The sequence below is a fragment of the Helianthus annuus genome, chromosome 10 (genome assembly GCF_002127325.2).
Source record: "Helianthus annuus cultivar XRQ/B chromosome 10, HanXRQr2.0-SUNRISE, whole genome shotgun sequence".
NCBI classification, from domain to species: Eukaryota; Viridiplantae; Streptophyta; class Magnoliopsida; order Asterales; family Asteraceae; genus Helianthus; species Helianthus annuus.
The window spans coordinates 38,729,770-38,801,858 of NC_035442.2; the positions used below are offsets into that span (position 1 = coordinate 38,729,770).

The 72,089-nt window shown below is 37.9% G+C and overlaps 3 protein-coding genes, 1 long non-coding RNA gene and 1 other non-coding gene across 5 annotated transcripts; 3 read left to right on the top strand and 2 right to left on the bottom strand.

Moving 5' to 3' along the window:
* Positions 1–13,818: 13,818 nt before the first annotated feature.
* LOC110884424 (heat shock cognate 70 kDa protein) lies at positions 13,819–16,240 on the bottom strand. The gene is made up of 2 exons (XM_022132136.2): positions 15,970–16,240; positions 13,819–15,617 (listed from the first exon to the last, which is right to left on the bottom strand). Exons 1-2 carry the CDS (start codon positions 16,238–16,240, stop codon positions 13,987–13,989), a joined length of 1,902 nt encoding a protein of 633 aa, XP_021987828.1. The 3' UTR covers positions 13,819–13,986.
* Positions 16,241–19,165: 2,925 nt separating this feature from the next.
* On the top strand, positions 19,166–21,039 carry LOC110884427. The gene is made up of 3 exons (XR_002561156.2): positions 19,166–19,814; positions 20,509–20,584; positions 20,884–21,039. It is a non-coding gene; the product is annotated as an uncharacterized LOC110884427 (long non-coding RNA).
* An 8,307-nt stretch (positions 21,040–29,346) lies between these two features.
* LOC110884425 (heat shock 70 kDa protein) lies at positions 29,347–31,494 on the bottom strand. The gene is made up of 2 exons (XM_022132137.2): positions 31,281–31,494; positions 29,347–31,034 (listed from the first exon to the last, which is right to left on the bottom strand). The coding sequence occupies exons 1-2, from the start codon at positions 31,492–31,494 to the stop codon at positions 29,404–29,406; spliced, it is 1,845 nt and encodes a 614-aa protein (XP_021987829.1). The 3' UTR covers positions 29,347–29,403.
* Positions 31,495–55,611: 24,117 nt separating this feature from the next.
* LOC118483503 lies at positions 55,612–55,717 on the top strand. Its single transcript, XR_004870793.1, has one exon. It is a non-coding gene; the product is annotated as a small nucleolar RNA R71 (small nucleolar RNA).
* Positions 55,718–65,938: 10,221 nt separating this feature from the next.
* Positions 65,939–68,140, top strand: LOC110884429 (probable WRKY transcription factor 33). Its single transcript, XM_022132139.2, has 4 exons — positions 65,939–66,363; positions 66,452–66,574; positions 66,816–67,360; positions 67,532–68,140. The coding sequence occupies exons 1-4, from the start codon at positions 66,112–66,114 to the stop codon at positions 68,037–68,039; spliced, it is 1,428 nt and encodes a 475-aa protein (XP_021987831.1). The 5' UTR covers positions 65,939–66,111; the 3' UTR covers positions 68,040–68,140.
* The last annotated feature ends 3,949 nt before the right edge of the window (positions 68,141–72,089 follow it).

The following is a 72,089-nucleotide window of genomic DNA, read 5'->3' on the forward strand; positions in this document are numbered from 1 at the left end:
GGACTTGATCTGGGAAGTTGAAACGACGCTCATAAGTTCTGTGTACGTCGAGTTATAGTTAAATCAGTCCACAACACACACTAATTCACGAAGTGCTGCCGCAATCAGGGTAATAACTCGATCGCTATTACGATTCAATGTCCGATCGATCAATATATCCAATGGATGTTTAAGTGCTGCCCACATTAGGGTTATACTTTGTCGTTCGTCGTTAATTCGATGGATGAGTTTAAGTATCGTACTTTGTCGTTCGTCGTTAATTCGATGGATGAGTTTAAGTATCGTACTTTGTCGTTCGTCGTTAATTCGATGGATGTTTAAGTATCGCACTTTGTCGTTCGTTGTGAGAATTTGATCTCGTGAGTTATCGTAAATGCTGTATTAAGTTACTAACCTAGTTTGTGTGCATGTTATTTAAATTAGGTTAAAAGATTAATCAGTAGTCTAAACTCTGCCCATATAAATCTAAAATATTAGCACAAGGTAGCTTCACTTTGGAGTTATTAAGGTACGGATCCTTACCCCACTCTTTATTGTTTCATATTCAAATTATTATAAACCACTAAATTACTATATCTGTTAAAAACTCCTCACGTCTTTGATTATCGATTCATTTGACAGTCCGTTAGATTCCTATCCTAATCATTTGATTTAGCTTTCATGTCATGCGATAGTATTATGTTGTTATACTCATTATCGCATGTTCCAATATATGTTCCGTTTTGTTATGAAAATAAGTTTTATAAGTTATGTGAATAAGACCATTTGTACTCTGATACCCTGAGTATCGCTTCTCGTGGAGTGTCCCACGAGCATGTTGTTGCGACATCGACATCATGTGCTCCATCCGTGACGGAGAGATCAGTTCACGGCGTCTCTTAAGTACAAGTGTGGTACATAAGGCTATTAGGAGGCGTATGGATCGATCCTAGAATTTAAGTATAAGGAGGTGGATAACGGGTATGCCAATTCGCCATCTCATGTGATAATTATGCAGGAGTAGCTACCTGTGTATTGTCACGTTTTAAGTTTGCTCATGGGTACATCCGTAAGATATGATTATGAAATTATGTTCTTGCATCGTATCATTTTCGCATAAAGTTCCATCCGGATAAGATTTCATATAAAGCATTATTTGTTATTTGAGCCTAAAATTCCGTACTGAGCATTCGGCTCATTCCGTAAAAATTTTTTATATACAGGTCCACAGGTTACTTTGGGAGGGGAAAAGAGAGAAGAATAAAGCCTAGGAATAAATCTGAAGATGTTAGTTAATTAAGATGAATGTCTCCGCTTGTATATTAATCTTAATTTTAATGGTCGTGTGGGTGTATCCTTATCAAATAAATAAATGGAATTATGACTTTTGGTTATGTTACCGTTATTGTGACACGTCAGCCTTTCCGGGTTGGGGTGTTACAATATCAAAGTTTGCTAATGGATTATCAGCTGAATGGGATGATTGCTTGAAAAATTTGAGAGAAGATTATAGTTTTTCAAAACTATCTCTGAATAAATTCATTAGAAAACTTAAAAATCACGATTATGAAAATTATCAAAAGAAGAGAGATGTGTTGGATAAGATAAAAATGAATTTGGAAGATTTGAATTTAGATGTGATAAATGAAATAAACAAAAGAATCAATGTTTGTTGGGCAGCAAAAAGAAATTTGATATATGATATGAAAAGAGGTTGTTATATTGATGATAATGGAAATCCTATTGATTTTGTTACAATCTTTGGTGCAGGTACATATAAGATAGAGAAAGAACAAGTTCTAAAGGTTGAAGAATCTGTGAAGAATGAAATTTCAAATTTTGAATCAGTGTGCTTCAAATGTGACAACTTTAAGATTGACAATGACAAACTCGTGAAAGATGCGGAAAGTTTGGCATTGGAAATCAAGAAGTTGAACAATGAAAAACAAGCTGATGATAAGAAGATTCTTATTTTGAAAGAGATTTGTGAGAAGTTAAAAACTGAAAATGACAAACTGTTGGATGATTTGAACAGTTTGAAATCTGAAAACAAAAGTGAGAAAGAAAAGGCAAGAGTTTTGGAAGAAAAGATTAAAAGTTTTGAAATTGAAAAATTAAGAATTGAAAAAGAATTTCAAAATCAAATGAAAATTCTTGAAGATGGGAGAAATGTTTTTAGTCAAAACAACATTGAAAAGCAAAAAATAATAAATTCTCATCTTCAGAAAATTATTAAACTTGAAAAAGAAGGTGAATGTGCTCAAAAGAAAATCAAAGAGTTAGAAAAAGACTTTGAAAGCAACAAGAAATCCTCAGAAAATGAAGATTTCTGGATAAAGCTTGAGAACAAAAACTTGAAAGCAAATGAAATGAAATTTCAAGAACAGATAAAAGATTTGGAAAATGAAAAATCTGTTCTTGAAAACATGAAAATTGAGAATGAAAAAGCAATCAAGTCTCATCTTGAAAGAATATCTCAGCTTGAAAATGAAGCCGAGAATTCAAGAAACAAGATTGATGAACTTGAAAAGAAATTGATAGGTTTTGTGACTGCATCAGACAGTTTGAATTTTCCCTGTCCAAAACCAATTAATTCAGTTCCAATAAGTGACAATGTCACAAACTTTGATAATGTCAAAGTAGAAGATTGTGATGAGAAATCTGATGATGAAAATGAAAAAATAGAAAAACAAAAATTGTTTTTATTAAAAGAAAAATTTCAGAAAACTGTTCTACAATCGACTGAAAAGGGAGAATGCTCTAAGCAAAAACCTCTGAAGAAGAAAGTGGAACAGAAACAAAAATTTAAAAATTTGAAAAATGTTCAAAAAGATAATAAAAGCTCATCAGATCGATCATCCAATCAAAATCAAAAATCACAAAAATTGAAAAATGAAAACTCAAAAACTGTTGGCAATAAGTGGTGCAGGTTGGACCACAGTGCTCAAAAGCCAAATCCAGCAAACATGAGGAAGGAATATCACCAAGCCAGACAATGCTATGATCTGAGCGTTTGGTGTGAAGGTGGTACATGGTACGATAACAGAGTGTGTTACCGATGCGGTTATCAAGGACACATTGTTGTTAACTGCCAGAGAAGGAATTTTGAGACAAGAAGATGCTTTAATTGTCAAATTAAAGGTCACATTGCCAGAGATTGCCCAAGGAGATCGAATGACAGATTGAGATCTAAGTCTCAGAAATTGGCAAAGATTCCAGTCAAAGTCAAGCCCCATGAACAGAAGGTTCTAAAACCTAAAGTTCAAGAACAGACAATTCAAGAAAAGAAAGTTAAACTTTCACAGGGGAAGAAAGACAGACTGAGGAAAAAGAGGAAGAAGGCGAGGGAGTATCTCGAGAAAATTTTGTCCTCGGGTTCACCGAACAAATCGAATAAGAGTTCTGATGAATCAATTTCCGCAAATGCAAAGTCAAGCAAGACGAATACATCGGATACAAATCTGAGGACGAAAGAGGAAAAGAAGAAGATGAAAAGTGTCGGCGATGAATCTGGCTCATCTAAGTCAGACAAACCACACTCAGGCAATGATTCTGGTTCGTTAAAGCCAGAGGAGCCATTGGTTGAGGTAAAAAAGGAGAATTCAGGTTTAACAATGGATGATGCAAACTTTCCATCATTGTTGAACAAGAATTCGAAATCACCCAAGGACCGTCAGGCTTGGGTGAATCTATTCAAATAGAAAAACCTGACTTGCCGGAGATCCCAAGTTGGTAATCGTGGATCAGGAATCGGCATCATTCTTTATCATGATTGTATAATGTGTTTGAGAAGTTTTTGCAGGAATTGCCGGAACTCCCAGGTTTGTAAGTGTGGAGTAGGAATCGGCACTTTGAGAATTCAACCAACAGATGGTAATTGGTTGAAAAACAGGTTTGAGCTGTATGGTTGTGATTGATACAAGTGGTTCAGATTTTGAATCAGATCAATCCTACAAGTGGTTAATCAAGGTCATTAAATTGAACTTGAGTTAACTACATGATTTGATCCCCAAACGTTACAAGTGGTAAAATCAACCAAACTTATTTTCTGGAAAAACCATTCTGATTAAAACAAACTTGAGTGTTTTGAAATCTTAATGGGAAAATAGTTTGTTGAGAGGGGGAGTTCTGATTGTTTACGCCAGGTGGATGGAGAATTGAAGTGATTCGATATCATGTTGTCAAACTTTGTACAGTTTGTTTCAAATTTTCTCCGAAAATCAAAATTGAAACATATTTTGATTTTAGGGGGAGTAAAATTTTAAAAAAATTAGAAAATTTGAAAATGTCAAAACATCGAAAAATTAAAAATGAGTTTTGATGCGAATAAGGGGAAATGATAGAACATCAGCTAGACTGGCACAGTACGCTAAAGATTTGTAATGTATAAATGCAATTAAACAGTCTCGCTAAAGATGTGCCGGTAGGGTTTCACAGAGGTAGTAGATCAGTTTGGGATATAAACATAAATTTCACTTGCGTCTATGTGGGGAACACCTCCAGGATATATAGGTAACCCCTGAAATCCTGTTTGAAGGGTCCCGTATTCTGAGATACTAGGTCTTTATGCTCAGTGATATCTGGGGTATTATCCCGGGACTTCTGCTGTATGGAATTACTGACCTAGTCCCCGAATAATACTTTCTGCAAAAAGCTTTGAAACATAAGCTCACCCTCAGCATGCTGATGAAACAATAAAACTGATAGTCACTGCTGTTGTAATTAAAAGATCCTCTAAAGGGGACACACCGAAAGTCGAAGCCGTCATCTCTCTGCGTATACGGAAGTATCGACCTGAGCTCTCACGGCCCTCGCACATAACCCCTTAACAGATATCAGGTGTGGTATACTCACCTGTAAGACTGAATACTGGGGTCTGGATACGGGAGTATATACAGAGGTGGGACACATGTAGAGGTTTAAGTTTCTAAAATACTAATTCAGTATCCCGAACAGGTTGAACATTTTGTGAGAATTTAAGTCGATCAATATATTGGCAATCAATGCGAACTGTTTAAAAGCTTAAAATGAAATAACAGCTTAATGGTGCTAGTGTTTAGTCAACAGCTGATATGATCCTGTTGCACGAACTCACAAAAATATGTTTGTATACATTTCATTTCTGCATTTAATTTTTGTTATTGCATTTATGTTTCATATTTGAAAAATCCAAAAAGATTTTCGACAACTGATGTTGGAAAGCTGATTTTCAAGATCTCAAAGGCTAAACAGGATGAACAGAGGTTTGGTTAAATTGGTTTGAAGTGTTTAATCAGATTTTGGAAAGTTTAAAAGTTAATAAATTGTTAAATGTGAAAAATTCTCGAATATTCTTGAATGATTAGTTGATTCATTAAGTTGAATCACAATTTTGTTTGTTCGTGATAGAGTGTTTGAGTTGTGCAGGTTTTTGATCCTGTTGCTACGGAAAGCCAGGAGATACATCAGAACCTGAGAAGAAGTTTAAACTGATAAAGCCAGGAGTTGATTTCAATGGTGATAACGAATTCTAGACGGCAATCCTAGCATGATGTTAGGGGGAGTCTGATGAAAGTTAGAGCCAGAGAAAGATCCAGGTACATAATTCCAGGAAGAGTTCCTGAAGAAGACCGATTAAGAGTGAAGAGCTGTCATGATTGAAGACTCTCACTGAAGATTCCGTCAACATTCAAGGGGGAGTCTATTGGTGCAGTTGTCTATCGACTACATCTTAGTTCAAGTCTTAGGTTAGGGCTGTTTGTATCATGCACGGAAATCGAGAAATCATGATTTAGTAATAGTTTCGCTTATAGGGACATAGTGGAGGTTTCGCTTATTAGTCATTGTAAAAGTTCCGCTTATGTGTCATGTACACATAAGCGAAACTATATGTCCTATATATAGGGGTCATTTGAAGCGAAACTAGGCAGCAGTTGTGTTGTATAACGGCGAAGCACTGCCGAATCATCTCCAGAGCTTGTAAATTGTTATCAAGTGCAATAAACAGAGACAAATTAGTGAAATCAAGCTAAACAAAGACTGAATCAATGAATTCCGCCTCTGATTCAGTCTGAGCACTCTTCTGATCGACTCGTCAGGTCGTCTAACGATCCTACATAAAGACTGAAGGTTGACAACCGAAGACTCGACACTAAAGACTCCGTCAACATCGGAGGGGGAGTTTTTTGGTGCATCCGTTTGTCGCCTACGTCTTGTATCGAATAGGATAGAACAGGGCACAGAATCCTAGAAAGTTGTATTAGCAGGTGATTCCGCTCGAACAGGTTAGTTCCTGATTCCGCCCGAAATGTCCTAATGATCTTATTCCACTCGTGTGTGACTTTGTAATTCCGCTCGTAGTGATATTGTATGTTCGAGCGGAATAGCATCACCTGTAAATAGATGATCTGGAGCGAAATCAGAAGATAGTTGAACGATTGTCTTCCGGTTAGCCACGAAGTGCTGCCGAAGTGTTGTCAGGACGTGTAATTGGATTATTGATCAATAAAACAACAGTTAAAAGTGAATACGGCTGAGATTGCACCAAAACATTAGTTTCCGCCTCTTGTTTTGGACAAGAATTCTTCTGATCGACTCATTCAGGGCCGAAAACGATCTTACAATATTAGTTGGTAATTGTTGATGGACCGATTTACCCTTATTAACTAATAAGGTTTCCCTTTGGGTGTATATAAGGAGATTACTATAGAGGGTTTTAAGTTAGACAATAATCATAAAATCACACAAATTTGACCTCCTCTCTCTCCATTACTACAAGTTCTTCAGCCCTAAAGAACTCGGTACTACCATCATTGACACACATCCTAAAGGGGAACCAGATCAAGCTGACAATCATGTCTGCATCAATCACTGGTTTATTTGTTGGCCTGTATGCTGTAACAGGTATAATTTACAAGTTTCCATTATTTTTAAACATAATTGATTAACAGATAAATAACTGAAGAATGTACCTAGAACTTCCAACCAAGATTTGAAAATTTTGAATGGACGTGCCCAAATCTGTTAGAACAATGTACGTTGGAAAACAAGAGAGGAAGGTGATCTGAACAATCTCTAGCAAGAGCTAGGAGTGATGCCGACGACCACAAATTAAGAAAACCGCTACACATCAAAATGCAGTGTAATTTGCTCAATTTGTCTTCCTTGTCGAACATATAAGTATACCTGGATCCACCCATATTATACTCTTGTAGATCGGCATTAATAGTAGAGTTATCATATGTATCTGCCCTTGAACTTACGAACTTTTTCACCATCTTCAACTTCGTCACCATCCCCTGCCACAATCAAATCCCTCTGAGTCTGGTCATTTAAGGAGGGTAAGTTATCCAAAATCGGTTTTCCCCGATTGTTATCCTCCTCAGTGACCCACATCGTATATCTTTTATCGTCCCATATTATTACCATCTCCTCCTCTATTCGCTTTCCTGATGAATTTAATACACAACATAGATATTCAAAATTTAGAGTTCTTTCAAAAATCACAGAATTCTTGTACAATGGCCCATCCTATACAAATATGTATCCTTACGTTCGAAATTATGACATTTTTTACTTTATTTTTTTACAACATAAATATTTTTATAATAAACTAATTCTTTTTAAATTTCATATTATTTAATATAAGAGTATATTTAAGAATCATAAAATTAAGGGAAAGTCTTAAAACTTGAAAATTACACATTTTATTAAAATAATTTGAAAATTACAAAAAATTAAAACACGTCCGGACTAGTTCTCATAATTTGCCACTAACGAGCTACGCGAGATCGAATTAATAAAAAGCTAGCATACGTGCCTTGACCAAGCAGATAGCCTAAAAAATCTCATTTATTTATTTATTCAGCCCAAACGCTGCATGTGAAGCTAAAAGTTTAGATTTGTTGAGCCTTAGTATAATACTAGATGTATTAATATCGAATAATATTTACCCCTCATTTACACTTAGAACTCAAGTTCAGCCTAGCCTATTATGACTAAGAGACTTTTATCCTACTAAATTGTATTTCTACTTAGTTTTTTCACCGAACTCCAATGTCCTCTCTGGCATCCTAGGTACTCAATTGATGTTCTTCAAATCTTCAACATTTGACACCCAAGCAAACTAATCACCCACGTTGTTGTCGTATACTTGTAGATACAGGTGCAACCAATTGTACAACATAATCATCGTTGTTTTTCGACATTTAATTTTGCTAGTGAAATTGTTTGCTTTATTTACTCTTTTGATATGGTTTATGATGTATGATGCCTGGTATTGGTTCGATTACCGGCATCGGCTATAGCCTACAATATTACAAAAATACTTTATTCCGAATACAACTCTGTTTTGAATGAATTTTATAGCAGTACGTACAGAAAACCATAACTTGCTTTGTTTACTCTTACGATTTGGTATAAGATGTATGATGGCCGGTAACGGTTTGATTACCGACACTAGCTATAACTTACAATACTAAAAAATACTTTATTGCAATTACAACTCTATTTATATCTTGAAATCCATAAAAAAACGTATATGGTAGTGGTACCAATGTTGTTTTGATAGTATCGGTTTGGTTATTCACTGTAAAGAACAAAACAACTATATTTGACTGGTTCAAGTTAAAATTATATAAAAGCACGTTGGAATAATATATTCAAAATTTATAAAATTTACATTATATTACTAAAATATGGATAGGGTAAACAGTTTTGATATTGGGTCAAAACAAATTGTATTTTATAGTAGTTTGTGTGGTTTTTTATACAACCCTCGAAAACACCCTAAAACGCTCCGCAAATGAGAAACCGAACATGTATAACCTTAACTTTTATTAAAACAAAATAAATAATGCTATTATGTCGCTTGCGGGCCACGAAAGGATTGAAGGGGTGTGTCGCGGGGCGCGACAGGCCCATTCCTTGCCGGACGCCCAAAGCTCCACGTGTCGAGCCATGTGTTGGACCTATGGGGCCACTCGACAACCCTAGCTGTAGCTAGAGTGCTCTCGCGGGGCATGAGAGAAACCAGGGGAAGGGGTCGCGGGGCGCGAGAGAGACCAGATTCAGCTATAAATTGAGCAGACATTCGACATTTCAAGCCGTTCAGTTTTCTTTTCTCTCTCACGAAAATTATAGTAAAATTACCCCCTAAAACACGAACTGCCTCGTTGTATGTATTTTAACCCCCGATCACTAATTCGTTACCTTATCCGATTGATCTAGGACCTAGCAACGCATGTCTAGACTCTGCCTGACTAAGTCCGTTGGGGTTCTGTCTCGTGATGTATGGCTAATGTGATTTGGGTTACTTTACTAACACGCGTGCATTGTATGTTTTTAATAGAAACTCAAGAAAATAATCAGGAGATATCACCAGGAAGCCCGTAGAAGAACATAAGTTTACAATGTGAGTCCATTCTCTTTTCTCACAGTTTGTGAGCCATAATTAAAATGCTTTACAAAACCTTAGACGTTTTAAGTTATACATACAGTGATTAAGTCTTTGTATTCGATAAAATACTGCCGGTATTATGGGGTTTTGTATACACTACTTGATACCCTTCACATGGACACGGGTAACCAATATGTGATATGACCATAGTCACAGATCCGTCGAGTGACAAGTACTTGGAGTTTTTGGTTAGATATAAACATTGTAATCGCTCTTAATACTGTGAAGTTATAATAATATGTTTTTATAAAATGGAATGTACTCGCAAGTATTTCTTGCTGATAAAATATTTTTAAAACGCGTTTCATGTAACTTGATTTGAAAGCTATTAAAAGCCAACCATGGAGCACTGAAGGATTAAAGAAAGTAGCTATAAAGTTACCTAAATAAAAAGTTTATGTTTTCAGTAAACTAGGGTTTATCCCTATAATTATGAATGAAATGTGGGTTTTTATCCCATTTGTTTATTATATATAAATTTGGTCTTTTGAAACTCTGAAATTGTTTCCTAACTATGATCCTGATGTTTTTATCCCATTTGTTTATTATCCCTATAAACACAAATACCACCGGCTCGTGTTCGCGACTCCCGCTCCCGGGGTGGGGTCGGGCTTGCGACATTTTAGTGTGTTAAACATGTTAATCCGTATTTGTTTATATACTTATTACGTGTCAGTGTTTTTCGTTTAACAGGTGTTAAAAAGGCTTAACGAGAGAAAACGAGTTAAAAAACGGGTTTGACGCGTCAACACAAGGCCGGTAGCATGAGAAAGTCAACATGGTGAGGCAGGCGACACGCGACAAGACATGGATAAGCTTCTGCGACCCGCCAGGTCATTCAAGTCAAGTCGGTCAACCTAATAACCCCCGCGACACGCGGGGGTGTGTGGGATATTGCCGCGACGCGCGGTGGACTTCAAGTGCGGGAAACTTTATAAATCGGCTTAAGACATGTTATTAGGTTACCATTCTAACTATAGCCGCCTCAGACGAACCAAAGGGTGAATTTAGCACTATTCTTGCATCCTTGAAGTTGTTTTCTCTTGTCTAATCTATCTCCAATCAAGATTGAAGCTGCAAGGACAATCATGCGCGGCTAAACACGTGGTGACTTCCACTCGGATGAACGTTTGCTTTGTTTTGACACATCTACTTTGTTTCTAATTCTTGTAAACTGGTAAAGCTTGACCACTTGTGTTGATTTTGTGAAACATTGATTATTTTATTTGTCATTTATTAGGCTTATTGGTGATATACTTGCATCAGTAGCGGGTTAATAGATTGGTGGGTAATTGATATAAGTAAACAGGTTATTAGGTTGTATGGTGAATCTTAAAAACTATCCCTAATAATTAATCAAAGTAGTTAATTCCAAGGCCATGTCTATGTGGTGTTTTGAATCAGTTAACGGGTTTTTGTGTTAAAGCGGGTATTCGGGATTCCGGGTGGCGGTTACTTCTTCTCATTCTGATAACACTTTTCGTGACAAATTGTGTTTTCTTTGAAATCAAACAAACAAACCCCCAGTTAGATAATTTAGTTTTTAATTAGATTCCTCTACACTGACCACAAATTCCCCGTGAATACAATTTCATAGTTCCGCTATCTACGTACTTTAGTTAGATTTTTTATTAACTCTTACGACAGTCGTCAAGTGTCATAAAAAAAGTAAACCACGAGAAAACTTTAATGACATGTATGTTTGTGCTTGATCGCTTGTACATTCTCATTCACAACTCGATTTTGAGTAAAATTTGTATCTAAACATAGATACTAAAATAAGCGCATGTCGCAAGAACATACAATTTTTATGAAACATCGTATCTTAAAGTGAAAAACAACATATGATCAAACTAATTATAATTAATAATAACTAGAATTACCACCTGCCGCAATGCGGTGGAGGATTCATTAGTTTTATATCATATTAAATGAAATGAACATGTTTTTTACATGACCGCGAGCCTATGTGTAAAACATAGAAAAGAATAACTAAATTGATTCTCGACTCGTGCGTTGCGACAGACTTATCAAAGGAAAAAATAGACGCGCTGCGATATTCCTGTCAAACGGGAAAAGTAGATGAAAAAACGTTGAATCCCACACACACGTTGCGGCGTGTTAACTCAAAAAATTTAGAACGAAACGCTAAACGGAAAATTTGCGAAAGATGTAAAGTACAAGGGATCAAAATTGAAAGTAAAAAAAAGTGTTGGGGTTAAATTGTAAAAGATGGAAAACTTTGGGTTAAAAGCAAAATAATCAAGGGGTTAAATTGCAAAAGGTGAAAACTTTTGAATTAGAAGTGAAAAATCAAGTTAATCAAAGGGGTTAAATTACTAAAGATTGTAACTTTAGACTTAAATTGTCAAGGATTGAAACTTTAAGGTTAGAAATGAAAATTTCATTTTTTTTTGAAAAACTCTCAATGCCAACAATACAACTAGCTTATGCATAAACATGTTGGTTATTTATTGTTTTGTAACGATAAAATAATGAAATTAAAAAATGACATTACTATTCCTTAGGCCACCCGTAGTGGAGCGCGACCTCCCGGCAAATCCAAGCATGGCGCCCCCACAGCGCCGCCAACACCACTACGGCAGGCGCTATAGGGTGGGTTTTTCCATCTCCCGTTATGCTCTTCGCGGCGTCATCCTCTACACAATGTTTCCCCCACTCACACACATATATATAATATACATACATATGTATGTATAATTGAAAGGGTTATATAACCCCCTTACCACTACACTCTCTTGTGATATAAAGCCACATAAAACCGCTCTTTTACTTATTTCGCCACTTGTTACATAACGCTTAAAAGAGACTTTATGAATACACATGGTCTTAGAATAATAATTCACTCACATTCAATGTTCTTAATTTTTATAATATATAATATATAATATATAATATATAATATATAATTTTATCTGTTGTTAACTTAGATTTTAAAGTTTTAAAGTGAACTGATGATTTTTTAGGGGTGTATTTAGTTCTTTAGAAAACTTTAGTTGATTTAGATCACTTTTCTAAAAATTTATAAAGTAAATAATATTATGAAATTTAAAAATAATTAGTATATTACAATAAATAATTCGACTGTGAAAGTAAATATAAAGCGTGATAACATGAAAATGCAAGGATGGACAAACAAAGTGGAAATGAGTACTTTAAAATATAGATCCTTTTAAGAGAAATTGATCTTAACTAATTAACCAAAGTTTAACCGGTTATTATATGTTACTTAACTAGTATTAACACCACCACCCCACCCCCACCCACCGTGCACGCGCCTTGTGGTGGGGTCGTAAAGTCATGACAAATATCACCAATACCACACCACTATCAGTGACCATCAACACTGAAGTTACGGCGTGTTAATGCAAAGAAATGAGACCGAGACATAAAACATGGAAAATAGTAACTAAGTCGATTAAAGACCCGCGCGTTGCGATGGGCATGTCAAACGGGAAAAAATAGATGACATAAAAACGTTGAATCACACACGCATGTTGCACCATGTTAACTTGCAAAATATAGAACGAAGCGTAAAAGAAAACGTAAAAAACATTGAACCACACACGAACGTTGCGTCATGTTAACTCGCAAAATTTAGAACAAAAGGTAAAACGAAATTTTTGTGCAATATGAAAAGTTAGGGGACCAAGGTTGAAAGTTAAAGAAAAATATAAGATTAAATTGGAAAACATGAAAACTTTTGGACTAAAAGTAAAATATCAATCAACTTTAGGACTAAAAGTATAACATTATATATATTTTTTTTTGAAAACCACCTTATGCATAAAGTACAACACCTCTATGCATTGAAATGTTGCTTATTTATAGTAGATAAATTTGTTCATAATATAATGCTTCAACTAAATTGTTTTATAATTGTGCTCCCCACTTAAGTTACCCTTCTATAAACCATCACTTTCTCCTTTGGAAGTCAATGTCCACTCCAAAAACCTCTCCTCTCTTACATTTGTTCCAAAAACCCTCTTATCACATTTCTTTCAAAAACCTTCAAAAGAAGGACAAACACCCGTTCTCTTTCTTCTACATATGCAACATCTCCTAGGGATAAACTTTAATGATAAGTCGAAGTTATGTCAAAATAAAGAGTGATCCAGGGCTAAGTTGCAACATGTCGGAAACACGGATTTTTCAAATTTTGTTTCACTACCATTTTGACATGAATTTATCTAAAAGGAACGTGGAACATATTTCATTAGAAAATGATCTAATATCCTATGTATATGTTGTAAGTTTTGGTCCTTTGTCCGGTTGGGTCGGGGGTTTTGTGTTGTTTGGCCTTTTGCCCGTTTGTGTCGGATGTTGTTTTAATGAAGTTCTATTTAAAAAAAAAATGATCTGTAGGGTATTTGGAATGATGATTCATGATATAATCGGACAGAAAGTAATAATAAATAAACCCAACTTAAATAACATCTTTAATACATCACATATAGATTATTTTTTTCACATGTATTACCAAAACAATTCACGCCAAGAACTTATCACAAGCTTAGAGATCCCATAATCATATCACCACCGTTCCAGAACTAAACTAGTGGCGTGCAAGCAAACTCAAGAGATACCTTTTTGCGCTGAAGCTCGCTAGTAGTTGCAGCATGATTGTCCTCGAGCCACTCGTTCGTTTCATCAATGGCTTTCTCAATTTTCTTCAAGCTCTCAGGGTGCACCCTCTTGCTGACTTTGTATTCCCTGACCTTTTTTTTCATGTTATATAAGCAATCCTCTAAATCATTGTGTGCATTCACTCTCCTCTTGTATTCTTGGTCCTCAAGTTTGTACCTCTCAGCTTCTTTTACCATCCTTTCTATCTCGTCCTTGGAAAGCCTTCCCTTATCGTTAGCAATTGTGAGTTTGTTTGACATACCAGTTGAAATTATCTTTGATGTCACTGTGAGGATACCATCAGGATCTATCTCAAAGCAGTCCTCAAACTTTATTTCTCCTTTAGGAGCAGGTGGTATTCCAGAAACTGTGAACTTCCCTAACAAATGGTTATTTGTAGATTTGGTCCTTTCACCTTGATACACCTTGACTACTGTCGAATATTGGTTATCTTCTGTTGTAATATACGTTTTGAATTTCTTCGTAGGTATTTGAGTGTTTCGCGGGATCACAACGTCAAATACTTCTCCTTTTAGCTCTACACCAAGTGACAAAGGAGTGACATCACGTAGCAACAAATCTTGAACACTTTTATCATTGCTACCACTTAACTTTGCAGCCATAACGGCTGCACCGAATGCTACAGCCTCGTCAGGGTTTACGCTCTTGCACAGCTCCTTCCACCCAAAGAGTTCCCGCAACATATGTTGGACCTTTGGTATCCTTGTTGAGCCGCCAACAAGAATAATCTCGTCTACCCATGATTTGTCCACCTTAGCATCTTTTAAACATTGGTCTAAAGTTTCAATGCACTGACTAAACAAGCTCATGTTCAGCTCTTCAAACTTAGCTCGAGTGAACTTCAACGAGAAGTCAATCCCATCATGCAAGCAATCCAATTCGATTGAAGTTTGAGTAGTGCTTGAGAGAATCCTTTTTGCTTTCTCACAAGCAAATCTCAACCTCCCTAACGCTCTTTGATTCCCTGTCAAGTCCTTATTCCATTTCCTTTTGAATTCAGCAACACAGTGATCCACCATGCGGTTGTCAAAATCCTCACCTCCCAAGTGAGTATCGCCAGAAACAGCTTTCACCTCAAAAATGCCCCCTTCCTCAATTGTGGATAGAGAGACATCAAAAGTACCCCCTCCCAAATCAAAGATGAGCACATTTATCTTACCAATAAACTCAGACTTATTGTCCAGACCATAAGCAATTGCAGCTGCCGTAGGCTCATTGATCATGCGAAGAACGTTTAAACCAGCAATCGTACCTGCATCCTTGGTTGCTTGACGTTGTGAATCGTTAAAATAAGCCGGAACGGTTATCACAGCGTTTTTCACAACCTTTCCAAGGTATGCCTCAGCAATTTCTTTCATCTTTCCAAGAATCATTGACGAAATTTCTTCGGCTAAAAATTCCTTCTCTTCACCTCTATAGGAGACAACAATCTTCGGAGTGTCGGCAGGCCCTTCTGTGACCCTAAAAGGCCACAATTTCATATTTCCCTGCACTTTGGGATCACTGAACTTCCGTCCAATCAACCTCTTAGCATCTGAAAAACCAAAGTAAATTTTACTCAAACAATAACAAAAGTTGGTATCCAAAGTTCCCAACAAAATCAAAGTAAATTTTACTCAAGTGTATTCATGGTAATCAGCGTGTATATGTTACTAATTAAACAGAAGCTTGTTGACAAGATCAGTAACATGTTTATAAAAAAATACTCACAACTCCTGTATTTAACTACTTGTTTCAAGATTAGTTTTTTTTCCAGATTCATATACATAAACTGTAAGCAATCCAAAACAAGTATTTTCATTAGGATTCAAAAATCCATTGATAGTTGACTTTTATAATGATTTGATCAAAACTAAATGAATAATAGAAAATATTACTAGACTAACCAAATATGGTGTTAGCAGGGTTCATGGCCACTTGGTTCTTGGCACCATCGCCAATGAGACGTTCTGTATCAAGAAAAGCAACAGTAGACGGTGTGGTTCTGTAGCCTTGTTCATTGGGTATGATTTCGATTCGATCATGGATCGAGACAGCAACACACGAGTAGGTTGTTCCTAGGTCGATGCCGATGGCCGGCACTTCGTGTACTTTTCCCTCCATTGATGTATCTAAGCCTTTTGCTCTTCCTTTTATTGAAATGGTGTGCTCCTTCATTCGATGATAAGTTAATGTATTTAAACATGAATATAAAAGTCTATCAAGAAAAGAAAAGGTAAATTACAAAAGTCGTCTCTTGTTTAGATGGGATATTTATTTATTGGGTTTTATATATTATCTCTATTTTTTTTATTAAGGGAGTTTTGGTTGTTTCCATTGAAACTCCTACGAAATGAATTCACAACTTCCACAGGTTGATAATTTGAATAAGTCAGAATATTCATCAGCTTTAATATTATGAGATATAATGATCTGATTGGGTCCAACTCACAAAGTTATTAAAGTTAAGGTGTTGCATCCTTTGATGTTAAGGGTTCGGATTCGTTTGCAAGAAACTGAATTCGTTTATAGCCCATTTAACCCATATTAAGTGTGTCTGGATATGGTTGATGGCTTTGAAATGGTAAATAACCTAACACGATTGCCACTCTTAAAATTATCGTATATGAGCAATGATCATGTTGTTTATGAACAAGATTTGATTTTTTGTACACATTTCGGATATGCGCACCATTTAATGGCTTTATAATAACCTTAAGAGTTAACTGTCATTTTTATTCATGTGATTTCTTCACTTTTGCCATTTTAGACCAATTTTTAAAAATACATCAGTTTCCTCCCTGACATACTGGAAACGTGTCACTTCAGTCCAAAAATTAAAATTCAATTAAGTCAGATATGTTAAATAAAGGGTATTATTGTCAATTCATATATATATTTTATTTTCACCTTATTTTATGAATTGACAATAATACCCTTCATTTAATCTGTCTGACGTAACCGGGTTTTAATTTTTGGACTGAAGTGGTACGTTTCCAATATGTCAGGGAGGAAACTGGTGTATTTTTAAAATTGGTCTGAAATGACAAGAGTGAATAAACCACAGGGACGAAAATGGCAGTTAACTCTAACCTTAATAATGATGCAAAACAGATTTATAAATAAGTTGTATGAACAAAAATGATATAAAACCATGTGTAGTGGGGCGTTACGATAATGCGCTTCCCTTGGGCATGAAGCAACATGTGGCATCCTAGGCATGGGGGTATTATTGGACATGAAGTTTAAAAGTGATGTGGTGGTATAATGTCCCTTGCAGTGATTACCTAATTATTTGTTTTTAATTTCTTTTCTTTTTTAGGAAAATAAATCAAATAATATTACATAAAAAAATACATTATTAGTAAAAAAACACACAAACAATACTATTGGTCTTAATTTTCATCTCCGCTTTCGTCATACTCGTTTTCATCTTGCCTTCGTCGTCATCTTCGCCTTCGACTTCATCTTCCTCTTCCTCTTCTTCTTCACCCTCTTTTAGAATATACTGAACCGGCCATGCATTTTTCAGGGCTCTCTCTTTCTCTTGCCTTCAAATGCCATGTGTCTTTGTGATATTTGCAAAAAAAATTTGGGTCTTGCCCCCTTTTGTTGCACATTTGTAGGGCAGCTTTGAACTGGTGGTTCTCGGTGGTTAGCACCTCAGAAGGAGTCTTGGTAAGTGGTGTCTACTGTTTCTCTCTGTTTTCTCGTTTGACTTCCTTTCGGTATCCGGTCTGATTGATGATCGCGCGCGCATCTTTTGAAGGTTGACTTTTCTCTCTATAACCAGACACTTTCAATGGTGGGACTCGCCCTTTTTGTTACGCCTATCGTTGGCGTGCTGGCTATAGATGTTGACGGCCTTCGTCACCGATCAGTTGCTTTCTGTTTGCACAATGATTTTGGCTGCCTCGACGAAAGTTTCCCAATCTTTTGGGCCTCCATCTCTTCCTTTCACCCTTCGTATCAAGTCGTCGCTTCTAACGACGCACATAAAATGCACGCGCATGATTTCGTCTCCAAAATTTCCAATTTCCAAGCATCCTTTGTTATACCTTGTGATGAAGTCTTCAATGCCTTCGTTTTCCTTGCACCAGATGTACAAGACATCTGCCGGATCTCTGGTATACCTTCGTTGTTGGCTGAAATGTGGTAAGAGTTTCTCTTGGAAATCCATCTAAGACTTGATCTTTCCAGACGGTAAACTATTAAACCATGCATGTGCTACACCCACGAAGATTTGAACAAATAGATGACACCACACTGGTAGTGACCGACCTCCTACGACCTCTGCGCTTGTGAATAATTAGAGATGGTCGTCTGGGTCTGTGAGACCGTTGTATTTCCCGACATTATGTGGCAGTTTCATTTTTTCTAATAAGGCCATGACGATTTCCTTGATAAACTTGGATTTCTCAGCTACACCCTCTGGGCGGTAACGTAGGGTGAAATCGTGCTCTGCTGCTGAATTGTACCTTGCGCGCGCGAGGCCTGTATGATTCGTGATTTGGTGGGAGTCTGCTAAAAACCGAGGACTCTTCTTGCCGGTATGTTGAGTCCTCGTCCTTAGTGTTTGATGGAGAGTGTGAAACATGGGTGCTAAAGTGCTTATCTTACGTGATTTAGTTCGTTTTACGTGATTATATGCTTGGAATACGTTTATTGCGAGTGTTTGTATTTCTGCAGGTAAAACGCGTAATTCAGTGAAGTTAATGTAACGACTCGTAATTTAATTTTTTTTAAAAAAAAAAATCATATCCGTACCATAATTCGAGGCGTTAATAATAATAAAAATATATATGTATTTACGTATTCGTTATTCGTACGATCGACCACTTAAATAGATAATTATGCACAAACCGATACTTTTCAGGTTTGCAATTACGTGTGCAAACGTCCATTAACGACCCTACTCGACATATTTTCAGTCCTAAAAATGTATTTTACGACATTTCTACGACGCCCGGGTTCTGAAACGGACTTCGGGAAAGTGATTGGGTCGCTTAAAACACAAGTAACAGGCTTGTGGGCCCTGGGCCCAAGCCCACTTTGGAAACCTAACTATATAAAGCATCACCTTCTTACTTGTCAACATTTTTGGAGAAACCGTAGTGAGAACCATAGCAGCCGCACACCACTCCCAACTCTCTCTCTCGGTCCCTCTCTCTCATCTGGATACTGCCGGCTCCGGCAACCGGAGCCACTTCCGGCGACGAACAAATCCTCAATCCCCACCTGTTACGCTACACCCACACCTCCACTCTCCTGCTCTGCTCTGGTGACACACCCCCCTGAACCATCCATTTCGTTGAACCGTTTCAACCACGCCCACGTTTTAGATCGACCGATAGAAGAGATAGAGAGAAATCAGAAGTTGAAAGGAGAAAGTTGGCGGCCGGCGACGACGCACGGTGGCTGCGGCGATACTTGATCCGACGACGACGGCGTTTGATTCCGACAGCACGGGTCTCGAGTTGAGCTCCGGTTTGGGTCTCGCAACATAGCCGGTTCAAGTGTCGGTTCAGACTCGGTGGAGTCTCGGCTAGATTCAGTCGGGTCTCGTTTCAGTGGTGTCGATGGTGATGTCGGTGGTGCAGATGGCTCGGGTTCGGGTCTCACGTCAACGGCTTAGGTTTGGCTCGGGTTCGGGTCTCACGTCAACGGCTTAGGTTTGGCTCGGGTTCGGGTATCGTGGAGCAGTTGGTTCGGGATTAACGTAACTCGTCGGAAGTCAGTTCATCATCATTCGGTATAAATTTTTTTGTCTTTCAGTTTCTTAGATGTTTATTCATAAAGCATATGATAGGTTTTGGTAATTTAAAAATATAGTTTCTGTATATGCTAAACTTTAACATTACCAAGTTATGTAAATAAATCTATGATAATAAATTAATAAGGGTTGATTAGTTTAGAATTTGTAAATGAACATTGTTGCTGGATATCGATTTCTAAACAAATGAATTAATTATGTACCTGCACATCACTAAGCTTGAGTTAAAAGATATTAACAGTGGGTTCTTCGTATGTTGAGGGAGGGAACTAACAAACTTTGTTCAAATGGTGTTTTAAAAATCAGACTTTACCACATTCATAGTGGTAGTCTAGTGTGTGTGTGTAAGACAAGCGAGGGGTGCCGGTTCGAAACCCGACAGACCCGGGCTATTGCCTTTATTACCCGATTCTTTTGATGTTTTATTTTAATTTCTTTTATCCTTAAAACCCAAAAATAACTAAAAATAACTAAAAGTTTCCTTTTTCTTTAATCCTAGTTCACTTTCTTTTATAACTTAACTTTTAAACTCAATAAAATATAAATAATTAACAATTCATTTGTTTTATGACATTAAATAGTAATAATTAGAAATTACAATAACTAAATAAATAAACCATAAATATTATGAATTTTATTTAACGATGTCGTTGTGTGGCATTTGAATATCTAGGATGACCGCCCCGTTCATTCGGTTTCTCAATCTTTACCCGTGCGTTAATTTACAAGGAATCGTAAACGCAACCACTGTGAGCATACTCGATCCCTTTTTACGCTTTATTACCTTTGGGATGCAATACATGTACTTTAAATCAAATGCACAAACATACTAGAATTTTTGTACAAAGAATCTTTATATATGCTCATACGTGTTATACTTGCAATCATACGTGTTGTACTTGCATTCCTACGTTGTTTAAATTCATAAGTCCATACTTAGTTATTGCCATGAAAAAAAAATATGTTTAAAACATTTTGATACTTATACTCAAACTTGTATGTTCGCCAATACTATTTGTATTGATCTATGCTTTAACATGTATTGCAGGATTTGGATGATGCAAGGAATCTAGTAGGGTTGCCTAGAAACGCGACTGAATTCTAATACTTGTTGTTCTGTATTTGATTTTCAAACATGTTCGAAATTTGTTTCCACTCTTTGTATGAGACTAGTAATCAATGAAATGAAACCTAATTAGTTGAATACTTGTTGTATTTTATTTATTTCAAACTTGTGGTATTTATAGTTCAAGAAATGTAAAAAGTAACTATTAAATACTTGTCACAAATAGCGTTATGAAGTCTCTTGCAATCTATTTCGTCTCATCCTGATGTTTCCGCCATCGGTTGGGGTGTGACAGTTAAGGTATTTAAAGATAAAGCGGAACATGTGAGATTGATAAATGCAGCCAACGAAAGGATTTGGATGTGTTTCGGGCCAAAATGTAGGTGTGAAAGTCAAGAAACGAAGAATAGTGAAGTTCGGGGTTATTCGGTCATTAATTTGAAGATGAATGTAGTGAAAATACAAAAGAAACTAAGAATAGTAAAGTCGAGGGGCTGAAGTGTCATTACCTGGAAGTTGAATTTAAGTTGTAGCTGGGTTTGGAGTTTTTGCCGTGCCTTACGGTATAGTGACCGTAAGTTACGGTTGGTTTTTTGAGGTGTGCAAATGATAACAGCAAGTGTGCACAACAACTTACGGTGCCAGACTTGCACATACGTCAGATAAGGGGGTTTTGAAGACTGAAGGCTGTAAGTTACGGTATTGGAACCGGGACTTGCGGCGTGTTTTATGTGGACGCACTTGTTGAGTTTTGGTGGGGGGGGGGGGGGGGTTAAAGGGTTTTAAACCCTAATTCGAGGGACACTTCCATTATTCCGAATTTTGGCAGCAACAATACATAATTTTTAGCTCTTGATTCATCACTAGAACATCATCAATCTTCCGCAATCACCGAATCGATCATGAACTCAACTCTCTATCAAGCTATTGAAGGTTGTTCGTGCGTCATGAGCGGCTAAATCTCCCATGATCATCTCCGGGACTAGGGTTGTGTTGAAACATTGGGTTTGCATATAGTTACGACTTTTTAGATTAAGAATTGATTAATCATTTGGTTAGTTGTTCGTATTGTTCTGGTTTCGATTAGACAATTGTATGATTATCGTAAACATTTGAGTTCATCAATTATTCAGTTTTATCATCAACAATTGGGATTAAACTCTAAGTTGTCATTGTTCTTAAACCATTAATCATTGAACCTGTTAATGTTTATGAAATCTAGAATTGGTAATTAGTTGGATTACTATTCATTTGCATCAATCCTTCGGTTTCGATTGTGGATCATTGCAATCAAATATATTATCCGTTAATTATTTATCAAAACGAGTTTATGAAATCATGTCTATGTGATTTCCAACCGGTAGTAGTTAAGTAACCCAATTTTCTGCATAACCTGAAAACCCGGAGATTGGTCCTTTTCTCATCATTGTTTACAACTACAATTTACATTCGTTTTCGTAATTGTCACACCCCAATTTTCGGTATAGCGGAAGCGTCGCAAGGTGTGGCCAGAGCGATAATCATTGCATTCAACCAAGTAAACAACATGTGTAGATCATATCAAAATGTACAACCATACGTTTATTTAAGAGAACATTACAACCAAAAGTTTATTCGAAACGTACAACACTTTGACAACATTATTCAAAACACAAGTTTCAAGTACACGATTACAAACATAAAGACCAAACACTGGATGACATCAAACCACTTGACTTCATAATTCAAACGACACGTTTTTCTTAAAGGTCGTCCACTAGTTTCCTTGTAATACATGTTAGTTTTGAAATCGTCAACAAAAGTTGGTAAGTTCATGTTATTAGTTTTCGTATCAAATGAATCTTTAAAACATTTGAAATAATATATTCATTTTGTATAGCATAATGAAACTTGGGCGATCATTAGTATTTTGCAAGGACACTAATATGTATGCCAGAATAGGAGGCAACCAAACCTTGACGATTTATTTGTGTCAACGACACTAGTTTTAGACACAAAAACACTCAGTAACGATCTTGTTTTCTTCAGAGTGGGGCTCGTCAAAACCCAATAGATCTATCAATTTGTTCCTCGGTACTTGTTTATTCATTAATGGCCCCTTTATTTAAAACACCTATTCGCATGTGATCTAAAAATTTTCATTTTCCAGCTATACAAATCATAACATGTATACATCCCCGAGTGTTTAAAACTATAAAAACATTTAAATAAAAAGGGGAAAACATGAACTCACATATTTGCGTTCCGTGCAAATCTCTATTCGATTCATGGTTCTTCCTTTGTTTCTCGACCTACAAGTGTTCTAATCTCATTAGACACTTAGGTTTATGTTTGTTTTTCGTATAAGTATCTCATCTTGCATTTTGTTTTTGGTTCTTGTATTCGTTTGCTTTCTTTATTTGTGTATGCATATATATCTTTCAAATATATATATATATATATATATATATATATATATATATATATATATATAGGATTAGGTTCAAGAGTGAACACTAGTGTAGCTTGCGAACTGAGTGAACTAATCCTGGCCATACACGTGTGTAGATCAATGGCTAGGATTTGATGTTGAAATACACTAGTGTAGTTTACGATTTGATGATGAGATCCTGACCATACACGTGTGTAGATCAATAGCCAGGATTTGTTCACTCAGTTCGCAAATGCACTAGTGTTCACTTTAGAACCCCACCCTATATATATATATATATATATATATATATATATATATATATAGGTAGGTTAACGTACAAATGCTCTTATCGTACATTACGTACGCTACAATCTCAGCCGTCCGATCATCTTCCCGCATTGAATTCACATGTTGTTTTTTTGTAACAATTTCGCATGTTGGTTTTTTAACATGCGATTTCATCAAAATTACCACATGCGAAATTGGTACAAAAAACAACATGCGAATTCATCAAAAATTATCACATGCGAAATTGTTATAAAAAAACAACATGCTATTTCATCAAAATTATCACATGCTTGGTACAAAAAAAACAACATGCGAATTCATCAAAAATTATCACATGCGAAATTGTTATAAAAAAAACAACATGCGATTTTAGAATGCGGGAAGATGATCTGACGGCTGAGATTGAAGCGTACGTAATGTACGATAAGCAATATTGTACAGTACTCTTTACCTATATATATATATATATATAGAGTTAGGATCCTGTAAAAAAGGCCCAAAGTGTGAGAAAGGTAAGAAAGAATCTCAACCATTAGATCTTTTGATCTAATGGTTGAGATCAATAGGGACCAAAATGTAAAATATTTTTCTTAATTTGGACTGAATTGAAAATTATAGAGGTAATAAAGTCTTTATATCCATTCAAAATAGGAAACTGTAAATCAAAATTCCTATAATTCCGATCTCTCTCTCCAATTGATCGTACAGTTTCTCTCTCTCTCTCTACAATTTCAAAACCCTAATGCCGCTAAACCTCCATATCTCGACTTCTTGTGCCCCGATCAATCACGCACATGATTCTTTGTTGCTTCATGATTTCCAACTAGCCTAAGAGATGTTCGGTTCCCATTTCGTTTTGATCTCAGATTAAAGCATCTCAACCAAACGAACCAGGGTTCGTGATCTTGGTCTCCAAACTTGATTCAGTGTTCGTCTATCTCTATAATCGATCGAACAGCGGCGACGACGAGCGGCAGCGGCGACGGCGAGCGACGAGCGGCGACGGCGAGCGGGCAGCGGCAGTGGTTGTGCGGATCGGCAACGGTGGTGAAGCAGTGGTGGTGCCGGAAGTGGAGAAGATGATACAGGGGTGTTATTTTTTTCTTTACTGAATGGTGTTATATCTTGTACTGAATGGTATTATTTTTGTACTGAATGGTGTTATTTTTGTACTGAATGGTGTTTTCTTTATTTACTGCTGAATGGTGTTATTTTTGTGCTGAATGGTGTTATTTTTGTACTGAATGGTGTTATTTTTGTACTGAATGGTTTTTTTTATCTACTGCTGAATGGTATTATTTTTGTGCTGAATGATGTTATTTTTGTGCTGAATGGTGTTATTTTTGTGTTGAATGGTGTTATTTTTGTACTGAATGGTGTTTTTTTTATTTACTGCTGAATGGTGTTATTTTTGTGCTGAATGGTGTTATTTTTGTACTGAATGGTGTTATATTCTTGTACTGAATGGTGTTTTTTTTATTTACTGGTGAATGGTGTTATTTTTGTGCTGAATGGTGTTATTTTTATGCTGAATGGTGTTATTTTTGTGCTGAATGGTGTTATATTTTCTGAATTGTGTTATATTTAAAACACCATGTATGAACATGCTCTGAATTGTGTTATATTTATGGACGGTTATAAGTCCTAAAATCCAGGTTTTTCTCTCTCTAAATCCTTAAATCAAGGATTACCATATTTGAATTTGTTAATGCATTTACAATTATACCTTTTTCAATTAATTTAGATCTAATGGTTGAGATTCTTTCTTACCTTTCTCACACTTTTGGTCTTTTTTACAATAACTTCACCCTATATATATATATAGGGGACCGCTAAAATGAAAACCACCTCCAGTTGTAAAAACTGAGAGAACCACTTTCTAGCCTTTAGATCAAGAAGATTGATGGATGAGATTGAAAGTAACTAAAATTAATATTAAATAAATTTTGTCTTATTATGTCTTTAATATTTTAATTCAAAAGTGTAGTATAGTAAAATTACTCTATTTTGTCTTTTTGTCTTTATTATTTTTTATTACTTTTTTGTTTTATTATATAACATTTTATTTTTTAAAAAGAATATTTTTTATGAAAAACATTTTTAAATTCAAATTTTTTGAACAAGACAAAAACTTTTACGCGCCGGTTTTTGCACACCGGGTTTTTTAACGCGCCGTTTTTCTCAATAGGCGTTTTTTTAACGCGTCGTTTTTTACACGTTTTTTAATGCGCCGATTTTTTCCCATTTTTTAACGCGCCGTTTTTTACACGTTTTTTACGCGCCGTTTTTTCAAGCATCGTTTTTTTTAACGCGCCGTTTTTTCCACGTTTTTTAACGCACCGATTTTTTCACGTTTTACATTTTACGTTAAACTTTTTTACGTTTTACTTTAAAAAGTTTACGTTTTACGTTAAACTTTTTTACGTTTTACTTTAAAAAAGTTTACGTTTTACGTTTTATGTTAAACTTTAAAAAAATTTACGTTTTAAGTTAAAAACTTTACGTTTTACGTTAAAAAAAGTTTACGTTTTACGTTAAAAAGTTTACGGTTTAAACTATTTTTACATAAAACGTTTTACGTTTTATGTTAAAAACTTTACGTTTTTACATTAAATAATTTACGTTTTACGTTAAAAAATATTTACGTTTTACCTTAAAAAGTTTACGTTCTACATTAAAAAAATTACATTTTACGTTAAAAAATTTATGTTAAACTTTTTACGTTTCCTCTGTTTTTTAGACGATCCCGACAACTAAGTGTCGATATATTTTCGAAAAATTCAATCAATTTTCAACAATATAACCACTATATATAAAATTTCTCGTTAAATATATCGAAACATAAGCTAGCATCTAGTCGAATCGAGTCGAGCTCGGTCGCGTAACTAACTAAAATCTAAAACTATATAACTAGAAATTTTCGCTCCGTTAAATGTTACCGAGTCTTTGAGTCAACAGTTTTGGATGCCATTGCCCGAGTTTGACTCGGTGTTTACCAAGTTGACCGAACCCGTTTTGTGGTGAGTTGCCCCGAACCGAAACTTGAACCGCGTGAGTTAAACCCGAACCAAATCTGAAGTCGAACAAAACCCGATGTCGAACAAACCTAATCTGAGTTGTATAACACCGCCACCACTGTTGTTAACCCAACCCGAACCACGTCGGACCTTAGACTGAATCGAGACCCACTGAATCGAACCATATCTGTGCCGCACACGAACTAGTCTGACGTGAACCCGCAAGGTCGACCCTGACGGCAGCTTACAGTGGTGTCGGAGCCGTCGGCATCACCCACCTCTACCACCACCACCACCGTCAGCTCTTTTCCGGCAAGGCCGACCCTGAATCTAATATCTTTATATCACGTTCCTATTAAGTTTTACAATTTGTTGGTCTCCTATTTAAGGGGCATTGACTGAGATCTGTATAGTGCTCCATCAGAGATGCAATTTCATTTCATCCTGCAAGCAACCATGATATTGATATCATGTAACCATCAAAATTCAAATCTCTTTAGGATCTTATCTAATAACTATTTCTAATCATGTACCTTGAGCAGTATGGACATAGCTTTGAACCTTTAATAATGGATAGAATGAGAATTAGTATGATTTTATCCACACAAACCGTCACCCACTACTGTAGTGGGAGCATGGTTGCGGCTCGTTGAGTTGTTCGATCACCAGAGAAGCAGTGGTCGTTGCGCAAACACCCACCCCCGACCTGTGCTGCCACCGTTGTCATATGGGGGTGGCGCCACCACGGTTGCCGCAGGAAACAGTGGTCGACGGCCGGCCCTCCACCTCCGCCATCTTCCTTTCTCTTTGCTTTATCTCTAGGATTATGTGTGTATGTAGATTCTTGTGTGTTGGAGATTGGAGGAAGATGAGAGATGAGAGAGGTTCACTTTTTGGGTTGGGGTAAAGTAATTCAGGTGGTCTACATCTTTAAACAAAGACAGAGAGAGAGAGAGAGAGAGTGATGGACAAGACATTTGGGGTAAATGACCAAATTACCGCCTTTTCTGATTGGCTGAGAGTGGTTCTCGTGGTTCTTACAACTGGGGATGGTTTCTATTTTAGCGGCTCCCTATATATATATATATATATATATAGGATCCTGTACATTAATCCAGAAGTGTGAGAAGTGTATTATAACACTATATATAACACCATATAAACACCAGGTAACACTATGTAACACCATATAACACTATGTAACACTATATAACACTATATAACAAATATAACACTATATTTTGTCTGATAGCATGTCTATGATAGATGTATAGTGTTATATATTGTTATATAGTGTTATATACTGTTATATAGTGTTACATAGTGTTATATGGTATTATATGGTGTTACATAATGTTATACGGTGTTTATATGGTGTTATATATAGTGTTATAATACACTTCTCATACTTCTGGATTAATGTACAGGATCCCTACCCTATATATATATATATATATATATATATATATATATATATATATATATATATATATATCGTTTAAGTTTGAATGGGCCTAGCCCATGAGTTAGATATGAAAGTCTAATCCAAATGTTTAGTACATATGGGCCTTGCCCAATTGACTTTGTATGTGTGGTCCTAGCCCATTTCATTTAACTAGTGTGGGTCTAGCCCAATTCGTATTGATTAGTGTGGGCCTAGCCCAATTTGTTTTGATTAGTGTGGGCCTACCCCAAGTAGATTTGTTTAAAGTGGACCAAACCAAATTAGTTTGTAAGAGTGGGCCTAGCCAAATTTAATTATGTAAGGGTGGGCCTAGCCCAAAAATAGTTTACAAAAGTGGGGTCAGGATTATTGTTTTAATTACTGTTATATAATTCGTATAATAATAGTTATCATCTTTTTTTTTCAATGAATAATATATGTAGGGTCAGGATTTAGAGAGAACAGTTAAAAATATGAGAACGGTGAGAACGAATTTGGAGTTGACATGTTGCATTGATGCTAAATTACACTAAGGGGTAATATAGTCAAAAAATCCACACATATGAACTAGGTGTTCAAATAAAACGCCATAAAAACACAAAATTTAGAAAAATGCCAGGAAAATACCCAGTTAAAACGCCATAAAACACTCGGTTCAGAAAAACGTCATGAAAAACTCAGTTTAAAACGCCATAAAACACTCAGTTCAGAAAAACGCCATGAAAATACCTAGTTAAAACGCCATAAAAACACATAGTTCAGAAAAACGCCATAAAAATAACTAGTCTAAAACGCCATAAAACACACAGTTCAGAAAAACGCCATCAAACCCATTTCATTTTTTTCGAAAAGTATATCAATAGTATACTCGGAAAGATTAAAAAATGCTGAGTTTTATGGTGTAATATTTTTAGAAAAATAATCACGTATAAAAAAGTTATTGGCGTTTAAATATGATGCGGGGAAAATGGCATGTGATTAGCATGTGCACCCTTGTTTGGATCTTCCAATTTTAGCCCTGATTATAAGGTTTCCATGATTTACAAAAATATCACCGCATCATCTTAGCCACAAATCACAAAGATCCTATGGCTGAAATCGTTCTTACTGTTCTCACACTTCAAATCATTCTGTCCTGATCCCGTTCCTATATATACATACACATTGTTTATATGTTTTTGTATAATTTCGTCTATTATGACAGGTATAAAACTAGTTATATATATTATGCACATCGAAATTTTGCACACATTTTTTAATTAAATAAATAAGAATTAGTCAAACCAAGATGTAAAAACAAACAAAAAATATCCCAAAGTTTAACCAACATAATTTGAGAACTACATGAGGGGTGCGCACACAAACTCAAGGTATACCTTCTTGCGCTGAAGCATGTCAATAGGTGCATCTTGGTTGTCCTCCAGCCACACAGTTGTGTCTACAATGGCATTCTCCATTTGCTTCAAGCTATCTGGGTGCAACTTCTTGTTGACATTGTATTCTTTGATCTTCTTCTTCATTTTGTATAAACAATCCTCTAATGCGTTGTATGCACCAACTTTCTTCTTGAATTCTTGGTCCTCATGTCTGTACTTCTCGGCATCTTTTATCATCTTCTCAATCTCTACCTTAGAGAGTCTTCCATTTTCATTGGTAATCATTAGTTCCTTCGTCATACCAGTAGATAATATATTAGCTGTGACCGTGAGGATACTGTTGGCATCTATTTGAAAGCATAACTTGCATTTTTGAACTCCTTTTGGATCAAGTGGGATCCCATAAACTTTTAACAGCCCTAATAAATGGTTGTCTGTTGATTTGGTTCTTTCACCTTGATACACTTTGAAATACATGGAAGATTGGTCATCTTTGCATGTCACATATGTTTTGGAAATTTTGTTTGGTACTACGGTGTTCCGAGGTATCACCACATCAAATAAATCTCCAACTACTTCTACACCAAGAGACAAAGGAGTGACGTCCGATAGTAACAAATCGCGGACACTCTGATCACCATTACCAGTTAGCTTTGCAGCCAAAACTGCTGCACCATATGCAACAGCCTCATCAGGGTTCACACTTTTGCATAGCTCCTTCCACCCAAAGAGTTCCTTCAGCATATGTTGAACCTTGGGTATCCTAGTCGAGCCACCAACAAGAATAATCTCGTTTACCCATGATTTGTCCACATTAGCATCTTTTAAACATTGGTCTAAAGTTTCAATGCACTGACTAAACAAACCCATGTTCAGCTCTTCAAACTTAGCTCTAGTGAATTTCATCGAAAAGTCAATCCCATCATGCAAGTATTCTAATTCGATTGATGTTTGAGTAGTGCTCGAGAGAATCCTTTTTGCTTTCTCACAAGCAAATCTCAACCTCCCCAATGCTCTTTGGTCCCCTGACAAGTCCTTCTTCCATTTCCTTTTAAATTCTGAAACACAATGATCCACCATGCGGTTATCAAAATCCTCACCTCCCAAATGAGTGTCGCCAGAAACAGCCTTCACCTCAAAAACACCCCCTTCCTCAATCGTTAACAGAGAGACATCAAAAGTACCTCCTCCCAAGTCAAAGATTAGCACATTTATCTTACCAACAAACGCTAACTTATTGTCCAGACCATAAGCAATTGCAGCTGCGGTAGGCTCATTGATCATGCGAAGAACGTTTAAACCAGCAATAGTGCCTGCATCCTTGGTTGCTTGACGTTGTGAATCGTTAAAGTAAGCCGGGACAGTTATCACAGCGTTTTTCACATCCTTTCCAAGGTAGGCATCAGCAATTTCTTTCATCTTTCCAAGAATCATTGACGAAATCTCTTCGGCTAAAAATTCCTTCTCTTCACCTCTGTAAGAAACAACAATCTTTGGAGTGTCTGCAGGCCCTTTTATCACCCTAAAAGGCCACAATTTCATATTCTCCTGCACTTTGGAATCACTGAATTTCCGTCCAATCAGCCTCTTCGCATCTGAAAATCCATGGTTGTTCCCAAAAAAATAAAGTTAAACTTTACCTAAAACATATGCTTATTGACAAGATCACTGCTTTTAATTCATGCATTCTAACATGTTTATTAAAAAATATTAGTCAGCACTCCCGTTTTAGTTACTTGTTTAGTTATTTTTTTCTTCTAGAACCTAAACTGTTGACAATTCTAAACAATATAATGTAAATTAAATTAAAAGTAGTAAAAAATATTATATGTAAGACTGACCAAATATGGTGTTAGCAGGGTTCATAGCCACTTGGTTCTTTGCACCATCGCCAATGAGACGTTCTGCATCAACGAAAGCAACCGCAGACGGTGTGGTTCGGTAGCCTTGCTCATTGGGTATGATTTCGATTCCACGCTGATTCCAAACAGCAACACAAGAATACGTTGTACCGAGGTCGATGCCGATAGCCGGTTCGTTTGCTTCTCCCTCCATTATGATTATATCAGATGCTCAAAGTACGTAAACTGAGTTTGCACAATTGCAAGCTTTTGCTCTTCCTGAAAGTAATCACGATTTTTTTATTTTATTTTTTTGTAAATTTTGTAAATGATTTGGTTTCCTGAATGTAGGGAATTCATTTAAGTGGGAAGAATATTTGATCTCCTAAATATATTGAACTTTGTTACCTATCTCTTTTTAATTGATTCATCATTTAACATATAATTTTATCGATAACTTGTAATATTTAAATTCCTAAAGTATCTAAACATTTTTTTGTTTAGTTGTGATATTCTGATAAAACTTTTATTTAAACTGAGTTGTTTTTAAATTAAATATCTTTTTATTTGAATAATTGGGTTTTTAACAAAATTGAATTTCGAAAAAAAAAACTGTCTATTTAATTGTTTTTAAGAAAATAAATATTAGAAGTTATTAAGAAAAAAAATTTTAATTTGAAGAAAAAAAAAGGAAATTCAATACTTATAGGAGATGAGTTCGCTGCCCACAACCAATATCCTAATTTGAGGATAGGTAAAAAAAACTTTAAAGTCCAATCAGAAAGCAAAAAGTATACACCTTAATATGCGATATTTAATTAATTAATTCCGTTTTATATATTATCATTTCTATTTCTTATTTGAAGTTTAAAAACCTCATAATCTCAGTTTACTTCTATTAACCTTTATACTTGCACCGTGAAGATTTAAACCCCATTACCATGAAAAAAATTATGAAATAAATTGGTAACTTCAACAAGTTGAATGTTGAATTTTTCACATTGTTTAATTACTAATTACTAATATAAATATAACAATCTGGTTCTCAACAAGAATCTTTAAATCATAAGACCATATGTTATGGTCAGATTATCCAAACACGTAGAACGCCACGCCCCAAAAAGATTATAAAGCGTGAGATGGTGGTTTAATTAGTGTCTCGATTTAGTCGCGTGAGAAATCTCATGGCAAAACAAAATAATGATTATTTTATTATTACGTTATTCAATAGTTTAGCACCTTAATTGACAATTCAACATTAGCTTGTACTCAACTTTAATATATAAAAAGTAAAGTATGATTTGCTTCCCTATGGTTTGGTGACGTTTGCACTTTGCCTCCCTATCTTCAATTTTCACACTTTGCCTCTTCGTGCTTGCAAATCATCACACTATGCCTCCCTGTCGTCAGTTGACCGGTAGTTGACCGTTTGTTTAAGAATTATCGTTGTAATTCCGCATCCCCACCTTCTCCACCACTCATCAAGACCTCTCTATACTTATCCACCTAATACTATGCCTCCCTAACTTTACTCTTTACTTCACCCACCACCACTATCATCATCACCACCTCAATTACTCATCACCAGATGATTGGTACAAAAGTCTTGTTGGCGGATTTTACGACTCTGGAAACAACATTGAAAACATCATTGATGCATGTGAAAGACTCAACTCAAGTTCTCGGATCCGGTTATTCATTTTTTTGAGGAATCAGAGTCCGTTTCAATCGGGTCATTTCAGGGTCTCTTTTCTAAATTAATTGGATCACAAGGATGGGATCCACGATCTAAAATGAATATAGTTGGCCTTTTTGAGATTGAAACGGTATGGTTCATGGTTTATTTTGACAGTTAAGACTACTAAATAGTTTTCTTCATCTTCTTTATAGTTTTCATCTTCATTATGATGTGATAAATTGTAGATGAGTTCCTTATGGTGCTCTATAATAATAAAGCCACTTTGTCGTTTTATTTATCAAAAAACACATGTAGAAGTTAAGAGATGGGACTATTGAAAACCAAAAACCCTTGATGGATAAGTTTTTGTCATCGTCGTGTTGCCAGGCCCACCAAATGAAAATGTCATTCTGTTGCCGGAAACATCATCGTGGTTCGAGGATCATGGAGTGACACCAAGTCTTTTCCAGTTCACCGGGATCCATGGTTGTAAAAAAAACCAAACTTGCCTTTGATTAGTCGCTGATTAATTGCCTTTGATTAATCGGCCAATTAATTGGTAGGCGGTCAACAGTGGTCAAATCTAGTCCTAGTTGGCCAAAAATCGGTGGCATTCTAACGACTCTAGCTAGATTCTTGACCAAAACCTATAAATTCCAGTAATTAATCCTATCTACTTAAAATATGAGTCAAAAAAGATGTTAAAACATGTCTACTTAAAAAAAATAAATATAAAAATGTGTGTATCTACGTATAAAATTGAAAGTTACATATAAAATCCCAATTAATCTCTATTAATCCCGATTAATAGCTAGTCGGTGACCCACAGTCCGACTAACGCCTAGCGATTCTTACAACACTGCCTGGAGCACAAGGTGTCGAATAGGGTGGAATAATGTGTGCCACATGAATGACCCAAGCCACGTTGCCATGATCACCATATTGGATACATTCTATACATCTTGGGTTACAATTTAGTTATTTCATGCATTTTCTTATGTTTATTATTAACTTGGTATTTTGTAAGCCTATTAAACGTCATGCTCGTTTCTGAAACACTATGCAGAAGAATTAGTCTCAATGTTTCTCTCTAAATTTCTATCATGTTTTCTCTCTATTTTCTTTAGCAAATCAATTATAGGTTGGAACCACAACAGAGATGTGGTAATTGAAGATTCATAAACAATGTTGAGAATCCAGGATTTTAGATATCTGAAGTTTTGATAGGGGATTTTGTTTGGGTTTTCATTGAGAGTGTCTTCATTCAACAATTGCATAAACGAGTTTGTTTAATGGATTCATGATTGTAAAATATTTTAAAGAATTGAAAGGGAAGATTATTCAATGTGTGAAGAAAAATGGAGGTGAGTAAGGAGAAGAAGGAGCCGAGAAGATGTTGGATCAGGTGGACCCCGCCAAAAGAACAGATGATTGAAAAGCCAAAATAATCTACAACAACTGATCACCAATAACAGTGGTTAGAAGATCTGCTCCCCTCAATGACCAAGGCATCAACATCTGCTACTCCAAAAGTCTGTTAAAGCTAAAGTCTACCAAAGAGAAACATCTGATGAAGATAAACTGAACTTTGTTAGCATGCGTTAAGATTATTCAACCCATTCAATTGTATATAACTGAACTTTGTTAGCACAATTTCTATATGCAAAATTGTTTGTCCATTTAGTCATAACTCACAAACCGAGTCTTTTTACTATTAACCCGCGTCTCCGTTTCTCGGTTAACGTGCTTATATGCAATCCTACCCATTACCCGGGTATTATACCGAAGTCATTACTTATGCAACCATTCCGGTATGCATTAAGACCTCATTTTGACCCGTTTGGTTTACTTAGCTAAATCCATCGCTTTTATATAACCAAACCTTTAATACTCTTAACATTTTGACCCGTTTGGTTTATTTAGCGAAATTCATCGCTTTTATATAACCAAACCTTTAATGCACTTATCATTTTGACCCGTTTGAATATTTTAGTGAAATCCATCGCTTTCAAACATTCAATCTTATCATTGGATCATTATCTAGACTTCCCGGTTCGTCCATACGAATACATCGTATATGTACAAACCGGATTCTACAACAAATCTATAATAATCTATCATACGCTAATATTAAACAAACAATAATTTCTATGAAGCATAAGCTACGTACCTTCAAAGCTTCCCTTTCAAGCGAGTGTCCGCTCTGTCTTGACCACTTGATGATTCGCCCAATTTGCCTATAGAGTTCAATTCGATTTGTTGTTTAGAACCCATAATAATAATAATACGACATATGTCACGTAATTTGTCAAAATCTCATTTACATGATTCTTTCATACATTTTAATCAATTCATGATTTTTCTTAGGCTTTTCATCAAACTTATTGCGGGCAAGATTTATATACTAACCATTTTAGGTCTAGACATTTTTAATTAACCTAGTATACAAACATCTTATTACCAAATTGGTTGAAGCTCATCAACTAGCATCAAAATTCAAAGCAATCAAACACCAAATACATTATTCACAATATTTTGGTTCATGTATTCAACATAATTACAAAACCCATATGTACACACCTGGTGTTTCATTCAAACACTAGTAATTAGGCATTTGATTCGAAATCTTTCACTTAGGGTTTGTTCCTAAGTTTGTTTACATCGTCTATCTTATAAATTTCACTAATTCATGTAAAATATCAGAATTTCAAGTTTTCAACCAATCTATGTATCATCACCAAATACCAAATTGTGACATACATTTTAATCCCTTGGATTGGATGATCACAATTATCAATTCATGCACGAGTTTGAACTCCTAATCAATCTTCAATTGATAATTTTGTAAAATTTAAGTTTGGGTGTTCTTGTTCACCCTCCTGTACGCGCGCGCGCACACACACACCTTTGTGTGTTGTGTTTTTAAATTTTTTGTTATAAAAGAAATCAAGTTTCATTTATGTACCCTTTTAGCCCCTCCACTCTTTTCAAATTGATAATTTTATAAATCATAATATATTAGTTATCTTAACTAGTTAATTAACCTTGGTTAAATTATGATATAATATTTTTAGGGTGTTACAATTTGTGGGGATCGAGTAAGGATGATGGGTTTGGTCTGTGTTTGATGAGGAAGATGATGGGTTTGGTTAGGGTTTGATGTGGGATTTGTGGGGATCAAGGGAGGATGATGAGGAAGATGAAGGCTCTGGTAGAAGGAGATTTGAAAAATAGGAGAGAGAGTTGGGGATGTGGGAATATGTAATTGTCAGAATTACAAATGAGAGAGAGAGTGTGTATGTGTGTGTGTGTTTGTGCCTTCTTGAAGTGGGTGACAGATTGAGAGTTGATAGGATGAGAGAGACAAAGGATGTAAAAAGACTACACTACCCCTCTATAAAATATGTTGGATTAGTGATGTGTCATGTGGAACGCAGTATGCATGGTTGTGCGCATCAGTTGCATGGTCGTGCACTACCTACAAAATTTACCAAACTTTACAGAATTTGCAGTTTGACCCCTAGAGTTTGATAATTCCATTATTTTATGCTTGAAACTCATAATTAAGCATGTTTTAAGTATTTAAAATGTATCTAAGCATGGTATGGGTGTGATGCATGTATGATTGATATTTCAAAGTATTACAAGTCTCGGTTCGCGTATAAACACGTATTCCATGATTGATTGCGTATGACACATGCATGTAACATGTATATGTATAAAAGTGAATTTCCATTACGATTAAAGTCCCGGATTACAAGATTGGAAATGAAATACGAATACGATACGATTACAAGTTTATAAAAATAGAAATGTGAATACAACTTTCTAAATAAGGAAAGTACAGAAATGCGAAGCGTTACAGTATCAGCTTCAAGCTCCAAACTAACCTAATTCCTAATAACAAGTAGGATGAGGATGAAAATTGAGGAACAATACGAAGATTCTACCTGAAATTTACACAAAAACATCTCAAACTTATAAATTTATCGCACCTATCAAAATCCAAACGGAATTTACTCTATCACACGCCTACAATCATAGTTAATCTCCGTTTTCTAAATTTTAATAAACATTATGTCAATTATCGAACTACACTTGAAAGAACAAACATGCAATGATCCAAAAATTAGTCTCCAACGCTGAAGTCATACAAATAAAGAGAGGAAGATGACAATACCGACTGTGGAGATATAGAAAGGAATAAAATTGAGCTACCGACATTGTTGTCGGTGATGAGAACAGGATTCGGTGGCAGATGGGGTTTTTGATAGAGTGAAGATAGGAAAGGTGAGAGATGTCGGTTGTGAACGACGGATGGGATGGGGGTTTTTAAAGGTGGAGATGGTGGTGGGTAGTTTAGAGTGGAGAAGAAGTGGGTGTAGTTGTGGTGGTGGAGAAAGAGAGAGAGTTGTAGAGAGATAGTATTTTTAGAAAGAGAAATGTGGTGAGTTTTATTTATGTTTATTTATTTTAGTATTTAGGATAATAGGACTAAAATATCCTTATGTGGGGTCCATTTGGTTAGACTTAACCATGAAAACTAACCAAGTTAGCACTAAAGGACATAATGTGTAAGGGTTTGCGAACATCGAGTACGTTTATTGAAGATAAAGAACATAGTTTGCAATATGTTATCAACATAAAGGACGATTTTTATAATTTACTCTTATTTTGTTTAATCAAATCCAATAGCTTTTCTACACTAGTAAGTTAAAGTTGATGGGGGTGCTTGCCACCCACTAAGTACCATATGAATCCGTTGCTGGTGGTTGACGATGGTGGTGGGTGGTTAACAGTGGTGGCGGGTGGTGGGGGTTGGTGGTGATAGGTGGTGGTTGGCAGTGGCAAGTGGTGGTTGTGGTTGGCGGTGTTTGTTATGGGTGGTGGTGGTGGTGGCGGCGGATGATGGTTGAGGTTTTAGGGTTAAAGAAATTTATTAGGGGAAAGGGTGGAGCTTTAGTCTATGTTTATTCTTTTATTAATTTATTTATTAATTATTAATGTATAAAGATGTCTAGAGGTTTTGTTATATTTGATTTTTTAATTTATTTGACTACTTTGGTTATGAATCTATTTACTTAATATAATTTATTAATTTATCAATATTGTATTTTTCTGCAGATCTTTTCTAATTAGTTTTGTAATTTATAAACATTTCTTTTGTTTTCTTATTTTTTAGTGCTTAAATCTTATTCCCATTTTACTTCTTCAATACCCATACCACCACACCGCAAAGGGTGAGGCTTTTGTTTTCTTGTTTTACTACTTTATTTATTTGTTATGAGTTTATTTACTCTATGATTTATTAATACTTTATTGCTATGCTATGCTATGCACAAACTTTTTTCTCAATGTGTTATGATGAGTTATGACAAAATAGAACATTTACTTCCATTGTTTACAATAGACTGTGAATATATGATAAATCGAAGAGACGAATTCAATTGAAAAAGTTAAAAAAGTTGGCTATCTCAACGGGATAAAAAATGGCAAATTGGAAATAAATTATCACATCTAACTTAATTTGGCTGATAATAATCTCAAGTTAGTTATTGGCCGATAATAATAATCTGAACTGGTCAAGTTTTTTTTTTTTGTAAAATAGTCCGCCGTTAAAATAGCTTAATGGAGTTAATCCGAATTACAAACTGATGTTTTAGGGCTTTTGAAATACTGCCCCAACCCACGAAAACGATGCTTCAATTCAGGTACTTAATCTTCCAACTTACAAAAATCAAGCCATTTCGAGCACAATTTCGAGGTAAGTTTTACATAAATCGACTCGTATCCTCGTTCTGATCAAAAGCCCTAAAACATCGGTTTGTAATTCGAAAAAAAACTTAACTCCGTTAAGCTATTTTAACAGCGGACTATTTTGCAAAAAAAGTTGACTAGTTCGGATTATTATCGGCCAATAACTGACTTGGGATTATTATCGATCAAATTGAGTTAGGTGGGATTATTTAGGCCCCTTTTATTTACACACACCCTATATCTTATTTTCACACCTCCTATTGTATACGGGTCGTATAACATTATACGGCCCGTATAGAATGTTTTTTAATAGGAAAATGCGCAGGGAATGTTTTTTGATTTAATAGTATACGGCCCGTATAAAGTTATACGACCCGTATACATTTGTATACGATCAGTAAAATGTATACGGCCCAATGGATTTATTTTGTGAGGTTTTACCAAAGTTTTTGGTGTTACCACATGTATACGGGCCGTATAACTGTATACGGGCCGTATATAAGGTTGTTTTTTCCATTACCCATTTTTTCCAATAAAAACACAATCACTCTAGGGTTTCAAAACTCTTCATCACCTTTAACAATTTCGATAAACGTTGATCGGAACACGCCGCTTAAATCGGAGCACAAGTAGAGTAACGTTACCGATCAGTCTGTTGATGGAAACCTTAGCGATCGCAGAGATCTTCGTATTGGTTATTTATAAATTCTGCTAGTTATCGGCGGGGATGGGTACAGAAACCGGCAAGGGTGATAATGGATTGGTTACAGAAACCACTAGCAGAAGAACCCGACACGTCTTCTATGATGATCCGAAACATTCCGAATAACTAGCAGAGGAACCCGACACAAACAAGTTCTCCACAGTTTGTTATTCAGATCTCTATTCGGTCATCTTTCCAAACTACAACACACGATAACTTTAAACTTTATATTATGTGATTTGACCAGGAAAGGATTGGATGTGATTTCTACTTTCAATAAGCTGTCACAGTTGTCAAATTCGTTGCGTGCATTCATATTGTTGAGACAACAATAGGTAATGAACGGATTATTAGACTTCTTGTTCCAAATGCAGCTGTAGGATCCGTACTTAAAGGTCTCTCTAAAATATGCAACCGAGACCGGCTTGTTAATTTTAATAAAGCAATGAAGATTGAATGTGCAAACCGCAACCGTCTTTGACTACGGAAACGGTGGCTATGGGAAATCGCCATTTCCGCTTACCTTAAATCATATCTTCCGATTTGGAATTGGAGAACCGTTGTGTATTTGCTTAATGATCGGGAATTGGAGAACCGTTGTGTATCTGAATCAGGTTCTCAAACAAACACCACTAAAGATGAGTTGGTATTGAACCAAGAATATGAAGATCACGGTGCAGACACATGGGAAGAAAGTCATTGGACTGTCGCAGATGAAGTCAAATGTGATCGAACTTGGACATCAGACGTAAATCTTGAAGCAAATATGTGGTTCCCAATTGGTTACAGAAACCACTAGCAGAAAAACCCGACACGTCTTCTATCTAGTCTAATACTTGAAAATGGATATGATCGTGTCAAGATCTTTATCTATCATGTCATCGACCAACTACTCGAAATCCCTTTCGTTTCTCATGTTAGGGAGAATGTTCTCGAAATTAAAGGAAAAGGAAAAATGGTTGCTGAAGTTTCATCTTCCATGATGATTTGAAACATTCCGAATAACTACGCAATGTAAACATGGTTGGTTTTGGGAAGTTTCAATCTGCACACATTCTCACTCAACGAATGTTAGAGTTTCGTTTGTTCATGCTCCAACTCCAGAGTAAAAAATGGTTGCAGTTTGCACATTCAATCTTCATTCCTTCATTAAAATTAACAATGCGGTCTCGATTGATAGCTTCCGTTGTCACACCCCAACCGATGGCGGAATCATCGGGGCATGGCACTGAGCGAAACAGATTGTCCAGAAGTTTCCATAACAATTATTATTACTATTCAATTTATGTAATACTTCCCATACCGTACCTTAAATAGCATACAAATTATTACAGATAACATCAAGTCAAATATTATGTTCCGACAACTCAGATTTTAAATATAAAAATTGTTCAAATGCTTCTAGAGACTTGATCTGCAAGATCTACAGACAACTATGCTCTAGACGCTTATTCTAAGCTCGCCTTCCTAGCAGATAAGCATCCTAATTGCCTGTCACATATGTTAAAATAAATTTAATACATAAAATGTAAAGGTGAGCATACAAGTTTGATAATAGCATATAGAGTTCGAAATAGTTTACGCATAACCAGCACGTACACAGAGGAAAACGAAGCATGTTAATCATCGACATGGATCTATCGATACCAATAACTGCGGGTTGACTGCCCGAGGCAGTTCGCAATACATGATTACCACCATAAACCATGCAAGTAATTGTCCTTAACAACCCCCGTGTGAACGGGTGCTGAGTCCAAACTATAGTACTATCGTCGTTAAGGCAGGTAGACAGCATTTCACGTGTAAACATAACAACAAGCATTCATTTAGTCACGTTTTACATGCGGTAACGGTTAGCGTGTGAAATGATTGAGTAGTGTGTTCGATTGTTATTTAGAATAAGTAACGTATGTAACACCCAAATGTGCTAAAGCAAAAAGGGTTTGAGTATACTCACAGTGATTGATGGATTGAAGGGAGCACTTGAGAGTGGGGTTAGCCTGAATAGTTCGATAGCATAACGATAAGCAAAGCGTAAAATGGAAACAAGTGTTGGAGGGTCGGACAGTCTAATCGATCGGATGGTAGGTCCGATCGGACGGCTTGACCGTTCGATTAACCAGTCCGTTCGGACAGTCTGTCCGGTCGGTCGGTAAACCGATCGGATGGACTGTTCGAGTGGATTGTTTCTTCCTTTGAGATGGATGTGTTTGTGTATGATGGTTTGACCTTTTGAGGTTTTCGTTGTAGCATTTGAAAACATTGAAGTATCCTTACCTTTCAAGTCGATCGATCGAACGGTTCGTTCGATCGGCCGGCTTAACCGATCGGTTAGGTACTTCAACAACAAGTTCTTGTCAGGGTGTCACCTGGTCGGACGGCTCGACCGATCGGGTGGCACTCCAATGCGTTGAACAAGTCGAAAATCGATTAAGTGTTGAAGCATAGTATCTCATGATCCGAAGAGTAATTCAAATCAGACCGTAGTCCGATCGAACAGCACTTCGTTCAATACTAGACTTCATGAAATTGGTAAGGTGTGGGGCCATGTGCTAGCCAATCGGTTGACCTGGTCGATCGGCTGGCTTATCCGATCGGCTGGGCTGTCCGTTCGGACAGTCAGCCCGATCGGTCAGCTTCCTGACCTGGTCGACCTGTTCGTCTAACACTTGGTTGTTTTGATTGTTTGACGTTAGATCGAGGTACTTTGACAACGAGTTGAACCATAGAACCCTCGTTCTTACTTGTTTCTCCTGCTCGGACAGGTTTCACCCAAAACCGGCCGGTGAACTGTTCGGAACGGAGTTTTATCGTTTAACCCGAAATCGGTGAACCTCGTGAATAGAATCCGGATCTTGAGTCGTGCAACCACCGAAATGATTAGCAAGTCGGCACAAGCTCCGTTTCTGTCAGTTTGAAGGCATTGAGTGTAAAAGAGTTGAAAGAAAGTTGGAAAACATTCTTTCAATCCTTTTCACCGTGTAAATGTTTAGATCTATGATAGATCTTTGTTTGTTTATGTGGAAATCGGCTAGATCCAAGTTATTCTTGGTGGATTGAAGCCAAAACATGAAGTTCTTCAAGAACACCATGATGACATCATCTTAGAACACTTGAATCATGATGATTTCACGGTTAGAAATCAAGATTTGAAAGATAGAAAGGTGTAGGAGTGTGTATAGATTAAGAAAGTACAAGATTTAGGATGAAACCTTACCGGAATTGGAAGAAATCTGAGAAAAAGAGGGGAGCACGAGCTGGTCGGTCAGAGCTTTCCAAAAGTGGTAAAGATGACAATGACAGGGGTATTTGTAGGATGCCAAAAGTGGAAAGGGCTGGCCGATCGGCCAGGCATCCCGATCGGACAGCCTGTCCGATCGGACAGCAGTCCGGTCGGCTGGGCTGTTTGATCGGCTGAGAGCCTGATCGTTCAGCTTCCTGATTTGAGCGTTCGATGCGACGATTTTTGATATTTCAATTTCGATTGCGATTGATGAGAATACGATAGAGCTTCCTATTCAAATTACTTTTAATCCCAACCACTATATTTAACATACAATCACCTATGTCTCGCGCTGTCTTTTCGCCACCAATTATCATAATTCGATTTCGATTGAGTTCGACTGAGTTTCGAGCTTCGATTGATATCACACATAACATAAAGTAAACATGCACAGGTAACACATAAGGCTCACACACACATAGATATTAACCCCAAAATTTGCGTAATTCGAGTTTCGAGTTCGATGATGATTAGATTAGCTCGATTATTGATTAATTGACTTTATCGCATTGTTACTTCCTACTATTCACAGTCGTTTAGCGTTTCGCATCGATTGAACATTCGATTACTTTGATTAATAACACTTACTCCACATAATACAACTAACGAAATCATAAACATAAAATAGACTAACTATGGTCAAAGGAGTCAATCTTCACTTTGACTTTGACTTTGACATTCGGTAACACGGGGTGTTACAGCCTCCCCTTGTTTAGGGAATTTCGTCCCGAAATTAGGCTGAAAGCTGTACATCACCGTGAATCACGTTTGAAGACTTTCTCTCTCTAGACTTTCACTTGAACAACTACGGGTACTTCGCCTTCATGATGCTTTCGAGTTCCCAAGTGAACTCTGCGCCTCGTTTGCCTTCCCATCGGACTTTCACAATAGGAATGCGCGAGCGTCTGAGTTGCTTGGTTTGGCGATCCATGATTTCGACAGGCTTCTCCACGAAGTGTAGCGTTTCATTTATTTGAAGGTCGTCGAGAGGTACAATCAAATCATGATCTGCTAGGCATTTTCGGAGGTTTGACACATGGAAAGTCGGGTGGACGTTACTGAGTTCCTCCGGTAGTTCGCGTCTGTAGGAGACTTTTCCGATCCTTTCCAGAATCTTAAAAGGTCCAACATATCGAGGCGCTAGTTTCCCTTTCTTGCCGAATCTGACCACACCCTTCCAAGGTGACACCTTTAGGAGTATGTAGTCGCCAACGTCAAATTCCAGCGGCTTGCGTCTTCTAACGGCGTAACTTTTCTGTCTATCCCGAGCTTTCGACAAGTTGCCTCGAATCTGGAGGACTTTGTCAGTCGTTTCTTGCAATAGCTTAGGACCGGTTAATTGCGAGTGACCGATCTCGTGCCATACAATAGGCGATCGACATCTTTTTCCATATAGGGCCTTGAATGGTGCCATCTGGATACTGGTATGATAACTGTTATTGTACGAGAATTCGACTAACGGCAGGTATTTGTTCCAAATACCACCGAAGTCTATGACACACGCACGGAGCATGTCTTCGAGAGTACGGATCGTTCTTTCCGTCTGTCCGTCGGTCTGCGGATGGAATGCGGTACTCAGGTTAAGCGATGTACCGAGTGCTGCTTGAAACGTTTCCCACAATCGCGACGTAAACCGAGCATCACGGTCAGAGATGATGTCACGAGGCGTACCATGATTACAAATGATCTCGTCGGTGTTGATTCGGGCTAATCGATCTACCTTATAGTCTTCTCGTATGGGCAAAAAGTGGGCTGATTTGGTCAATCGATCAACGACAACTGTTGTCGTGACCTGATGACATGGGTGGAAGCTTGGTTATGAAATCCATAACTATACTCTCCCACTTCCATATAGGGATTGGCGGTTGTTCGAGTAAGCCAGAGGGTCTTTGATGTTCAGCCTTAACCCTTGCACAAGTCAGGCATCTTCCGACATAGAGAGCGATATCCCTTTTCATACCCGGCCACCAGTACTTGTAGCGAAGATCTTGGTACATTTTATCGGCACCGGGATGAATAGAATACCGGGATTTGTGGGCTTCATCCATTAGAATCTTTCGTAGTTCAGTCCGCTTAGGGATCCAAATACGATCTAGAAAATAGAAGATCCCATTCGATTTGCTTACAAGTTGAGCTCTATCGTGATAGATTCTCCCCTTCTTCAAGCTGCGTTCATTAAAGCAAGCATGTTGGGCTTCGCGGATGAGGGTTTTGAGATCGTGCTGGGCTTGGGCATTATGAATACTGAGCAAATAACTCCGTCTGCTGAGCGCGTCGGCAACGACATTTGCTTTGCCTGGGTGATAACGAATCTCATAGTCGTAATCGTTGAGGAGTTCTACCCATCGGCGTTGATGCATATTAAGTTCTCTTTGATTAAATATGTGTTGTAAACTCCTGTGATCGGTGAAGATCGATTTGCTTTGCCTGGGTCATAACGAATCTCACAGTCGTAATCGTTGAGGAGTTCTACCCATCGGCGTTGATGCATATTAAGTTCTCTTTGATTAAATATGTGTTGTAAACTCCTGTGATCGGGGAAGATCGTACACTTGGTACCATATGACGTGATGTCGTGGTCACGCAAATTTAATCCCAAAAACAACTATGTAAATAGTGGTAAGCGGGTATCGAACACAGGGAGTTTGTGGAAAATGTGTTATTTGAAAGTTATCTAAGTTAACTAAAATTAAACTAATTGCAAGAAAAAATAAAATTCACGAGTTGTTTGGATTTGATTGGTTTTAAAAACTAAGATTACTTAACTAATTTGCAAAATGAAACTTGAAGTTGTAAACAATTGAGAAATAAACGACTATCTTGTGTATCCGGTTTGCTTCAACTTTTGTGTTAATCATTTAACTAGAAAGAACTACATAGACATAGTTCATGCATAAACAATTGCAGTGATGAAAGGGGACGAAGTACTCAGATTCCGAGAACGTGAGGTTGTCACCCGATGATCAATCAACCCTTACCCAAACCTAACTATACCCATGATATCCCGATTGCCAACGGCACCAAGAACGTATGGTTTCTAATTAGTTTAAAATAAGAATCAACCTGTTACTAACAATTGATTACACACCATAACAATCAATTTAAATGAAAAGAGATTGATATTCTAGAAATGCAAATAAGAACACAAAAGTCTAAACAAACCTTCACCACAAGATAGTCATTAAAGTACCTAGCCACTCATGGCTTTAACACACATCATGACAAAATAGAAATAAGACCAAAGTTCACAAGTTCCACCAACAAAGACAAGAATATAATGCAAAGATTGTTCCCCAATGATTCTAGTGAAAAGATTATGCCAAAGATATGTTTCCTAGCTCCCCAAGTGCCTTCAAATAGTCCCCCACTCGTTTTTCTCAAGTAGTAACCGACCACACATGATTAGTAATCATAATATGTCTTCAAAATGCTCATAAATGCATCGGTTACAACTTTGGTTCAATCGGCGCCGTAAGCTACGGCCCCCTGCCGTAGCTTACGGTGATCAGTGAATTTCCGGGGTTCAAGCAGCGCCGTATGCTACGGCTCACCGCCGTAGCTTACGGCGATCAATGTTCTTTACGGCCCTGTGCTCCTGTCTTACGGCACTAATTTTTGGCATGCTATAGGTGCCGTAAGCTACGGCCTGGTGGCGTAGCTTACGGCTCTGAGTGATCTTTTGCTCCTAGTTCCTTCATTTTCCTTTGTTTTCACACATCTTGATCACGCCAGCCTCTAACATCCTTCAAGCCCTCTAAAAGCTGCATCTTGTACACTTTAACACCTGCACCACCATTAACTTGTGATTACCTAATTCACGCAAATAACCGGATAAAATGTAGAATGTGCGTTAAGTTTAAGCCTTTTAAGGGTTGTCCTACGGACCACCCGTCACATCCCCACACTTACCCGTTGCTTGTCCCAAGCAACCACTTCAAAAACTGTTTTTAACTATAAGCAACCAATCATGCAAACCAAACCAATCGTGCCGTCCTTTTACTAACTTTTTATCGAACCACAAGACACACCCCTCACAAAACTCTCGGTGACAAGAAAAATTAGCAAATTACGCTAAACCACTCAATGCGTATATGTGTGTGTGCGACAATAAGCTTGTATGAAAATCAAGTTGCCTCCTAACCAATGTCTAGCATGCTTTTGAATCAAGGAAACTTACGGGTTGTAATGGGGCTAGGTGCAAGGGTAGGAAAAGGAATATATATGTAGTAGCGAAGGATTTAACCCGGTCTTTTATTACACAATGAAACAAACGAACAACTATCAAACTTAACTACTATATACAAGACAACTAAGCATCACCCCTTTTTTTTCATTTTTTTTTTTCATTGCTTTTTCTTCTCTTTTTTTTTTTTTTTTTTTTTTTTTTTAACAACTAAATCACAAATTACTAAACAACCACTAATACTATAAGACCGGGTCAAATCGGGTAAATTTTTGGGTAACTAACTAGGGGGTAACAAATGATAGGCTTTAAGCACAAAATGGGCAACTAAATGTCCAAACCCCCGCCCCTCTCGCAACCATGCTCATATATATAATTAATGAGGTCCAACCCCCCAAATCCCACACTCGCACTCATCTAGACGAGGCATCCTAGAAGTCCCCTATCATCTTCAAAAGCATGTTGACTCTAGGATTTAACAAGTATTCACACACAAGTTCTATTAACACACAACACACAACGCCACTCAAACAAGGAAATATCACTAACAATCATGCGTGGCTCAATTCTCACCAAGAAAGGATTAGAGATGGGTGTCGGTGTGTCAAATGGAACAATATCAAGTGTTCAAAATTTTACACTTTCGCTTGGATTTGCAAAAAATTTTTGAATTTCTCAAAAATTTCCCCCATCCCCACACTTGGGATACATTGTCCCAATGTATGGTTTTGAGGGAAAGATCGCTTTCAACAAAAACATCCCCAATGGCTTATATTCTCAAACCCAAATATATATATATATATATATTTTTTTTTTTTTTTTTTTTTTTAGAAACTCCACCGACTCTCACAACCCATCAACATATTAACACAAACACCACCCAACCTCCCAACCGCAACATAAACATAAACACATAGACATATATACAAAAATGTACAAAGGAGCGAAATACGACCTGGCTAGTAGTACTTCGGCTGTGGAGGCCCAAAGATGGACGTCATCATATCCGTCCACTCACCAAAACCAAATGCTCCACCGCTACTACTGCTTCCTTGATCACTGCTTGGATTTGCTTGTTGATAATTCATGGCATGCGGGTCCACCCATTGAGAATGATGCAATGGCGGGGTGGGGTATGATACACTACCATCATATGGTGGAAGTGTGGTGTAGTCCACAACGGGTGGATCTCCCACAACCGGTTGCCCCGCATGCCATTGATCGTGCATGCGCCTTTGTCGATCATCCAAGTAACGGTTATTCATCTCTTCTTCATGGGCATATCTATGAGCGCGGTTCAATTGCTCATTCCTATCAAAGCTTCTTTTGATAGCCCTTTCCGCACTAGCACCCAAAAAAGTTTGATGATCAAATAACACTTGGTTTGGTTCACTCCAATTGCCGAATGTGGGTGGCCGCCTTTGTTGAATGATTTGACCCATATCCCCCGAGTGGGCCCAATACGGGTCGTAAGCTTGTTGTGCATAGTCAAATGCACTTCCCACATAGCCAGATTGTACGCCGGCTCCTTGAACCCCCGCTTGACCAACACCTCTTACTTGAGCATCTACCGTGAATGTGTCTTCGCGGTAATCATCATCCCCGCTCACTTCATCATCCGTTGACTCGGGCTCCTCTTCCTCCCCCGGTCGCAACGGTCTCGCGTCTACTTTTAACGCTCTCCACCTTCTACCATCCGTTTTCAACTTATGAAACCTATCCGATTCGGTGTACGTCCAATCCGACCCAAGATTCTTAAGGTCGAATGGTCTAAACCTCTTGTAAGAACCTCTTTCATCTCCTTTAATTGCCCCATACTTCTTGAGTAATGCCGTAATCAACCGGCAATGGGGTATAATCTTCCTTTCCCCGCTAATCTTGCTCAACCAGATGTTGTTTAGTACCAAAAATCGGAAAGGAACCTTTGGTGACCCATTCATCAACATATACAAAACTGGTACTTCTTGAAACCGCACCTCCATCTTGTCACCCCGCCTAGGCATGACATTGTACATGCACAACGTCAATAACAACTTTGCTTCCATCCTTAAATTTCTTCTATATAATTTCCCATGTGTTGTGCCCGGAAGAAAGAGGTAATCAAGCATGGCTTGCCATTGTTCATGTTTCGCGGGCTCATGATAAAGATCCCTAAGACTCGGGTAGATATATTCATTGGCCGGCCCATCATCAAACTTTGCCACCCGGCGCAAAGAATCATATGACATTTCCACTTTTACACCATTACACTTCCCAACTAATCGCATCTTGTTCGGAGCCTTGAATGGGGGACATTCGAGTGATGCCACCCACTCTTGAATTTGCTTGTCATACATTTTCTTCGTCTCACCATCATAGCATTTTGTGGCCGCTCCCCAACCCAACGCATTAAACTTGGCGATGATCCCAAACGGGGCAAAATCCGCCTCCCGGATTTCTTTTTCACAAATAAACGCTTCTCCCCTTTGTTTTAACTTGTTCATTTGATCGTGAAAAAGTTCCTCTCTCCATTCCGCGGGTTGGTCTAACAATGAACCGGTTGTCCAATCCGGCTTTGGCCCCCTTGGCGGTGCATCCTCCTCCGAATCCGGGTCACCAATCCGAGCCAATTTCCTCCTTTTCTGTTGTGCCGCATCCCCTTGGGAAGAACTTGCAATCCCCTTTCCTTTCCTAGACGCCATACCTACACACATTCACAACCAAGCAAACAATTCAAGTTAGTTATTTTTATCCCATCTTCCCCACACTTGCTTCATGTTATAGATATAAATGTGCAAAAACCCAAAATTTTTATTTTTTCAAACAAAATTTTGGCATGATGTCTCCTAAAATCAGAATTTTCCAACAAAGTTTTATAAAACATCAACACATTTAAACTAATAACAATCAATGGTTTACAAATTCTATCATCTATCTCATACAAGCAAGTGTGTAAGTAAAAACATGATGGAAACTTACAAACCTCAATGTACTTCAAAGAATGAACAAGAATTGCATACCTTGGTGTTGTAGAAGATGAGAATCACTAAAGCTTGAAGTTCACACAAAAACCCACAAAAAGACCCAAATTTTCGGCACCTAGGGTTTGAAATTCGACCCAGAAAACTAAGGAATCTTCAAGATTCAATACTAAATCTGAATTCCTTGTGAAATTCCACCCAAAATGGACCCAAGAATCACCGAAATCGGACTTGTTTTGAGAAAGTTATGAAAGTGTGAAGGTTAGGGTTCTTAGAGTTCTTAGAAGAGAAGAAGAAGAAGAAAGGTGTGGTTGGGGAGAGAAGAAAATGTGTGGTTGGGGTTCAAGATGATTGTTTTATTATGATTATTATTAAATTTTCGGGTTTTGTTATTATTATTATTATATATTTTTTTTTTATATATACAAAGCAGCGACACGGCACCAGCCCCCCAACTCCGCTCGGCGCCGTAAGCTACGGCGCATCGCCGTAGCGTACGGTGATATCTGGGATTTTATGGTTGTCGTAAGACAGGAGCCTATCGCCGTAAGGTTTTTATTTGTTAAATGGGTGCCGTAAGCTACGGCCCCCCACCGTAGCTTACGGCGAGTACTGGGCTCAAGGGGGGCCAACTTTTCTTAAAACTTTGTTTTTTTTTTTTTTTTTTTTTAAATTTTTTTTTTTAATTTTTTATGAGTTTTCATAATTTTTAAGAAAAACATAAATTTTACCCTACCCCCCGTTAAAAACCCGTGTTGTCCTCAACACTATGTTCGGGAAATTCGTGAAAATTTCCCCACACTTGTTTCAAACACCGGTTTAAACGGGACTTATTCAAAACGCAGTAAACTACACTAAATATTTACAAATACCAAACCTGGGCCTCTTTCACGTTTCCTCATCATCCACTGGGCGTAAAATGTAGCCCACTTTATCTAGCTCAAGGTTGTTGATATCATTCCCTTCCAAGTACGGTTTGAGGCGATGCCCGTTAACCGTTTGTTGCTTGTTTGTTCGTTCGTCTTGAATATCAACATCTCCGAACCTTCCCACTCTTCGGACAACGTAAGGACCCATCCACTTGCTTTTCAGTTTCCCCGCAAACAATTTCAGCCTTGAATTATACAACCACACCTTTTGACCCACTTCAAAGTTCTTTTTCTTTATCTTCGCATCATGAACTTTTTTAAGTTTGTCTTTGTATGCGGCTGCACACTCATAAGCTTGGTCCCTTATTTCCTCTATTTCATTCAATTGAAGCTTTCTCGCCCGACCCGCTTCATCGTAGTTTGCGTTTACCGTTTTAATTGCCCAATATGCCCGGTGTGCCAACTCCATAGGCAAGTGACATCCTTTCCCATAAACCATCCGATAAGGAGTGGTATCAAGTGGAGTTTTGTAAGCCGTTCGATAGGCCCACAACGCATCGTCAAGCTTGCTTGACCAATCCTTCCGATCCGTTCTCACCGTCTTCATTAAAATCTCTTTAATTTGCCGGTTAGAAACTTCGACTTGACCACTCGTTTGCGGGTGGTATGGTGTAGCAACGCGGTGGTTCACATTGTATCTCTTGAGCAACTTCCCAAAATTGAAATTCTTGAAATGTGACCCGCCATCACTTATTATCACCCTAGGCACACCAAAACGAGCAAAAATGTTAGATTGCACAAACTTACAAACAACGGAGTGATCATTGGTCCTTGTGGCAATAGCTTCAATCCATTTCGACACGTAATCGACCGCCACCAAAATGTATAGGAACCCATTTGAGTTTGGGAAAGGACCCATGAAGTCAATTCCCCAAACATCAAATACTTCTACTACCAAAATCGGGTTTAACGGCATTTCATCACGTTTCGAAATACTTCCCATTCTTTGACAATTGATGCAATTCCGAGCATACTCACAAGAATCCTTGAAAATCGTGGGCCAATAAAACCCACTAGATAACACCCGATAACCTGTCTTGTTCCCACTAAAATGCCCACCACACGCCGATGAATGAGCATGAATCAAAATCTCTAGAACTTCCGTTTCGGGAACACATCTTCGTATTACTTGATCGGCTCCGATTTTGAACAAGTCGGGTTCGTCCCATATGTATTGCTTCACTTGACTAAGAAATTGTTGTCGTCTCTTCCTAGTCCAATGACTTGGAATTGCACCTTTAGCCAAATAATTGACATAATGGGCATACCAAGGTGCAACATAAGTGGAGACGGCTAACAAGTCTTCATCGGGGAACCGTTCATTTATTTCACTTGGGTCATCGACACCTTCTAACGGGATTCGGGACAAATGATCCACAACAACATTTTCACATCCCTTTTTGTCCCGAATCTCAAGATCGAATTCTTGTAGTAAAAGCACCCAACGAATCAACCGGGGCTTTGCATCCTTCTTTTCCATCAAATATCGGACCGCGCTATGATCCGAATACACTATCACCTTGCTTCCCCAAATATAAGATCGAAACTTGTCCAAGGCATACACCACCGCTAATAATTCTTTCTCGGTTGTGGTGTAGTTAAGTTGCGCCTCGGACAATGTTTTGCTTGCATAGTATATCACCACCGGCTTTTTATCTATCCTTTGCCCCAAAACCGCTCCAATAGTTGTATCACTAGCATCACACATAATCTCGAACGGCTTTGACCAATCCGGTGGTTGCAAAATGGGAGCCTTCACCAACTGTTCCTTCAACACATGAAACGCTTGCAAACATTCATCAGTAAAATCAAAGGGAACATCTTTTAATAATAAGTTACATAAAGGTTTTGTGATCACACTAAAGCCTTTAATAAACCTTCGGTAAAACCCCGCATGTCCCAAAAAAGATCTCACCCCCTTTACATTCTTTGGTGGGGGTAAAGATGAAATTACCCGAATCTTTGCTTTATCTACCTCCATCCCCCGGTCCGAAATGACATGCCCCAAAACAATACCCTCTTGAACCATAAAATGGCTCTTTTCCCAACTTAGTACCAAGTTTGTCTCAACACACCTTTTTAAAACTTTTTCTAATTCATTAAGACAAGAGTCAAAACTTGGACCAAAAATGGAAAAATCATCCATAAACACTTCAAGAGACTCCCCGACCATATCCGAAAATATACTCATCATACATCTTTGGAACGTGGCGGGGGCGTTACATAATCCAAATGGCATTCGCCGAAAAGCAAATGTACCATATGGACATGTAAACGTGGTTTTGTGTTGGTCGTCCGGGTGAATAGCAATTTGGTTATATCCCGAATACCCATCCAAAAAGCAATAATATTTTTGACCGGAAAGTTTTTCAATTATTTGGTCAATGAAGGGTAACGGGAAATGGTCTTTTGAGGTAGCCGCGTTTAATTTGCGATAATCAATACACACTCGCCACCCGGTTACCGGGCGGGTGGCGATTTGCTCACCTTGTTCATCTTTCACTACTTGGATGCCGGATTTTTTAGGCACTACCTGTGTCGGACTTACCCATGCACTATCCGAAATGGGGTAAATGATCCCCGCATCCAACCACTTGATAACTTCTTTCTTCACCACCTCTCTCAAATTCGGATTTAACCTTCTTTGTGTTTCACGGGTCGGCTTTGCATCCTCGCTTGTAATAATCTTGTGCATCACAATGGATGGACTAATACCCTTTAAATCGGCTATCGTCCACCCAATCGCCGCCTTATGAGCCTTCAACACCCGCATCAATTCTTCTTCTTGAGCTACCTCCAAGTTGGAAGCAATGATTACCGGTAAGGTATCATTCTCCCCCAAAAATGCATACTTTAGGTGCTTTGGTAGCTCCTTCAATTCTACACTTGGTGGACTTTCCAAAGAAGGCTTTGTGCCCGAATCGATTTCCACCGGTAATGTATCCGTTTGGTAAGTCCATGGTGGACTTCCTTCCTTCACCGCGAGAGCTTCTTGCTCCTTCTCTTCAACCTCTAACTCGCATGTATGAACCTGCAAAGACATATCACAAACACAAGAACCCAAAATTTCTTCTTCGAACACCTTCGGGTCATAGCCATCTATAAAATCTGCCAAGAAACACTCATCACCATACACATTAGTACCGTTAGTAAAAACATTCAACCTCATTTTTCTATTACCGAATGTCATGTCAACTGTGCCATAACGACAATCAATAATAGCATGTGCGGTGTTCAAAAATGGCCGACCCAAAATAACATTTTGTTGTTGAATTGGGTCCGCGGATGAGTAATCTAGCACAAGGAAATCAACGGGATAATAAAATTCATCAACTTTAACTATAACATCCCGTACGATACCCCGGGGAAGTTTATGAGACAAGTCGGCTAATACAACCGTTGTCTCAACCCTCTTCAATGGACCAAAATCGAATTGGTCATATAACCCCCCCGGTAGGATACTTACTCCGGCTCCAAGATCCAATAATGCCCTCGTAGTTTGAAAATTTCCAACTTGAATATTTATTAAAGGCGTTCCCGGATCTTGTAACTTAGGAGGAAGGTCACCTTTCAATACCGCACTTACCCGCTCCGTCAAATCTACCAATTTAGGCACTTTTTGTTGCCTCTTCTGAGTACACAATTCCTTTAGAAATTTGGCGTAAGCGGGTACCTGTTTAATAGCTTCAAGCAAAGGAAGATTAATTTTAACCTGTTTGAAGACCTCCCACATTTCCTCTTTTTGAGGACCCCGTTTTGAAATAAAATTCTTTTTACCCGGATCTAGCAAAGCCGAAGGAAACGGTACTTCACTAGACCCCTCACCCTCATTTACTTTTTCTTTTTCTTTAATAATTTCGGGTTTTTCAAAATTGGGTTTTTTAGAAGAAACAATGGGTGGTTCGTTTTCTTCCTCACTTTCTTGACCCGTTATATCCTCAACCACCCCTTCAACCAAATCCGGTGAAGGATTGGTTTTATACTCTTTCCCACTTCTCAAAACACTCACATGATGAATATTAACATTGTTACCTCTTGACGTACCGTGAGATGGATTTACCTTAGTGTCGCTTGGTAATTGACCTTTACCCTTCTTCAATTCGGACACTTCGGTTGCAAGTTGACCCATTTGAGTGGTCAAAGTTTGGATTGCTTTGTCTCGCGCCTCATCCTTTTGTATGCGTGCGTCATCCATTTGGTTCCTCTTTTGCATCTCCGCTTGCATACTCTTCAACATTTCCATCATTTCATTGCCACCCGAAGACCCCCCTTTTTCTTGACCCGCTTGGTATTGCCTTTGGTATCCTTGGTTGTTCCCACCTCTATATCCACCTTGATTATTGTAAGGTTGGCGCGAACCATAATTCCCTTGGCTACCTTGAAAGTTCGGGTTTGATTGATTCGAAGGGTTCCCATAACGAAAATTCGGATGATTTCTCAACCCGGGGTGATAAGTGTTAGAATTCATGTTGTAATTTCTACCACCCCCTCCTTGACCTTGAATGGCATGAACTTCTTCAAATTGCCCTTCAACCATTCCTTGGCAATTTTCCGCCGCATGACCTATTTCATTACACAATGCACAAACGTCATAAATTTGATTAGAAGTTTGTATATTACCATCATCAACCGCGTGCACTTGTGTTCGAGTAACGGCCGGTCGTGCTCTCCTTGAAGCTTGAGCCTTTCTCTTTGAGGTGATCGCCATTTGTTCCAAAAATTCCCAATCCTCATGCTCATAATTTGTGCCAAAAGTTCCATTTGTGATGGACATCAAATCTCGTGCATCTTCGACACACAACCCTTCATGAAAAGCGTTCATTAACTCCCAAAGCTCAATCCCATGATGTGGACAATTTTTAATCATCATGTTCAAACGCTCGAATGCTTCATGGAACATTTCGCCTTGTTGTTGTTGAAAGCTCCTCAATCCTTTTCTCGCATCATTGGTCTTTTGGGCGGTATAGAATTCGTCTAAGAATGTTTGTTGCATCTCCGCCCAAGTATAGATAGATGCCGAAGGCAAAGTGTAGAACCACTTCTTTGCCTTGTCCTCCAAAGAAAATTGAAATAGTACCAACTTGATATCATCGGCCGAAAAACCTTGACTCCCAAGAGTATTGCAAATTGAGTCATAGGCTTCCAAATGGAAATAAGGCTCCTCCGTTGCTAGCCCCTTATATTTCGGCAAACTTTGTAACGAATTGGTTCTTACTTCAAAAGTTCTCCCTTGGTTGTTATGAGGAATAACCACCGGTGAAGGATTGTGCGTTATCACCGGTCTAAAATGTGCTTCAATTCCCCTTGCATTTTCCCTAAGATGCCTCCTTGGCACACCAAATCGACCTCTTGGACGAACTTGACCCATTGGCCTTTGCATGGGCCCTTGTGGTACGATTGGTTGTTGAATTGGCCTTTGAATTTGCGGTTGCACCTGTTGTGGTCGAACTTGTTGCAAAGGAACCGGGCGTTGCATTTGCGTCCCTTGTGGCCTTGGCCTAATATGTTGAGGTATGAGTTGTTGTTGAACCCCACCAACATTTGGAATCACTTGTACTTGGCCTTGCGTATAACCGTACTCCCCTTGCTCTCCATCACCCCCATAACCATATCCTTCTTCATCAAAACCTTCAAATTCCTCATAACCTTCATCATACCCATCTCCTTGAATTCCCGATGATTGCCCAAATGGAATAGTCGAGTATTGGAAACCCGATTGATTTGGTGGTCGATACGGTGTAGCATGGACAATAGACGAAATTGGTGCCATAGTATGGCTCGAATATGATGGACCCGCACCCGGGAAAAAATGGGATAATGGTGGTATAGTAGTGGAAGGGTTAAAGGTGACGGTTGGTTCTTCTTGGGTAGTAATGGGCTGTGTGGTGTTGGTTGGTGTAACATGTTGAGGTATGGTGGGTTCGGTAGTATTTGGTGGAATGGTAGTGTTAGGTGAAGGTTGAGTGGATGTTGGTATGAATGATGAGGTAAATTCACCCGTAGTGGGTGGTGGTGGTGGTGGATCCATGTATCGAATTGGTGTAACTGGTGTTGTTGGTGAACTATTGATTGTATTTTCCCTTAGCAAAATTCTGTTTGCTCGCAAAGTTCGCTCGATTTCCGGATCAAACGCCAATGGTGATAGCTTGTGAGAGCTCCTAGTACGCATGCACCTGTAAATACCTGCACACTAACACACCTCGCGTAAACCAGAAAAATAACAAACTTAAAGCAAAAACAAAAATAACACACGTTGCGCACTACTCCCCGGCAACGGCGCCAAAATTTGACGTGATGTCGTGGTCACGCAAATTTAATCCCAAAAACAACTATGTAAATAGTGGTAAGCGGGTATCGAACACAGGGAGTTTGTGGAAAATGTGTTATTTGAAAGTTATCTAAGTTAACTAAAATTAAACTAATTGCAAGAAAAAATAAAATTCACGAGTTGTTTGGATTTGATTGGTTTTAAAAACTAAGATTACTTAACTAATTTGCAAAATGAAACTTGAAGTTGTAAACAATTGAGAAATAAACGACTATCTTGTGTATCCGGTTTGCTTCAACTTTTGTGTTAATCATTTAACTAGAAAGAACTACATAGACATAGTTCATGCATAAACAATTGCAGTGATGAAAGGGGACGAAGTACTCAGATTCCGAGAACGTGAGGTTGTCACCCGATGATCAATCAACCCTTACCCAAACCTAACTATACCCATGATATCCCGATTGCCAACGGCACCAAGAACGTATGGTTTCTAATTAGTTTAAAATAAGAATCAACCTGTTACTAACAATTGATTACACACCATAACAATCAATTTAAATGAAAAGAGATTGATATTCTAGAAATGCAAATAAGAACACAAAAGTCTAAACAAACCTTCACCACAAGATAGTCATTAAAGTACCTAGCCACTCATGGCTTTAACACACATCATGACAAAATAGAAATAAGACCAAAGTTCACAAGTTCCACCAACAAAGACAAGAATATAATGCAAAGATTGTTCCCCAATGATTCTAGTGAAAAGATTATGCCAAAGATATGTTTCCTAGCTCCCCAAGTGCCTTCAAATAGTCCCCCACTCGTTTTTCTCAAGTAGTAACCGACCACACATGATTAGTAATCATAATATGTCTTCAAAATGCTCATAAATGCATCGGTTACAACTTTGGTTCAATCGGCGCCGTAAGCTACGGCCCCCTGCCGTAGCTTACGGTGATCAGTGAATTTCCGGGGTTCAAGCAGCGCCGTATGCTACGGCTCACCGCCGTAGCTTACGGCGATCAATGTTCTTTACGGCCCTGTGCTCCTGTCTTACGGCACTAATTTTTGGCATGCTATAGGTGCCGTAAGCTACGGCCTGGTGGCGTAGCTTACGGCTCTGAGTGATCTTTTGCTCCTAGTTCCTTCATTTTCCTTTGTTTTCACACATCTTGATCACGCCAGCCTCTAACATCCTTCAAGCCCTCTAAAAGCTGCATCTTGTACACTTTAACACCTGCACCACCATTAACTTGTGATTACCTAATTCACGCAAATAACCGGATAAAATGTAGAATGTGCGTTAAGTTTAAGCCTTTTAAGGGTTGTCCTACGGACCACCCGTCACCATACAGGTAGTGTCGCTATATCTTCAACGCAAAGACAACCGCGTCTAGCTCGAGATCATGGGTTGTGTAGTTCTTCTCGTGGATCTTGAGCTGTCGAGAAGCGTAAGCTATAACCTTGTCTCGTTGCATGAGGACACAACCAAGGCCAAGGTTGGAAGCATCACAGTAGACAATGAAATCGCCGTTCCCATCGGGCAATGAGAGAACAGGAGCATTGCAAAGCTTATGCTTGAGGGTTTGGAAAGCAGACTCTTGTTCGGTTCCCCAAACAAAAGACCTGTCTTTATGCGTAAGGGCGGTAAGCGGCACAGCGATCTTAGAGAATCCCTCGATAAATCATCGGTAATAGCCCGCTAATCCGAGAAAAGAACGGACTTCAGATGGGTTCTTTGGTGTAATCCAACTCTTAACTGCTTCAATCTTCGAAGGGTCGACATGGATACCTTGACTATTCACGATGTGACCCAGAAACTGAACCTCTTCTAACCAGAATTCAATCAAGACGTCGTCGATGAACACGATGACGAAACGGCCAAGATACGGCTTACATACATGATTCATCAGATCCATGAAAAACGCGGGTGCGTTGGTTAAACCAAAAGGCATAACGACGAACTCATAGTGGCCGTACAGAGTGCGAAAAGCGGTTTTGGGTATATCTTCATCCTGAATACGTAGTTGATGATAACCTGAGCATAGATCGATCTTCGAGAAACACGTAGCACCGTGTAGCTGATCAAACAAATCGTCGATGTAAGGTTGAGGGTAACGGTTCTTGACGGTTGACTTATTCAATTCCCGATAGTCGATGCACATCCTGAACGACCCATCCTTCTTTTTAACGAAGAGGACTGGCGCGCCCCAAGGAGAGGTGCTCGGGCGAATAAAGCCTTTTTCAAGTAACTCCTGGAGTTGGTTCGAGAGTTCCCGCATTTCGGATGGCGCGAGTCGATAAGGGGTTTTGGCTACGGGGTTAGCTCCAGGAATGAGGTCGATACGAAAGTCGATATCACGACTTGGCGGTAATCCAGGAAGATCATCAGGGAACACCTGGGGAAATTCACGGACCACTGGCACGTCTTTAACTTCGGCCTTCTTTTTCTTTTCCATCTCCGCTACTACAATGTTAGCCAAGAAAGCTCTGTATTCTTTGCGGAGATACTTGCTAGCTTGGACACATGACATGAGCTTGAGACCTTTCTAAGCAGTTTCACCGTACACACATAATAAATCACCATTCGCGAGCGAAAATCGAATCATCTTGTCGAAGCACACAACTTCATCATGGTTTTCGCGTAGAAAGTCCATGCTTACTATGATGTCAAAACTTCCGAGCTGCATCGGAATAAGGTCGAGTGGGAAGATGTGATTGTTGAGCTCGAGAGTACAATCACGAAGAACAGAATTAACGGCGACAGTTTTTCCAGTAGCGACTTCAACTTCGAATGACGAGGGAAGATAAGAACGCTTACGACTAAGGAGCTTCTCGAATTCAAACGACACAAAGCAGTTATCGACTCCAGTATCAAACAAACATGATGCATAAATACCATTCACAAGGAACGTACCATTAACCACGTTATTGTCAGCCTGGGCTTGACGAGCATCGAGGTTGAAGGTTCTGGCGCGTGCTGCTTGTTGTTGCTGCTGCTGGGGCTCCTGCTTCACAACCCTGTTCGAGCACATGTTTGCAAAGTGGTTAGGGTCACCACATGCAAAGCAGACTCGAGCATTGATCGCGGGTGCCTGAGCTGCGTGTTGGCCTTGCGGGGATGGGAGTAGAGCTTGATGAGCAGTGGCTTGAACAGGGGCTTGACGAGGACCATAGCGACAATTGGCAGTAAAATGGCCGTACAAATTGCAATGAGCGCAGAAACGACAGACAAGACCCACCGGGTGATGATATGAGCATGTCGGGCAGAGCGGGTGGGGACCTGTGTAAGCACGCTTTGCTGGCGGCGCTTGAGTAACTGGTGATGGTCGATGATGAGACTGCTGCTGAGCCGGTACGGCTTGCAGAGGAGCAGCAGTGGTAGCGACAGCACAGTTCTTGTTGCTGGAGCTGCTGTTGTTGTGCTTCTTCTTGCGGCGTGATGACTTGGATGGTTGAGCAGTGGCGGTTTCGGCGGTCGATGCGGTGGTGGCTTGATGCAGAGACTTGGAGGGCTTATCCCAGAAACCAACTTATACTCGTTTGTCGTTGATTTCGGCGGCAAGAAAGTAAGTCTCCTCAATTGATGATATCTTGGCGGCATGAACAAAGTCGACAACACAATCGGGTAGAGCTCGAATGTACTTCTTGATGGCCATGTCTGACGTCTTGACTTGATCGGGACAGATGATGCTGAGCTGTTTAAAGCGTACAGTCAAGGCGGCGTTATCTCCATCCTTCTGCTTAATGTTCCAAAACTCGTCCTCCAGCTTTTGGCGTTCATGGGGAGGGCAGAATTCGTCCATCATGATGGCTTTCAGCTCTTTCCATGTCAGCTCATAAGCTGCATCATTTCCGCGTTTGTTTCGTTCGCCCGTCCACCAGTCTAGAGCTCGGGACTGGAAGACGCCGGTTGCGTTTAGGGTACGGAGATTTTCTGGACAGCCGCTTTGGCGCAGAGTGACTTCGATGGAATCAAACCATTGAAACATAGCTGTTGGGCCATCTTCTCCGGTGAATTCCTTTGGTCCGCACGCCTTGAACTGTTTAAAGCTGAAAACAGTCTTGGTAGCGTCTTTGGGAGCTTCAGTTCTCGACTCCTCAGAAGATAAGATTTGCTGACGTTTTCATAGACATCGCTCACAGCTTTTGCTACTTCCTTGGCGATGAGAGCAGCAAGACGTCTGTCTCTCTTCTCTTGGCGGGTAAGTGGGGTTCGGTGTCCGGATGACGACATGGTCTGCAACAGACATCGTCGTAGGTCTCAGACACATCATAATCGAATCTCACCTCACACGTCTACTACTTACTAAAGCTTAGGAACACGTCGAAACACGTATCGCATAAACACATAAGCACATAATCACAGATTCATGTAGTCACAGAAGCACATAAGCACGTAGGGAACGTAGAGCACAGAGACACATAAACACAGAAGCACATTCCTATTTAATCACAGAGGCAGTCAAAATACAGAAACCTGTCATTCAAAGCTCGCGTGTCGTTCGTATATATATATATCGGTCGTGTGTAGCATATCGAGTAGTATAGCATAATCGTATGGCATGTCGAGTATAGTATAAGCGTATATCATAGCATAATGTCGTCTATATTGTAGCGACTTGTTACCGTTTTGAGGTAGAAGAGCAATGCGAGTCGTGTGTGTTGATCGAAGTGATAGCAAAATCGAATAGATACCAAAGTTTAAACGCATAAACAGATAAACACACTTAAAACACATAAAATCGACGAATTATCAGAGTCGGCAGTTGCGGGCTCAGAATCGAAACACATAAAAATCGAGAAGTAGATTGTCTACGGCATCGACTACCCAAGGCGATTCGACTATTCTCAATAGACTTGTCATCACATTTCGACTTTCGGGATCGTGTTTCCGCCTCGATTCTTGGGCATTCAGCACGTATTCCCTAGGTCAAACTCGTGAGTTCAGGTCGTTGGAGTCCGTCGAGGTTTTGGTGAGATGAGCAAAAGTCAACTAAAAGTAGTAGCAAGTTGTCAAGGTTAGGGTTCCACCCCTGGCTTAAACAACTTTGTTCCGACTTTTATTAGAAAGAGTGACGAAAATCCGCGTTAAAGTATGGACTTCACTCCTGGTTCAACGCGAATTCTCGCGTTTTATAGATAAATATAGATCAAACAAGTAATTTAGTCGACAGTTTTGCGGTTTTCACACCTAATCCCGATTGAGTCACTTGTCGTTGTCTGAAAATTCTAGTGCAGTGGTAGTGTAAAGTAAGCGGGAAATAACAGGATATAGCACAAAGCTCGGTCTGTTGGTTCCTAACTATAATCTAGGTCTCTAAGACTTCGACCCGGACTAGGTCGAGTCTATCCTAATTCCCTATAGTTATGGCTCTGATACCAATCTGTCACACCCCAACCGATGGCAGAATCATCGAGGCATGGCACTGAGCGAAACAGATTGTCCAGAAGTTTCCATAACAATTATTATTACTATTCAATTTATGTAATACGTCCCATACCGTACCTTAAATAGCAAACAAATTATTATAGATAACATCAAGTCAAATATTCTGTTCCGACAACTCAGATTTTAAATATAAAAATTATTCAAATGCTTCTAGAGACTCGATCTGCAAGATCTACAGACAACTATGCTCTAGACACTTATTTTAAGCTCGTCTTCCTAGCAGGTAAGCATCCTAATTGCCTGTCACATACGTTAAAATAAAGTCAATACATAAAATTTAAAGGTGAGTATACTCGAACCCTTTTTGCTTTAGCACTTTTGGGTGTTACATACGTTACTTATTCCAAATCACAATCGAACACCCTACTCAATTACTTTAAACGCTAACTGTTACCGCATGTATTACGTGACAAAATGAATGCTTGTTGTTATGTTTACATGTGGAATGTTGTCTACCTGCCTTAACGACGATAGTACTATAGTTTGGACTCAGCACCCGTTCACACGGGGGTTGTTAAGGACAATTACTTGCATGGATTACGGTGGTAATCATGTATTGCGAACTGCCTCGGGCAGTCAACCCGCAGTCATTGGTATCGATAGATCCATGTCGATAATTAACATGCTTCGTTTTCCTCTGTGTACGTCTTCGTTATGCGTAAACTATTTCGAACTCTATATGCTATTATCAAACTTGTATGCTCACCTTTACATTTTATGTATTGACTTTATAAACATCTTGCGCCTCGGGTACGAAAAGCCCACCGCTTTTTCGCTTTGCGCTTCGCGCCTCAATTTTAGACCTTGTTGCTTTTGTGCGCCTCTCGCTTTTTAAAACCAAATGTATGAGTTAGCTTATAGAGAGTAAAGCGATCAGCTGACAATTCGGATGTTAATAATCTCGTAGATGTTGAAATGTTGAGTTAGTGAGCTAGTGGTGTTAGTTAGTTGTTTCATGTTCATAGCAATAACTAAATTCATGTGGCATTCCGTATCGCATTGGTTATGATATGGTTTTTAGATCTTTAGGAATGGGAATTAATAACTTTAGCAATGGAGTTAATATGATCGCGTTGATTTGCTGCCACGGGAAACTGTATAAGAATTAAGAACAGTAGCATCTCAAGATCCAGTAGGTTAAAGCTCATGCATCTAACTGGGATAAGAACTATTGAATTATTTGTAGATTTCTGCATAGGCTATCATCACTTTATATAAATTCCTGATAGTGGGTTACAAGATCAATTATGTATAAGTACCGTTGAGAGGTGACATTAATTTTTTGCTGCCATAATTAACTTATCAAAAGCGCACTAGGCACACATCTAGGCTCTCAGGCAAGGCAATGGAGGCCGTTGCTCTGAGGTAGACGTTAGTGTCTTTGAAAAGCGCACAACAGGTGTGCGCCTTCCTCTAGACGCAAGGTGATGTTAGGCGATTTCTTTTATATCTGGAAGTTGAAAAGATTTTCTTTTCCTCTTTCTGTCCTGAGTCTTTTGTCTTAAGATTTTTCTTTTTATCTATTTAACCCTAAAACCGACTTCTTTATCTCTCACACCATTTGCCGCAGTCCCTGCCTTTTCTTATTGCATACACTTCTAGAAGTTAATTATATTTTCCTTTTTATGACAAGATTTATATTAAATATCTTATGTTATTGACTATCGTAATGGCGGATTAAAACCTAACAAAACTTATCCATTAAGCTACTGATAATTGAACGGTCCTTTTTATATTCAGAACCTAACACTCTTGGTTTTAAAAACGTTAGATGGAACCCAAATTCGTTCCAACAAATTAAAAGTCGTTTTTTACTTTTGTTGACCCGAACCCTTTGGGCCAACAAAAGCTTACGGTAACTAGAGTTAAATAAACGAAAATAAAATAAATAAAAATAACAAACAAAACTACAAATATTTTTTCAAATGGTAATACTTTCATTTAAAAGTTTCTTAATTGGTAAGATTTTATCACAAGCAAATTTATTTTCTTCTGTGAAAAAAAAACATAATATTTGTCTTGTATGGCCGATCACCATACAAAATATATGTACAATACTTGAATTGTAAGTATAGTGTAAAAGATGATACTTTGATAAAACTCTTTTTTTGTACCGAATAAAGATTATGGTCTCTTATCCATTTTGATTATAAACTTCTATATATATATATATGTTTTTTTTCTAATATTATGTTTGTTGTTAAAAATTATATAGGTGCGGAACTTGCAATCCCAGGTGGAAAGGTTAAATAAACGATTCGAAGAGGCGCAACAATCCCACGTTGACATGTTACAAAACCGAGTCGAAGAGATGCAACAACAAATGAGAGAAGATATGCAACGACAAATGGCCGAGTTTATGAAACAATTTGGTAATCCTAGCAATCCTCCACCATAGTTTAGTTTCTGTTTGTTGTCTTTTGCGGTTGAACTTGTAATTTGACAACGGTGTCATATTTTGTGGTTGAATTTGTAATTTGACAACCGTGTCTTATTGTGGTTGAACTTGTAGTTAGAAAACCATGTTGTATTTTGTGGACGAACTTTAGTTCCTAATGGTATCGTATTTAGGTTTTTTATTGGATTTTTTTTCTGCATTTTTAGTAGAAAAAATCTGGATTTTTTACTTTTTTTATATTTTTTTATTAAAAAGTTTTTAGTCGGAAGTTGGTGGGAAGAGAAGTTAGAAAATCTGGTCGGAAAACAGTAGGTACACGGTGGTCGGAAAATAGTATGAAAACAGTAGTCGGAAAGTTGTCGGAAAACTGTGGTTGGGACTTTGTCGGAAAACCGTAGGAACATGGTTGTCGGAAAACCGTAGGTACATGGTTGTCGGAAAACCGTAGGTACACGGTGGTCGGAAAATAGTAGGAAACCGTGGTCGGAAAGCTGTAGGAAAATTGTGGTCGGTACTTTGTCGGAAATAGTAACCTCTTTTTTTTGTCGGAAATTTGTCGCCAATTTAGTCGGATACTTGTCGGAAATCTTTTCCTACAAGGCTTTTTCCTACAAATGTATTTCTGTCGGAAACTGGTCGGAAACGCCGTTTTCCGACAAAAACCTTGGTCGGAAATGAGACATTTTTTTAGTAGTGAATAAAATATTTATAGGAAGTGTGATTGAAAATAAAGTTCATGAAAAATATGTATGACAATCTTCAAAAAATTGCATTCTAGTGATCATTCATTAAATGTTTGTGGTTGAAAAGTTCTCTATCACTCTTAACTGTCACTATCTTTAAAAGCAAATGATCATGTAATGGTCCAGAGACGGGGGGTTCAGTTCTTTCTTCAACAGTTCAACTCACCCGTTCTACTTAATCCCCAAGTCTAAGTTTGACCAAAGAAATAGTCAACCGTCAAATTTCTTATTCTTGTTCCACAAAATCTAACCTTCCCAGAAGCCAACAAAACACCAAATTCAAACCATTTAAATGCTGGTTCCCAGATCTTCTAAACCCAAAAAAACAAACACAATCTAGAGATCTTCCTTTGTAATCTTTGTCTTTCCAAAACTTTTGACTATTTTTCCTACCAATAATAGATAAAAAGTCAAAACTTGTATCAATACATTTTGGTTTTGCAAACTTTCAAGTTTCAAGAAAGAAAAAACATCATGGATTCTTCAGGAAGAAGATTGAGCACCTCTGCTTCGATTTCACGACACCAAATATTTTCTTATTATAATTCTTTTAGTAATCTTGTTTCAAATGACACCATGAATGAAGAACTGAATTCGAGTTTGTTTAATTTCGACAACGAAATTGATAGTTCAAATCAGTTTCTTACACCCTTTTCACCTTCTTCTTTCATCCCTACATACCCAAATCAGTTCTTTGATTCTCCTTCTTTCCTATTCAATTCTAATGTAAGTTTTTGTTTCCAAAAACTCATGACTTTTTATTTCTTCAAAATGGTTTTAAATTTTAATGTGATTGACTTAATGTTTGCTGCAGATTATTTCAACTCCAGCATCAGGGAATTATTTTGGTTATGATATTGAAGAGGGAAAAACAAATGTTTCTGATTTAGTTTCTCGATCGCAAACGAGTCCTGCTACCATTTCTAGAAACAAGATGGTATGCAATTTCCTTAGTTTTGAAAAGTCCATAAATTTAGTAGTTGGCTTTTCAATCAGAAGGTGAAACCTTGAGGATAGTTATAGAGACGATAATATTGGTCCTCTCTATGCATATTGATATGTTGACCTTTTGGTTAAATGTTCTAGTTCTTGCTTTTCATTTCTGTAATCAGGATTGTGTTATATAATAAATCTATTTTAGAGGTTGAAGTTTGTTATCTTTCTTGTTTGTGGTACAGGAGGATTCTTTGAAAAGTCAAGTTCTAGATTGGAATGGCAAAAGTGAACCCAAACAAATTGGCTTCTCCATGGAAATCAGCAAAATAAAACCAGAACCAGAATCACTACACTCTCCTCATAAAGGTTGCAAGTTGTACCCAATTCAAGCTAGCAAAACACAAAGCAAGTTTGAAGATGGTTATAACTGGAGAAAATACGGTCAAAAACAAGTCAAAGGAAGCAACAAACCGCGTAGTTACTACAAGTGTAGTTATCCTGATTGTCCATCTAAGAAGAAAGTGGAGAAGGACTTAAACGGGTATATCGCTCAAGTTATTTACAAAGGGAAGCATAATCATCCAATGCCACATAACATGAAGACATTATTGTTAAACTCGACCGAAAACACAATGTTTGATTACTCTATTGATAAAAATCGTTTTGAGTCCTCTTCTCAAAATTCCTTCGCTTCTTTTGGGGAAGACGAGTATGATCAAGACTCTTCGCTTAGCAAATCGGGCAATGACTATGAAAATGAGACCGACTTTCCCAACGCTAAGAGATGGTAAAGTTACATTCTTTTATATACACATCACTTTGGTTGTGGACCAAACTTACTTTCATTTTCACTTTGTTATAAATGAGAAAAAAGTACTTATTTTGGTCTTGCTAAGTGAATAAAAGATGTCTTTTGTCCGCTCTAGGTTATAAAGTCTTTTTTACCTTTCTATTGCAGGAAAATAGACGAGGCTGAGAGTGAAGAAATAGCGTATGTTGGGAGTAAAGCTGTTCAAGAACCGAAGGTAGTTATTCAAATGAAAAGTGAGATCGATATTCTTGATGATGGATATAAATGGAGGAAATATGGACAAAAAGTAGTTAAAGGAAATCCAAACCCAAGAAGCTACTACAAATGCACAAACATAGGTTGCCCTGTGCGAAAGCTTGTGGAACGAGCTTCACATGATTTACAATCTGTGATCATAACTTATGAAGCTAAACACAACCATGGTGTACCTTCACGTGGTGTTGGCAGTTATGCCACCACCCAACCACCTAAGTCTAGCACCACAAAGGCTAGCAACCACTGCAAGACCGAGACATCTATGTATTTGCCAGACTACTCGTATAATGTTCAATCCAATGATTTTGGTTTCATGGAAACTTCATATCCGAATCAAGATTGGATTAGGGAGAAGTTTAAGGAAGAACCACAAAATGACTTCATCTACAACTCATTTTAGACATAACTCATGATGATGATGCTTGAATTTATTGTAACATTATGTACAAAATTTGACCTTTATAAGTGAAAAATACTACCCAAAGCCAATTTACATGAAAATTTCGTTTGAAAAATTGAAAATTTGGATTAGTAGGTTGTGTTTCGTGATCTGCAACATGTGAGCCGACATCTAAACTCTCTTGTACTTTACCAATAGCTATTAGATGGTGTAAAGCTATTGAATGACTATGCGATTGAACTAATGAACGATCATTTACCTAACCAAAGTTACGTGTCAAATATGTGTATATATAAAAAATGTTTAGAGTCTATGTGTCGTTGTAAATACGTCAAGGGGTTGTTGTATCAAGATTGAAAGTATGTAATTGTACATATGTATGTAGGTGTCGATCTATGAATTGACGCATCTGTAATTGTGATTGGTATATAGTCGATCCTGGAACACAGTCAAAGGGATACAACCCTAATAAAAAGAATCATCTAAGTTTTATTGTGTTAATCTTGTTATTTATATTAAAGTTCTGGCAAGATATGCAAAGAGGTGAAATAAACAGCATCAACTTTATTTTCAAAACTTGAATCTTTGTAAGACTTATAATAATATATAACATCACCTTTTGTTATGAATTCTTAGTTTTGAACAATAATATGCGTTTCAAATTTGGCAACTTACGTAAGAGCCCTGGAATTTAAAAACTAGTGATATAAGAACTAAATATAAAATGTGTGAATTGTGTTAGTCAGAATATTTAAACTTTATTATCTAGTTTATGTAATAATTAAGTTACACTCATTATGTATTATGTATGGGTCAACTTATGTGCGGATTAAGAACCGGAGCGGGTATATTCAAACTGTCATTAGGCAGTTTACCGCCAAAATTAACCACCACATATTTATGTATATATATGGCCTGTCCGGTAACCAAGTCCGGTACCAAGACAGATTGTTTTCTACAAGTTTTCTGTCAATTTCTCGTGTTCAATCGTTCTCATTCATTTCGTTTATATTCGAGTTCCCTAATCATTCATTATCATGAATTCTGATATGCATTACTCATTGTTTTCAGCTGCTAATTCGAATGACATCCAACATAGTGGTATCAGAGCCACATCAAGAATTCCTGCAGAAATTAGAATATCTTCTTCTACACTACCATGCCAACACTGTGAAGATGAACAACATGAAGGGGTGAAACACAAACGAAGGGTGAAGTTATGTTTCTATTGTCATCGGCCCAGGACATCAGATTTACTCGTGTAAATCAAAAGAAAATGACGAAGCAACCCAATTGGTTAATCAAGCGATTAACGCCGGAATCCAAACACAAAGGATGGATGCAGGAGATCGGGGCGAAATGATCGTCACTGGCACGGATGGTGGCCAGTGGAATGACATATGGTATGTCAGTTACTCGTTCTCTCATCACTACGCCGGTAATATAAATGTCTTTAAAAGGATTAAGCATTTAATTGGTGTTGATACAAAAACCGGTGAAAACGATTTCCTGTTCATCCGGGGTATAGGAAATGTGGATGTTAAATCCAACAACGAAACTGTAAAAATACATAGTGTTTTGTATACTCCCGAATTGAACAGAAATGTTCTAAGCATGAATCAACTAACTTTACAAGGTTTCACCGTCAAGAAAAGTGGTGATACTTGTAGAATTTTCCCAATGTTTTGTCCACCCGTGTTAAACACCATAAGCGATGTTTCTGGTCTGTCCAAAGAAGAAGAATTGGGGCTGAAAGAAAGACAGAAAGTTTTAAACTTGAACGATGTGAATGAAAAATACAAACAAGATTACTTGAATTCATATTTCGAAGAATTAAATGTATCGAATGAACAAGAGTTTGATTGGAGTCGGATGATCATAAGGGCACTAGAATTCAAAGAATTCTCTGACTGTCAAGCCCTGTTAGATATGATTGACGATAGAGATTTCGTGTTTAAGTACAAACATGATCTGGAAGTGAAGTTCGAAACTATGGTGGGTTGGTTCCTAAAAGAAAAAATGGAAATAACTACACGGATAATACCCCCACAGTTGGATGACGGAAGAAAGATAAATCTGCTCAATTTGTATGTTATGGTAGAAAAGGATGGAGGCTATCAAAGTGTCACACTTGACAATTCGTGGCCGGCCATAGCAAAGGATCTTGGTTTCGAATACCAAGATGGAGATTTTATTAGAATTATCTATGCAATGTATTTAGATGTTCTTGTATTCTATTACAAGTTCAAATCAGTACAAAAGAAGGCACAAGACAAGGAAATGCTGGAACAAGAAGGAACTCCCATGGCTGCAAATGAAAGATCAAGAAGAAGCAAAAGTGCTGAAGCCGACTCTTCACAAAATGATAAAGAAACAGAGCATTATGCTTTGTTTACAAGAAACAGTCAGGATGGATCGTGGATTCTTCACAAGAAACGACGCCGATTCAATTTCAGTGAAGCACGAAAAGCGGTCGATGAAAGCCAACAAGAGCGTTATGATGTAACTATAATCAAGTTTACGGGAGGGTGTTAGTCAGAATATTTAAACTTTATTATCTAGTTTATGTAATAATTAAGTTACACTCATTATGTATTATGTATGGGTCAAGTTATGTGTGGATTAAGAACCGGAGCGGGTATATTCAAACTGTCATTAGGCAGTTTACCGCCAAAATTAACCGCCACATATTTATGTATATATATGGCCTGTCCGGTAACCAAGTCCGGTACCAAGACAGATTGTTTTCTACAAGTTTTCTGTCCATTTCTCTTGTTCAATCGTTCTCATTCATTTCGTTTATATTCGAGTTCCCTAATCATTCATTATCATGAATTCTGATATGCAATACTCATTGTTTTCCGCTGCTAATTCGAATGACATCCAACAAATTGATCATGTGTTAGTCTTAATTGATTGACCGAGTGTGAAACACATAACGAAACAAAGTTTATGGATTATAAGTGCAATTATTAGAAAGTATGTTTAGATTGAGTGACCAAGTTTGATACACATAAAGAAACAAAGGATTACAAGTGCAATTATTAGAAAGGTCATGAGTTCAAGTCCCACATACTACAAGAATTAAAAAGAAATTTGCCATAAAAGGTCGGAGTGTAAACATTGTAAAATAGTAACTTGATTAAGTTGTGTCATTAGAACTAGGGTAAAGTGCGACGCTTCACGAAGGGTTGCGTCGATCCCTATGGTATGTATAAGTATGGATGTCATGTAAACAGTTAGATGTCATTGTTTTAGGGTTAAACCCTTTCTTTTTTGTTCTTGGTTTATAATCTTCTTTTGATGAATTGATGCAATGATCCCTGGGATCTACACCATGTTTCACTAGCAAAACAAAATCATAATTACGGTATGAGAGTTGGTATCTTATTCATATCCGTAGATGCATCTTTGCAAATGTTTGAGAGTCAATAAGATTTTTTTTAAGGACAACATTCTTTGTCGATGTCAAGATGTTCGACTCAATAAGATAGTGTCACCCATATTTAATTTTTTGGCGCATAACTTCAAATGGGTCAAAAGTTATGCGAACCTAATTCTATCATTATTTTCTATATCCCCGTATAGCCGGTTGATCCATATAAGAGTTTGTTAACTCTTAAATGAGCTCTATATTTTTATTAACGAAAATCTTTTAATCATTAGAATAGTGCATATATGAATAGCATGCTTAAGAATTTGTGGGTTTATTACTTTGAAAAAAAGGTTGTTGGTTAACATCACGTACCATCCAAACCAAATCGATCTTCCAAGAACGAAATTGTTATAGTGCTTGGGAAATGATTCTTTATTGCCTTCCTTAAAGAAGTCTTGCTGTATAAAATAATCGTTAGTCTTGCGACGAAAATATTACATATGATCCCACTCCGCGAGGGTAAATATGTGTATGGAATGAGAGCTAGAAACCCACAAGAGTAAATGTTCGAGAGTGATAAGTATTAGGTGTTTTATGTGCCAAGTTGTTACTTAGTTGGTTCATTAACAACAACAATGACCACAAGTGTACCTAGTAAATTCCACCAACAGTGA

What these genes read in the sequence shown, in the direction of transcription:
- LOC110884424 (XM_022132136.2), bottom strand. Translation starts at nt 16,240, where the DNA reads ATGAAGGAGCACACCATTTCAATAAAAGGAAGAGCAAAAGGCTTAGAT. An exon ending in CCCTGCTAACACCATATTTG is followed by an intron (nt 15,618 to 15,969) that starts GTTAGTCTAGTA and finishes TTGGTTTTTCAG; the next exon opens with ATGCTAAGAGGTTGATTGGA.
- LOC110884425 (XM_022132137.2), bottom strand. Translation starts at nt 31,494, where the DNA reads ATGGAGGGAGAAGCAAACGAACCGGCTATCGGCATCGACCTCGGTACA. An exon ending in CCCTGCTAACACCATATTTG is followed by an intron (nt 31,035 to 31,280) that starts GTCAGTCTTACA and finishes ATGGATTTTCAG; the next exon opens with ATGCGAAGAGGCTGATTGGA.
- LOC110884429 (XM_022132139.2), top strand. Translation starts at nt 66,112, where the DNA reads ATGGATTCTTCAGGAAGAAGATTGAGCACCTCTGCTTCGATTTCACGA. An exon ending in CTTTCCTATTCAATTCTAAT is followed by an intron (nt 66,364 to 66,451) that starts GTAAGTTTTTGT and finishes TGTTTGCTGCAG; the next exon opens with ATTATTTCAACTCCAGCATC. An exon ending in TTTCCCAACGCTAAGAGATG is followed by an intron (nt 67,361 to 67,531) that starts GTAAAGTTACAT and finishes TTTCTATTGCAG; the next exon opens with GAAAATAGACGAGGCTGAGA.